The sequence below is a fragment of the Gopherus flavomarginatus genome, chromosome 4, assembly GCF_025201925.1.
Source record: "Gopherus flavomarginatus isolate rGopFla2 chromosome 4, rGopFla2.mat.asm, whole genome shotgun sequence".
Taxonomy (NCBI): domain Eukaryota; kingdom Metazoa; phylum Chordata; order Testudines; family Testudinidae; genus Gopherus; species Gopherus flavomarginatus.
In genome coordinates, this window is record NC_066620.1 from 21,469,797 (window position 1) to 21,541,885 (window position 72,089).

A 72,089-nucleotide genomic window follows, 5' to 3' on the forward strand; every position below is an offset into this window, starting at 1 on the left:
TTATAGGGACAGTGCCGATATTTGGGTCTTTTTCTTATATATGCTCCTATTACCCCTCACCCACTGTCCCGATTTTTCACACTTGCTGTTTGGTCACCCTACTCTTGTCATCTGCTTCCCCAAGCTCTTTAAGGGCTGCTCCTCCTAACTCCAGCTGTCCTGGCTCTATTTGAGGCCATCTGTTGGAGCCTGCTGCCTGACTCCCTTTCATGGCCAGCTTCCAAGCTACTGCCTTTAGCATACTGCTCAAGAAACAAGCTATGTGCCTCTCTTCCTGTTTTTTGATTCTCTGTGCTTCTGGGAGGACATTTCCCCTTCTAGTCTCTGCTCATCTAAAATGTCCAAAATGTCATGTGGCCCAACCCTTTTCCCTCCAGGTCATTCAGGAGGTTGAGAACAGTAACCAGTAATGAGTCAGCTGTTTCATTACATATATTTGTAGTTATATTGTGTTAGATCCTGCCGCAGTATATTTTCTATCATGCTTATGTTCTTTGCACTTCTGACATCTGTTCCTAATTTTTAGATTTTAAAAAAAGATCGGTGCACATTATTAACATGTATGTAGCCTGTGGTGACATGAACATTTTTATGTCAGATGCTATGGGTTTAATTTTCAAATCTGGTTTTCTAAACGAGATGCCTCAAATCTTGCATTTCAGGCATAAATGAGTACTTGGGAAATCAAGTATGTGCTAGGTGCCTATATGCAAATCTGAGTGCTCAGATGCCCAACTTTAGGTTCCCAAGTTTGAAAAGTGTGTTTCCCGTATATACTCTTCTGATGGCAGAAAAGAATGACCTGGTTGTGTACTGTGGATTCCTTGTGCTTTTGTCTCTTATGTTTGTAGATGAAAAATGGACATTTTCTGGTAAAAGGAACTCAAATACTATGGTGTCAAGGCCACATAAGAAAAGATATATGGACAAAATAGCCATATGTGTGCTAATATGGGTGCCAGTTCAACAACATACTTTAAGCAATGGATTGACATAATTCAAGCCTTATCAATTACTCTAATTCATCGAGGGAATAGAAAAATACCATGTGACTTATGTGACCAATGAGAGCTAACCATCCATTTCAAATATTGAGCAATTCCTAATCACTGTTTGCACATTATTTTGAAAATGGAAAGCATAATGTAAGTGCTATGTAGTAGCAGTACATAAATTATCAAATACCTAGAGTAAACTGTTCATGATCAGTACATGGAGGAAAAAATATCTAACAAAAATCATTAAGTAAAGTTGAATAATGAAGTATCAGAGGAGTAGCCGTGTTAGTCTGGATCTGTAAAAGCAGCAAAGAGTCCTGTGGCACCTTATAGACTAACAGACGTATTGGAGCATGAGCTGTCGTGGGTGAATACCCACTTCATGCATAAAAGGGAAGCAGAAAAGGGCTAAATTCATTGAACAAATTATTTTTTCTAATTATTTGCTCATCTCTGAGGCCTGATCTGCAGAGTTTTTATACTGGTTTAATATTTTTGGTTAGTGGTGTGATTTTTCTACCAAAATTGTTAAATAGAGAGAACCCCTAGTGTGGATGCAGCTATACCTAGATGGAGGCACCTATACCAGTATAGCTTATTCCCCTTTCCTATAGGATAGCTAAACTGATAACCATACAACTGCACTCACCACTTCAACTATACTGGTTTAATTAAAGCAATACAATGTTTGTGCATTGATCTGGCCTAATAGAGAGAAATAGATATGTGGTAGACATAGAGGCATGTCAATAGAGAGAGAGAGATTTCCGTATTGTACAATTTTATTGTTATTTAAAATTAACAAACAAAAACTCAGTTCCACTCTAATATTAAAACTAAAATGTCTCCTTATTTTGCTCAGTACTCAAAACGAAACTGATTTCTGGTGCATGCTGTTTTTCAACATGCTGTCTGAAAGTCCTCACATGATTCCTTTCCCTTCTGAGGGACAGGCAGCCTTCATCTTTACAGACAGCTCTGCTTACTCTGTCTTCACAACAAAAGTAGGACTGCACAGGAATTTCTTTTCGATGTCCCATTACATTCTAAATCTACATATTACAAGATGCACAGGAGGTAGAGACAGCCACCAGGCTCTACCACAGAGGATATTTTTTTGGCTGGAGGTTGCTGGCAGCCTGTTCCCTCCTTCTGAAGGTAGCAGGATTGTTCAAGAGAGTGCTGGTTGTGGAGGTTGCCAGTCCACCAAGCTCTCCTCCTTTTTAGACTCAGAAAAAATGCAGGGAGATACTTTTGATGACCCAGGTCTCTTTTAGGAGATAGCCAGATCCTTCTGTTTAACAAGCCTTCCTAATCCAGCTAGCCAGATTTGCTTCCTTCTGTTGCATAAAATGGACCCTTTTCACTCTGAACCTTGTTTTGAACTGATTTCAGCATAAACCCAAAACAACATTATTTGATGGGATTAATAATTTTAAAAGGGATCTATTTTCTGTTACAACATTAAAGTTCCAAATAACTCCCAGCCACCTCTTCAGCTGGGATCCCCTGGTTGATTTAAAGGTGCTGGGGCTCCCAGCCACAGCAGTGCCCGTGCCCCAGGGCCTTTAAATCTTAAGAGGCCACGCCTCTTCTGTTTGAGGCCATGCCCCCCTCAGGACTCCGGCAGTACAATAAATCCTGTAAATTACTTTCACCCCTGGTAGAGTGGCCCTGTCATAAACAGATAGCTAAGGGTTAATGTCTCTTTCACCTGGAAAGGAGTAACCTGAAACACCTGACCAGAGGACCAATCAGGAAACAAGACTTTTTCAAATCTGGGTGGAGGGAAGTTTTGGGTGTGAGTTCTTTGTCTTGTGCCTGACCCTCTCGGCTCTGAGAGTGATCTTTCTGTCTCCTGGCTTTCTAATCTTCTGTTTCCAAGTTGTAAGTACAAAGATAGTAAGACAATAAGGTTTATATTGTTTTCTTTTGTATTTACATGTGTGTAGTTGCTGGAATGTATAAATTGTATTCTTTTTTGGATAAGGCTGTTTATTCATTTTTTTCTTTTAAGAAAATGACCCTGTATTTGTCACCTTAATAGAGAGAGACCATTTTTATGTCCTTTTCTTTCTTTTTTATATAAAGCCTTCTTTTTAAGACTTCTTGGAGTTTTTCTTTAGTGGGGACTCCAGGGAATTGAGTCTGCAGCTCACCAGGGAATTGGTGGGAGGAAGAAGTCAGGGGGAAAATCTCTTTGTGTTAGATTTACTAACCTGACTTTGCATACCCTCTGGGTGAGGGGGGAAGTACTTGTGTTTTCCAGGACTGGAAACAGGGAGGGTGAAGTCCCTCTGTTTAGATTCACGGAGCTTGCTTCTGTATATCTCTCCAGGAACCCAGGGAGGGAACACCTGGAGGGGAGGAAGGGAAATGGTTTATTCCCCTTTGTTGTGAGACTCAAGGAATCTGAGTCTGGGGGTCCCCCAGGGAAGGTTTTGGGGAGACCACAGTGTGCCAGGCACTGTATAGATCCCTGGCTGGTGGCAGCTTTACCAGGTCCAAGCTGGTAACTAAGCTTGGAGGTTTTCATGCTAACCCCCATATTTTGGACGCTAAGGTCCAGATCTGGGAAAAATGTTATGACAGGCCCGCTAACACTTCTGAAGTCACAGGACAAAAAAAGGGTTTAGTGTATTACAGATAGTTGTAATAAGCCATAAATCAAGTGCCTCTGTTCGGTCCATGATGTAACTAGCAGAGCAAGAGGCTCATCTTTTGAAAGTGTTGTGCAGGTTTCCTTTGAAGATGAGGACTGATCGTTTTGTGAAATATGGTCACCCACAGGTGATAAGGTGTTTTTGTCTTTTATTTTTTTCTTGCGTGAGTTCATTTGAGAGAGTAGAGATTGCTTGGTTTTACCCACGTAATTGTTCTCTGGGCATTTAGTGCACTGGATGAGGTACACCACACAGTGTGATAGGCTTGCTGTGGGGGGTATTTATTATTGTAGCAGTGGAGGTATGTCTCAGATTTTGCAGGCAGGGTCTGGTGCTGTGCCCATTTGTTATGCATAGTGGCATAGATACCGACTCCGTGGGTGCTCCAGGGCTAAGCAACCAGCGGCAGCCAGCTCCTCCCCCTCCCCACAGAGCCTTCAACCTATCAGTGGCCCTGCCAATCAACTCCTCCCCCTCCCTCCCAGTGCCTCCCACCTGCCACAATCAGCTGTTCTGCAGAGTGCAGGAGGCGCTATGGGGAGGGAGTGGAACTGGGTGGGAAGAGGTAGCGGGAAGAGGCAGGGTGGAGGCTGGTGGCAGGGTGAAAGGGTGGAAGTGGGGGTGGAGCCTGAGGCAAAGTGGGGGTTGGGCACCCCAGGGGCAAGGAGGAAGCTGGTACCTGTGCACTGTGGTACCCTACTGGCAGAGCCGTCCTTAGGCATACCTGAAAATTTGGGGCACCCCTGAGTCTTAGGGTATGGCTACACTTGAAATTTCAAAGCGCTGCCGCGGCAGCGCTTTGAAGTGTGAGTGTGGTCGGAGCGCCAGCGCTGGGAGAGAGCTCTCCCAGCGCTGCACATACTCCACATCCTCTACGGGTGTAGCTTCCAGCACTGGGAGCCGCGCTCCCAGCGCTACGGCACTGATTATACTGAGGCTTTACAGTGCTGTATCTTGCAGCGCTCAGGGGGGTGTTTTTTCACACCCCTGAGCACAAAAGTTGCAGCGCTGTAAAGTGCCAGTGTAGCCAAGCCCTTAGTGTCCAACCTTCTGCCTCTTCCTATCCCTGTTCTGACCCTTCCTGCAGGCTCCCACAGCTAGCTGCTGCAGCCTGGTGACTCTTACTCCAGAGGGGATCTAGTAACTTAAAGCCTCCAGCCTGCCAGACTTATTAGCACAACACTGAAACTATTAAAGAGCCATTCAAGTGGTAATGAAGCCATTTAACAGGCACTTGCTAACCCCCAGGTATGTACTGTCAGTTTCTGAATGTACTGACAAAAACAGTTGGGCATGACTGTAATATTTTCTCAGGGTATGGCTACACTTACATTTGTATAGCGCTGGGAGTTACAGCTGTCTTCGTACAGCTGTGTAGGGAAAGCGCTGCAGTGCGGCCACACTGACAGCTACCAGCGCTGCAGTGTGGCCACATTTGCAGCATTTGCAGCGCTGTTGGGAGTGCTGCATTGTGGGCAGCTATCCCACAGAGCACCTCATCCCATTTTGGCGCTGTGGGTTGTGGGAAGGGGACGGAAGGGTGTGGGTCATTCCGCTTCCTGTCCCAACACCCCGTGGTGCATCGCTACACATCCCAGCAGTTTGGCGCCATTGTGAGTCTGCAGTGTGATTTCTGTTAGAAATGGAGCCCGAGCTGCTGGGGACTTTGCTGATGAATGTCGCCAGCACATCACGTTTGGCAGTTGAGCTATTCCTTCAGCTCCAAAGTGACAGTGAGGAGTCCGACGATGATATCGATTCGCCTGACGCGCATGACAATAAATTGCTTGTGGCAGTAACGGACGTGCTCAGCACCGTGGAATGCCACCTTTGGGCTCGGGAAACAAGCACTGAGTGGTGGGATCACATCGTCCTGCAAGTCTGGGATGATGAGCAGTGGCTGCAGAACTTTCGGATGAGAAAAGCCACTTTCATGGGACTGTGTGCTGAGCTCGCCCCAACCCTGCGGCGCAAGGACACGAGATTGAGAGCTGCCCTGTCAGTGGAGAAGCGGGTGGCTATTGCAATCTGAAAGATAGCAACTCCAGACAGCTACCGATCGGTCGCGAACCAGTCTGGAGTGGGAAAGTCGACCACTGGAATAGTGTTGATGCAAGTTTGCAAGGCCATTAATCGCATCCTGCTAAGAAGAACCGTGACTCTGGGGAACATGCAGGACATTGTGGATGGCTTTGCACAAATGGGTTTCCCTAACTGTGGAGGGGCGATAGATGGGATGCATATTCCTATTCTGGCACCACCCCACCTGGCATCCGAGTACATTAATCGGAAGGGGTATTTCTCTGTGGTTCTCCAGGCGCTTGTGGATCACCGTGGGAGTTTCATTGACATTTACACAGGATGGCCTGGAAAGATGCATGATGCACGCATCTTTTGGAACAGTGGCCTGTTCAGGAAGCTGCAGCCCGGGACTTTTTTCCCAGACCGCAAGACCACAGTAGGGGACGTCGAAATGCCCATTGAGATCCTTGGAGACCCCGCTTACCCGTTAATGCCATGGCTCATGAAACTGTATACAGGGAAGCTTGACAAGAGCAAGGACCGGTTCAACTACAGGCTGAGCCGGTGCAGAATGACTGTGGAGTGTGCTTTTGGCCGTTTAAAAGGGCGCTGGAGATGTCTTTATGGGAAGCTAGACTTGGGGGAAAGCAGCATCCCTGTGGTTATATCCGCATGCTATACCCTCCATAATATTTGTGAAGGGAAGGGTGAAACATTCAGTGAGGAATGGACCTCCGAGGATCAACCCCTGGAGGCTGAATTTGCACAGCCAGAGAACAGGGCTACTAGAGAGGCCCAGCACAGGGCTTCAAGGATTAGGGATGCCTTAAGGGAGCAATTTGAGGCTGAAAGCCAACAGTAATGCTTGGTGCCTTGCACGGGAGTGAAGTGCAGTGGTTACAATGACTTGCAGTGCCTATTTTTCCCTTGGGGTACAGTATGTTTCACTTTCTGCAATAATAAAAAATGTTTTAAAAGCCAAGAAATCATTTATTCAAAATATAGTACATAAAAAGGCAGAGGGGTAGGGTGATGAACTGTACATTCAGAGGTTTGAATATGTCCTGCCTGGATTTCTGTGCAATGCCTGCTGCACTTCAGGATTAATATGCTGCATGGTGATGGGGGTTGAGTGCATAGGATAAGGGTCGTAGTTCTCAGGGCTGGTAGGTGAACGTACAGGTGTTGGGGGCAGCTGGTGGTGGTAAGAACCAGGATGCTGGAGAAGGAGGTTTTGAGCAAACACTGGGGCACAAGGGAGAGAGCTTTTGGTGGTGGGGGGGTTAGCATGGTAGTGGTCTGCCTGCATGGCTATGAGGGACTGCATACAGTCTGTTTGGCGTGCCAGGAGGCTTATCAGCTGCTTTGTGCTTTTCTTGGTAGCCAATTCCTTTCTCCTAATTTGTGTTTCCCTCCACTGATGCATTTTCTCTCTCCAGTCCTGCAGCCTCTTATTCTCTCTGGCATACTGATTCATAACTGCTTTCACCAAATCTTCTTTGCTTTTCCTTGGTTTACGTCTCAAGTTCTGTAGTCTTCCAGCAGGCTGTGATAGGGCCGGAGGATTCAAGGACACTTAAAAAAAACAGAAATAGAAACATTTAATACAGAGGCTGCATTGTTTATAATCACAGTGAAGGAGTTTGTAGACTATTTGTAGCATCATTTACACACAGCAAACATAGCACAGAGAGGCCACAGCAGTGAAGACATGGTGAGTAATGGAGTGAGTGTTTCTGCCGCGACTCACCTGGGAAGGGGAGCTGCTTGAGTCAGGGCTCTCTGGGGTTTCTGTGCATTGGGGAAAGCAGAGAGCAGCTGGAGGGGACCTGCACTGAACACTATCCCTACATTTTCCACAGGATTTTCTACTGCCAGATATATCGCTGCTGCGGGTTACCTGGGAAGAGCGGGAGGGTCTTCTACAGCAATGTGGATTCCGCCCTGGTCCCTATGCAGCTTGCCTGTGTGCAGCAATGGTCCCCCCACCCCTCACAGCACAGTGGCGCGGATGCGTAAGCCTGACTGGGACAAGGACCACAGTGGCTCTCCCTATAAACTTGCGCAAGCGCATTGCCCACGCTCCGGCTGAAACTTTTGAAGAGATTACCGAGGCCGATTAGCGAGACGTGATAGACCAAATCAATGGGCTATTCCACATCTAGGCATGCATGCAGGCAGCCGTAACCCCCACCCTCCTCTCCCAAAACATTTCCATCCTTAAAATAAAAGCTGCTTACCGGGAACCCGCTCCTCTGCTTCTTCTTCACCAACAAGTTCCAGCTGCTGCGACTGGCTAGCTTCCTCCTGGCTTGAGAAGAGCTCCTGGCTGCATGCCTCCTGGGACTCTAGGATGTCTCCCTCCACCCCAGTAGCCTCATTCTCGGTTTCCTCTACACCCTCCCCCTCTTCTCCCTGCTCTGAACTCTCCATCGTGGTCCTTGGATTGGCAGTGGGGTCACACCCAAGTATCACATCCAGCTCCTAGTAAAAACGGCAGGTCGTGGGGGCAGCTCCTGAGCGGTGGTTTCCCTCACGGGCTTTGCGATAGGCACTCCGCAGCTCCTTTACTTAAACCCTGCACTGCAACGCGTCCCGTTCATGGCCCCCTTGCAGCATGGACTTTGATATCTGGCCATAGGTATCATAATTTCTACGGCTGGAGCGCAGCTGTGACTGCACAGCTTCCTCGCCCCAAACACTGATGAGGTCCTGCAGCTCGCAAGTGTTCCATGCTGGGGCTCGTTTGGGGCGTGGAGGCATGGTCAGTGATTGATTGATTGATTGCACTCCACACCTGGCTGAGCAAACAGGAAGGGGATTTTTAAAATTCCCAGGGCATTTAAAGGGTGGGTCACCTGAGCCCAGGGCAGTGGAGTGCGAAACGATGAGCAGAGTGGCTGAAAAGGTATGCTGGGATACCTCCTAATACCCTGGAGGCCAATAATAGCGCTTTTGGTGGCCACACTTGATGAGCAGCGCTGCATCACCAGCGCTGGAATCGCTACACCCCAAGCACACCAGGTGTACAGCCAGCGCTGCAGCCAGGGAGTTGCAGCGCTGGCTGTGCTTTGCAAGTGTGGACACAGAGTGAGTTGCAGCGCTGTAACCCCATCACCAGCGCTGCAACTCTCCAGTGTAGCCAAGCCCTCAGAACATGTTAGTCTACAGGACCTTAGTTTAAAATTTACTTTAAAAATATTTCATTACTGTCTTGCTGAAGATGATAAAATCACCTCTCTAAAAAATCCTTGAGGAGGGCCCTTACAGAGACCACACCCCTTTTCTGCCAGATAGCTGGGCAACCGAGTTTCCCTTTCTTTACTTCTGACTATTTGATGAACTAGTTTTAAGAGAACCCTCTAGCAAAATCAGTACCTTAGTAAGATATAAAATCCTTTGTTATGCCTAAAATCTTTGGAAACATATTTTTTAAAGTTGGTGAAATTTCATAAACATGTCTATTGTTATGGAGATCACACAAAGTAAATTAGTGTTCCCTTTTTCTAAAAGCAATGAACATTGTTATGAACACACTAAACCTCTGTGACTGATTAATTTAAAATAATGTCTTTGTTTCAGTGAGTTAAATATATAGTAATCTGGAATGATTAATATATGAAGGCTTAAGAGTACATTTAAAATATAAAATCAGCTTAGAAATACTGTTTAAGAAAATGTAAAACAGAGAAGAGCTGTATCATGTATTCCATAATATTTAATGTTCTATTCAGCAAGACAGCTGACTTGCCCTTACTACAAAGTTTTTGCAAATAAATTTCTGACAAACTTCAAACTTCAAAAAACCCATGACTGACATTTTTTATTCCCAAATTTAGTGCTTTTAATTAGGTACCTTCTGCATGTCCAGTCTTCATTTTCTGGCATGCAGTGGAAAACATGTTCCATTTTCTTTAGAAATAAATTGCAGAAGAGTGGTTTTTTTTCTTCCAAATGTCATTTGCTTCATTTGAATTCAGGGATTTGGCTAGAAAGGGGTGAGCATGGTGGGGAAGGGAAAAGAGGAAGGAGACAGTGGGGAGAGGGCGGAGCCTGGGTAGAGTGGGGCGGAGCAGGAGTGGAGTATGGGCGGGGCCACCGGTAGGCTGGGGAGCTAGCCTTCCCAAGCAGTAACTTCACCCACCACCCATGGCAGCAGGTAAGAGTGGGTCAGCTTCCGCACACCCAGTGTGCCACTGCAGTCTCCTTAGGCTGGGGCTGTATTCACAGAGCCGAATGCGTCAGCACCATGCATTCTGCATGAGGGAGTGTGTATGGGGATCTTTGCGGTGAACTGTGACTCTCTCCCTCAGGATCTTTTTGTCAGAGTCTGTCAACCTCCTTCCAGAATGGCTGCTGTGTGTCAGTCTCTTCTGGCCCCTCCCCTGCTGCCATCCACAAAGCTCAAAGAAAAGAGTAAACCCTTTCAAAGCTTACACATGCATGAGAACTTTGTGAAAGCTGAAATCATGAGTCCACAACTCATTTTTGAGAACCACTAAAGATAATTTTGATCATTAGGGATTATTATTATTTGTTTGTTAAGCATTCATAGTGTACCCAATTCTTATTTATTTATTGTGTTCCCGTAGCACCCACAATTTGCTAGGCACTGCTCACACACACAGGAAGACACACAGCCTCTGTCCCAAAAGCTTAGTATCTAAGGTTCCAACCCTCCAGACACGTGAGCATGTGCTCAACTTTACACATTGAATTTAATGGGGCTTGTCTCGTGCATATAGCTAAGTATATGCTTAAATGTTTGTGAGATCGGGGCCTAAAAACATAAGCAGCATAACAAGGGGTGGAGGAAAAGGATCCGCTCAAAATAAGTACAATTTTTATATAGTTTATACTTTTAAAAATATCTGCTATAGCTGTGGTTTTTCAACAGTGATTTTGGCTGCATCAGTTTTGGGGTGCCCAACTAGAGATATCTTAAAGTAGCTGGATTTTCAAAAGGTAGGCACTCAGCACATTTCTTAAGCTGGTCACCCCAAAACTGAGATGCCCTGACTCACTAATCACTGTTGAAAGACTTGTCCTTTAATTTTAAAAATTAAATTAACACATATCAGCTGAACCCAGCATGCCAACATTCTCTCCATTATTAATTGGCCAGTTTCTAGCAGGCATCACAGAAAAACTGGGTCTGGAGGAAGAATATGAAAAGGCATAGAATAGTGCCTTACAGATCAGTTTCAGGAGGGCATTCCATGTACATGGGGAGTGAAAAAGAAGAAGGCGTGGGACGTTTGTGTGATGCTGATAAATGCGAGGACGAGGCTGGCACCAATGGCAGAGTTAAGGAGGCTGGGGTGATATGATAAGAGACAAATGTGGATAAGTAGGGAGGGGCGGGGTTGTGATGGGCTTTGAAACTGAGGACAAGAAGCTTGTAATTGATGTGGTAAAATGGGGAAGCAGCTGGGGGGATTTAAAAGAGTGAGGTGAAATGATCAGGGCAAAGGGACTAAAGACAGGGCCAGAGAGAAATCCCTAATGACCTCCAAACACATGTGTAGACTGACCATCTTCTAAAAAGAATCTGAAACCATCCATTCCAACTGAGGCCTGTGTGACTCCCCAAAAGTCATTCTTTTCATTGGTACTCTTGCCTGCTGGCTGCATTTCTGACACTAATGCTTTCATGGGCAGACAAGAAACTTGTCCAATATGACAACAGCAAGGAGACCTACCAAAAGCCAAAGCAATAAATAACAGCTTGTTTGCAGAGTGAACTTTTCCTATGCCTTTTGGAGTGTAGAAGCCCACTAGAACAGCTGTCTTACATGGGCCAAGGGACTGAAAGGCAGGGCTTGAAGCCAAATATTCAGGTATTCTAATTCAAGCTGTACTGCTGCCTTGCTCTATTGTCTTGGGCAAGTCACAGGAAGTCAGTTTTTCAGAAGCATCTACTAAGTTTGGCCACCTCCATTTTTGGGGTGTCCAGTTTGAGCCATCTAACAGCAACATTTTCAAAAGAGTTCAGCAGCACCCAGTAGCTCCAATTTAGACACCTAAATAAGTGTCTGGATTTGCAAAAACATTCAGCACTCTGCAGTCTCCATGGTTCTATTGGTTACTGGCAATGCTGAAAATCTGGCCACTTCATTTAGGTGCTGAGATGGGAGCTGAGCTGTTTGGAAAATACAGCTCCTAATTGTGGATACTCCGTACTTTGGAAAAATGGCTCCCTAGGCCTAATTATCATGGGTGCTGGGGGTCTGCAGCTTGCTAGAAATCTTGAACACCCCTGAAAATCAAAATCAAAGCATCTCAAGTTGGAAACCTGAAAACTGAGACACACAAAATTAGTGAATGTATCTGAAAACATTGCCCTTTATGTCTGTCTGTTTTTCCAGGGATGTTGTGGAAATTAATTAATGTTAAATTTTCAGAAGCACCCAGCTGACTTAGACTCCTAGGTCCCATTTTCAAAAGTGAATTGAAGGGAGTTAAGTGCCTAAATACCTTTAAAAAACTTGGCTGAAGGCACTTAGGAACCTAAGTCTTATTGAAAGTCAGTGGAATTTGGTTCCTAATTTATTCCCAGATTACTTTTGAAAATGAGAATTAGGCTCTTAAGTGTTGTAGATGTTTTGAAATCTTACCCAATGTTTGTTCAGTACTTTGAAAATGTACAGAGCAAAATATAGACTATGTACTATTGTGAATTTGCAAAAACAAGCACTGGAAATGAGAGGGGATATTTTTTTTAGAGATAATCTTCCTCATTTCAGGACTTGAGCAGCAGCTTTTAACTGCAACCCCACAGGATGCACCAGCAGTAGGAAAAGAGCATTGAAGCAAGATAGGTGAATAGCCTGTGACCTCTCCGGACTCAGGATGGAGTTTGCAGGAGCCATCTTGAGATGAAAGAGAGCAGTTCCATAGGAGCCACACCAAACTCTGGCTGCAACAAACCCCTGACCTGGGGAAAACTAGCCCTGCTATTAGGAAGAGAGCAGCAGTCACACTGGTCCCAGCCTGAGAGGAACGTGTCAGGTAGCAAATGCAGACCTGCGAGATGACCTTTCACCATCATTTCTATCGCTAATGCTAAGAGGAGCTGACCAGGATATCTGCACCTGTCTAGTTTCAGAGAAGAAAAGCTGCAGCCATCCTCCAGCCCAGAGCAGCAACACATGCCTGTTCCTGAAGGCTCCACCAGCCAAATTACTGTGTTCCAGAAGGGCCAGTGTCCTGGTAGGTGACCAGACTCATTGACTCATCCACCTGACGTGGAGGCCTAATCTGGATAAGTGTAAGCAGTCCCAGAGGCACACCTCTGCAACTCCTTTCTGAGCTAGAACAGGGTATTAGATAGACTCTTGGACAACATGTATGCAGACTGTGGACTTGAGACTCCACTGTCTCTTTTATCTTGTGTTGTCACCATCACTTTTACAGGTAAGTGTAAAACGCTACCACATGGGAATGACTGTACACTTATTCTGCACAGGCATAAATGATTAGGTGAGATGCAAGTCAGTGATGAATTGAGCATTATGTACTCCATGGGCTAGATTCTTGGCTGTTGTAAATCAGCCTAATTCCTTTTATGGCAATGGAGCACCTGAGGCTCCAGCTTCATATTTCTGCTACTACACCTCTGTTATGAAGACCCATTGCAGGCAGCAGCTTTGGCTCCCTGAGCTCTGTTGTAGGCCGTTCTTGTCACATGACTAGGGGTCTATGATCTCTGTTTTTTCTGCTAATTTATCTCCTGGAGCTTTCTACAAATAACAGCAAAAGATCTCCAAAAGTCCCTCTGCTTCTGTTGATGGTGGAGGTAGAGGGGGGCAAGGGTGTCTAACAAATACATAATTTTCTTCTCACTTCATTGTTCCCTCTCCATCTGAAATGGCAGGTGTACTGAGCAGGAATGGTGTGTGAATCGATTTGGAGGCAATCAGTGACACAGCAGCTGGCCAGAGCCGAACACCAAGTCATCGATCGGCTCCAAATCAATTTGCACACCGCTCCTGCTCACATTACCTGCCATTTCAGACAAAGAGGGAACAGTGAAGTGAGAAGAAAATTGCACGAAAGTACACTGGGGCCTTTCTAAATAATCTGAGAGGTCACTTACTAGCCATCCTTCCCTTCTTGTATGTGTGTCTATACTATAGATGAAAGTATGTGATGGGGCTATATTGCTATGCCTTGTTCCATGGCTTAGATGCTATTGAAAGGGAAGATAAAACACTGGGAGAAATACTGATGGCTGGCAGATAGCCTGGATAAGACACACTGGCCTGGATTCTCCGTTGCCTTGCACCTTCTGTATTAGCTAGTTATACTAGTGCAAAGTGGGTATAAGGCTCTGGCATTCTCAGCTGCTCAGGTGTAAACAAAGACCCAAAGTCACAGACAGTGGAGAATTGGGCCCTTTAGTTTGTGAACACACTTATCAGTTAACTGGTTTTTGTATGTTTTAATAATACAGATGTTGTGCATGCCTGGAAGGCCTTCCATCTGCAGATGTCAATGTGCTTTATAAGCATCCATGAATTAAGACTCCAAGCACTCATGTCAGGTAGAACGGAGTTATTACCCCCAGTAACAAGATGTGCGTCAAGCATAATTGCTTTGTCACTTTGGTTTGATGGTGCTTTCCCTTTCCCCTGCCTTTGTACGTATCTTCCCATCTAATTTGGACTGTAGACTTTTTTGAGCATGGACCTTGGTCCCAATTCATTCCCTGCTCCAGCGCAGAGACCAACGGAGGCAGCTTGTGCTCCCCTATCCTGAGGCTACCATTGGCCACTCTGGCCCGGGCACAGGTCAGAATTGCCATGAAGGATACCCTAACCTGTTTCCCAGTTGTCAGGGCTCTATGGGCCTTGCAGCAGCTAATGAATACCTGAGGCATAGGAACACCCAAGGCACATACTGAATGTCCCCTTTCCCAGAGGCTCTTGCACTGGGGCACAGATGCATCATGCACTGAGAGTATTTCTGAGAGGAAGCTTAGCCAGTGCAAAATGATCATAGGGTGGCCATGAATTGGGCACCCTATCTTCATCCATGTCTGCACAGCACCAAAATGTCAATGCACAGCAATGTCCATAAACTGCCATGGACAACAATATGAATAATTATTTTACCTATCAGGAAAGTGAGGCCGTGCATGACTGAGTAAATTGCCCAAAGTCATATTGCAAGTCAATGCCATATCTTGACTCAACACTTAACCAAATGTAATCACTAGATCATGCTGCCTCTCTTCTTAATAACAAAATAAAACGATGTAGATAGCATACAGCTAAATACATTTGAAAGATGCAGTGGAAGCTAGGATAGGGGCTCTGTATTTGTTCTGCTGCAGTTCAGGACGTGGTGAGTGCATAAACAGAGTAGAGAGCTGCATTCCTTGCATTGCTTTAGGGGTTAGCAACTGGACTAGGCAAAATGAAAAACGCTGAACACAGGTCCTGCCAGTTTCAGTAGAAGAAGAACTAGTTTTCAACTACTTTATTATTCACTAATTATTAATGCAAGGATTGACTGCATGCTTATCTGTTTACAGTGGGTTAAACTGCAGATAGTCCTAAAGCAGAAGGAAGGAAGGATTCTTCACCTCACCCTTTGCACAGGACTCTGCATCACTTAGATTGTGAACTCTTTGAGGCAGGGACCTTATGTTCTTATATTCTTATGAACGGCCATACTGGGTCAGACCAAAGGTCCATCAAGCCCAGTATCCTGTCCTCTGACAGTGGTCAATGGAAGGTGCCCCAAAGGGAATGAACAGACAGGTTATCATCAAGTGATCCATGCCCTGTCACCCAATCCCAGCTTCTGGCAAACAGAGGCTAGGGACACAATTTCTGCCCATCCTGGCTAATAGCCATTGATGGATCTATCTTCCATGAATCTGTCTAGCTCCCTTTTGAACACTATTATAATATTTGGCTTCACAACACCCTCTGGCAAGGAGTTCCAGAGGTTGACAGTGCATTGTGTGAAAAAATACTTTCTTGTGTTTGTTTTAAACCCGCTGCCTATTAATTTCATTTGGTAACCCCTGATTCTTGTGTTATGAAAAGAAGTAAATAACACTTCCTTATTTACTTTCTCCACACCACTCATGAATTTATAGACCTCTATCATATCCCCCTTTAGTCACCTCTTTTCCAAGCTGAAAATTCCCATCTTATTCATCTCTCCTCATACGGAAGCTGTTCTATACCCCTAATCATTTCTGTTGCCTGTTTCTGAACCTTTTCCAATTCCAATCTATCTTTTTTGAGAGGGGGAAACCATATCTGCATGCAGTATTCAAGGCGTGGGTGTACCAGGGATTTATATAGAGGCAACATGATATTTTCTGTCTTATTATCTATCCCTTTCTTGATGATTCCCAACATTCTGTTCACTTTTTTGACTGCCACTGCTCATTGAGTGGATGTATTCAGAGAACTATCCACAATGATTCCAAGATCTCTTTCTTGAGTGGCAACAGCTAATTGGACCCCATCATTGTATATGTATAGTTAGGATTATGCTTTCCAATGTGCATTACTTTACATTTATCAACATTAAATTTAATCTGCCATTTTGTCGCCCAGTCACCCAGTTTTGTAAGATCCTTTTGTAGCTCTTCACAGTCTTCCTGGGACTTAACTATCTTGAGTAGTTTTGTATCATCTGCAAATTTTGCCACCTCATTGTTAACCCCTTTTTCCAGATCATTTATGAATATGTTAAATAGGACTGGGCCCAGTACAGATCCCAGTTTGCCTGGTACTGAAGTGATGCTTACTGGCCTATAGTTGCCAGGATCACCTCTGGAGCCCTTTTTAAAATTTGGTGTCACATTAGCTATCCTCCAGTCATTTGGTACAGAAGCTGATTTAAATGATAGGTTACAGATGACAGTTAGTAGTACTGCAATTTCACGTTTGAGTTCCTTCTGAAGTCTTGGGTGAATACCATCAGGTCCTGGTGGCTTATTACTGTTTAGTTTATCAATTTGTTCCAAAACCTCCTCTAATAACACCTCATTGGGACATTTCCTCAGATCTGTCGCCCAAAAAGAATGGCTCAGGTTTGGGAATCTCCCTCACATCCTCAACAGTGAAGACTGATGCAAAGAATTCATTTAGTTTCTCCACAATGGCCTTATCGTCTTTGAGTGCTCTTTAGCATCTCGATGGTCCAGGGGCCCCACTGCTTGTTTAACAGGCTTTCTGCTTCTGATGTATTTTTAAAAAAATTGCTATTACTTTTGGAGTCTTTGGCTAGCTGTTCTTCAAATTCTTTTTTGGTCTTTGTAATTATATTTTTACACTTCATTTGTCAGAGTTTATGCTCTTTTCTATTTTCCTCATTAGGATTTATCTTCCACTTTTTAAAGGATGCCTTTTTGCCTCTCACTGCTTCTTTTACTTTGTTGTTTAACCACAGTGACTCTTCTTTGGTTCTCTTACTATGTTTTTTAATATGGGGTATACATTTAAGTTGAGCTTTTATTATGGTGTCTTTAAAAAGTTTCCATGCAGCTTGCAAAGACCATCTTTCTTTGTTTTGAGCACCTAGCACAACAGGGACCTGGTCCATGCCTAGCGCTCCTAATTCATAATAATTAGTAACAGCTCTGGGGCTCAAGAAGAGCGCAGTGTCTGCATGTCAGATGCTCCCCCTGAGAGAAAGTCGACAAATGGAACCATGCAAATGGTTAGCTGGTTTAACTTTAGAGTGGGATCTTGCAAATTATTATATCCCCTGTCGATGTAATAGGGACGTGTGTGTCTGTGAGACACAGTGCCTCCGGTGTTCTCCCCGAGGTGGTGCACTTTCACCTCATAGCCCATGTCCAGACTAACCCGCGGCATTGGCGGGTTAAAATCGATTGCTCGGGGATCGATATATTGCGTCTAGTCTGGACGCGATGTATCGATCCCCGAGCATGCTTACATCGATTCCGGAACTCCATCAACCCGAACGGAGTTCCAGTATCGACACGGAGAGCCGCGGACATCGATGCCGCGCTGTCAGGACGGGTGAGTACCTCGATTTTAGAAATTCGACTTCAGCTACGTTATTCACGTAGCTGAAGTTGCATATCTAAAATCGATTTTAATACCTTAGTCTGGACGTGGCCATAGTGTGGGCTCTCCATACAAGCACAAAGTAGCCAAATAGTTGCAATTTAATCTACATATTTTTTGTGTACCTTATCAACCTTTATATGTGCTGGATGCTTTACACTTGTACACTGGGCATGCACTGAAATTGCCTATATCTTGGATTTTAAAATACATTTCAGTCCATCTTTACTTTAAAGACAAAGGAATGTCTAGTATAGTGAATGCTTACGGGAAAAGGGTAGGTTTAGAAGAGAAAATAAGGAAAGAGCAAGTAAAAAATTACTTAGAAAAGTTAGATGCCTGCAAGTCACCAGGGCCTGATGAAATGCATCCTAGAATACTCAAGGAGTTAATGGAAGAGGTATCTGAGCCTCTAGCTATTATCTTCAGGAAATCATGGGAGACGGGGGAGATTCCAGAAGACTGGAAGGGGGCAAATATAGTGCCCATCTATAAAAAGGGAAATAAAAACAACCCAGGAAACTACAGACCAGTTAGTTTAACTTCTGTGCCAGGGAAGATAATGGAGCAGGTAATCAAAGAAATCATCTGCAAACACTTGGAAGGTGGTAAGGTGATAGGGAATAGCCAGCATGGATTTGTAAAGAACAAATCGTGTCAAACTAATCTCATAGCATTCTTTGATAGGATAACGAGCCTTGTGGATAAGGGAGAAGCGGTGGATGTGATATACCTAGACTTTAGTAAGGCATTTGATACAGTCTCTCATGATATTCTTATAGATAAGCTAGGAAAGTACAATTTAGATGGGGCTACTATAAGGTGGGTGCATAACTGGCTGGATAACCGTTCTCAGAGAGTAGTTGTTAATGGATCCCAATCCTGCTGGAAAGGTATAACAAGTGGGGTTCCACAGGGTTCTGTTTTGGGACCGGTTCTGTTCAATATCTTCATCAACGATTTAGATGTTGGCATAGAAAGTACGCTTATTAAGTTTGCGGACGATACCAAACTGGGAGGGATTGCAACTGCTTTGGAGGACAGGGTCAAAATTCAAAATGACCTGGACAAGTTGGAGAAATGGTCTGAGGTAAACAGGATGAAGTTCAATAAAGATAAATGCAAAGTGCTCCACCTAGGAAGGAACAATCAGTTTCACACATACAGAATGGGAAGAGACTGTCTAGGAAGGAGTATGGCAGAAAGAGATCTAGGGGTCATAGTGGACCACAAGCTTAATATGAGTCAACAGTGTGATACTGTTGCAAAAAAAGCAAACATGATTCTGGGATGCATTAACAGGTGTGTTGTAAACAAGACACGAGAAGTCATTCTTCTGCTTTACTCTGTGCTGGTTAGGCCTCAACTGGAGTATTGTGTCCAGTTCTGGGCACCGCATTTCAAGACAGATGTGGAGAAATTGGAGAGGGTCCAGAGAAGAGCAACAAGAATGATTAAAGGTCTTGAGAACATGACCTATGAAGGAAGGCTGAAGGAATTGGGTTTGTTTAGTTTGGAAAAGAGAAGACTGAGAGGGGACATGATAGCAGTTGTCAGGTATCTAAAAGGGTGTCATCAGGAGGAGGGAGAAAACTTGTTCACCTTAGCCTCCAATGATAGAACAAGAAACAATGGGCTTAAACTGCAGCAAGGGAGATTTAGGTTGGACATTAGGAAAAAGTTCCTAACTGTCAGGGTAGTTAAACACTGGAATAGATTGCCTAGGGAAGTTGTGGAATCTCCATCTCTGGAGATATTTAAGAGTAGGTTAGATAAATGTCTATCAGGGATGGTCTAGACAGTATTTGGTCCTGCCATGAGGGCAGGGGACTGGACTCGATGACCTCTCGAGGTCCCTTCCAGTCCTAGAGTCTATGAGTCTATGAGATAACAGGTCATTTCAAATTTGTAGCTATCAAAAATAATTGCAGAAGTCAAAATGTTGTCATTTCTCTGGGAGTATTAAAAACACATAGGCCATGGTGGCGAGGGTGGAAAAGGGGGTGGCTAATGGAGTGCTTTACCCATCTGACACGTGCTGATGCTTTTCATCCATCACCCGTTAATCTCAGACCTGTGGATCTTGCCTACCCAGACTGGATTTTAGCTGTTACTATGAAAGTAGCCTCCCCTTTTGAGGAGTATATAGGAGGGGAAGTTGGTTGCTCAGAGGATTGCTGATGAGCTATTGAGCTTTCAGAACCAACCTTAGCATTTTGCGTGGGCCTGCACAATAATTTTTTCAGCATAAGAGATTCCTGCTCACTGTAATCACATCACTATGTACAGGGCTGGCCTGGAGAACCTGGAGAGGGTTAGTGAGATGATTCTTTGGGTTGTAAAAAATGTAACTGACTCACTGTAGACATGAAAATGTGTATGACTGTGTGTATCTCTTTAAATGCACTTCTTAGCATGCACGCAGCCTAGAGTTGCCAACGTTCTAATAGCAGAAAACGCCACCCCCTGTTCTACCCCTTCTCCAAGGCCCCATCCCTCACTCACTCCATCCATTTTCACTCCCTTGCTCACTGTCCCCCACCCTTGCTCACTCGCTCATTTTCACTGGGCTGGGGCAGGGGGTTGGGATAAGGGAGGGAATGAAGGCTCCAGCTTAGGGTGAGGGCTCTGGGGTGGAGTTGGGGACGAGGGGTTTCAGGTGCAGGAGGGGCTCCAGTTTGAGGCTGAGGGGGACTGGAGTGGGGCTCTAGGCTGGTGCAGGAGATTAGGGTGTGGGAGGGGGAGTACAGGCTCTGGGGGTATGTGCTCTGGGGTGGGGCCAGAAATGAGAGACTCAGAGTGCAGGAGGAAGCTCCAGGCAGGGGCATGGGGCTGGGCCACGGGACGGGGGCGGACTGTGGGCTCTGGGAAGGAGTTTGGGTTTGAGAGGATTCTGAACTCGGGCAGGGGATTGGGAGTGGTTGAGGGCTTGGGGTGTGGGATCTGGGCAGTGCTGACCTCAGACAGCTCCCAGGAAGCCGCCAGCATGTCTGCTTCCTAGGCAAAGGCACAGCCAGGAGGCTCTGCATGCTCCCCCACACAGAAGGGGCCACACCCACAGCTCTCATTGGCTGCGGTTCCTGGCCAATGGGAGTTGCGGAGCTGGCACTTGGGGCAGGGGCAGCGCACAGAACCCCTGTAACCTCCCTTCCACCTAGGAGATGGACATGTCAGCTGCTTCCTGGGAGCCACATGAAGCAGGCAGGGAGCCTGCCTGCCCCCCTCTGCCACCAACTTTTAATGGCTTGGTCAGCAGTGCTGACTGGTGCCACCAGGATCTCTTTTCAACCGGGTGTTTCGGTCGAAAACTGGACACCTGGCAACCCTACCACAGCCTCCTGCTGTGGAACTGGAGCCCCGCTGCCTGTGTTGGAGTCCCACACAGTTGCAAATGTTTTTTCAAAACATTTGAAAGGGACAGTTGTCTGATAAATTGATGGTTGGGGCAGGAGTGGCTCTATGTATTTTGCCGCCCCAAGCACTGCAGTCGGGCGGCTTTTGGCACCGTGCCTGAGGAAGGTCCGCCAGTAACACGAATTCAGTGGCATGCCTGCGGGAGGCCCACCGGTCCCGCGCCTTCAGTGTACCTGCTGCCGAATTGCTGCCAAAGCCGTGGGACCAGCGGACCTCCTGCAGGCATGCTACTGAAGGCAGCCTGACTGCCACCCTCACGGCGACCACCGGGCTGCCCTTTTGCGGCTTGCTGCCCCAAGCACACGCTTGCTGTGCTGGTGCCAGGAGCTGCCCCTGGGTTGGGGGACACTAGGTCCCTAACTGGTGACCTATTATGTGCATTCTGATGATTTCTACCCCTCTTTATTTTTTCATTCATAGGGTTTCTGTGACATTCTTCCCCATAGTATCTGAGCATGTAACAAACACTGATGGATTTAGCTCATCAACACCCATGTGAGATGAGGAAGTATTATAATACCCATTGTGTAGATGGGAATCTGAGACAGAGAGAACAATTAAGAGCCTGTTCCTGCTCTTGTGAAATCAGTGTCAAAATTCCCATTGGCATCTAAAAAACAGACTCAAGCCCCTAGTGACTTGCCTGAAGTCACACAGGAAATCAGTGGCAGAGGCAAGAACAGAACTAGCTATATCTCTGGGTTCTTACAGTGGCACCCATCACTGTAGTAGTGGAGTGCCTCGCAAGAGCAAGAACAAGAGTCTTTTTTCTCTCTTTTATGTCCTTGCTGGCAACATCAGGTTGTTAAGATTTGTTTAATGGGATTTGAGAGACCTGAGTTCTCTTCCCCGCTCTGTCACTGGCATGCTGGGTGACCTTGGGCAAGTTACTTCCCTTCTCTGTGACTCAGTTCCCCCATCTGTAAAACAGGGAGAAGGATACTGATCTCCTTTCTAAAGCACATTGATGAAAAGTGATATACAGGAGCTAGGTATTATTCTTAATGATAATGGAATGTAAAAGTGTTGGTGTCAAGGAGGGTGCAATTCTTGGGCTAACAAGTGAGTCTTGCATTTAGCTTGGAAAGTGGGGAGATTAAGGGTCATTTTTGTTCCATTTGCTAGTAATTTCCATAGTCTTGCTGCAGCAACAGGGAAGCTAAGGCAAAAATCTTACTGTCTTGACGAAGGTCACTGAGGGAGCTGGTGTTAGAACCAGGATTAGGAGTCCCTTGTTCTGGATCATATCCACTAGACTATACTGACTCTAATGATAGTGAGCTGTGCTTCCTAGTGACTGAGCTCACATTGACTGCTGGGCATTGGAACCTAGCCAACTGACTGGGAGGGAGTTTACTTGGCCATAGTGCTGTCAGCAGTAGTCTTAATGGCTGTGAACTGATCTGGTTCTTGGATCCTCCTCAGAAATGAGGGACATTTTCATAGACTCCAAAAGCCAGGCTTGGGCTTGGACATCTGTTAGGAATCAGTTGTAGTCTTTAGGCAAACCAGGATCAGATTTTCAACCCTTGTGATGCCAGTGTATGTTTTCAAGGCTGGCTTTGTGAGGACCTTTTTAGAATTAAAGTTTTACACTCCCAGGCTCCTCCTGAATTAAGGGGCACCAGAAATTATGGGTTTCACGAGGCTCAAAGGGTGGTTTGAACAAGGTGCTAAGAACTGACATTTGTTACCTCTGACACTGTGCAGTGTCGAAGCCACAAAACCAACCCCACACTTAGCTCTTGTTGGTCGTTTAAGCAGAGGATGCAGCTTTAACAGGGAAAAGCTATTACTTCACTCTTAAATGAGATCTCTCTGAGTCAGCATTGAACTGTATTGGTTGGATAGCATGGGGGAAGCTTGTACTGCTTATGTCTCTTTTGTACCTATACCATGGATAAACAGGATTTCTTTTTCCAAACCTTTAGTGAACCCATTAAAAAAAAACCCACAGAGGAAGGAGGGGGGAAAATATATATAGTAAACTAAGAAAGCTCAAATTCTGACTTTGGCCTCTAATTTCACCAGTTAGGAGCTGATCCTTGAACACCTGTTGGGGACCTCTGCAGATCCTTGACTCTGTCATTATCTCCGCCCCCTAGGGCCTCTCAGCTCAAATTGCCACATTTTGTTCTTCTTGATCAATTTGAGACTGACACAAAATGGAAATGCAATGCCACCTAACTCAGACAACTGATAATGGCTGGGAAAATTGTACATTCATGCCCGTAACCATACAAGATGCAAGGAAATGCAACTTAACCTGCAATCTTGTAACCTGGCATGGGAGACTGTACTTATAGCTTTAATATTCTTGCGTATAACACATAAAGCCTTCTGTGCCCCAAGTAATCTGTTAAGACAAATCCAGATGGATAATGGACTTCATGCAGGAATCCTATACAAATGTTCCCAGTGAAAGCCCCCACCATATACAGAACCCCAAGCAATTAAGCTCCTGTGAGGTTTCCAAAGGAGAAGGACTCTGCTATGGTGGTGACGGAAATTTGGGCTTTGTTTGCTTTCTCCCTATGGAACTGGGCTTCAATTTGCTATAGCTACTGTTGGGCCCTAACCAACTCTGCTTGCCTTACTAATGGCTTGTCTACATTGAGAAAGGAATCATGGGAGTTTGTGAGTTTGACTCCCATCCCAGAAATCCAATAGATTCCAGTAGGTATCCCACAGGAGGCTGCAAGAAAACCCCCCAGAATACACTGAGTCTAGCCACAGCAATATTACACCATGGGATATCAGCCCAGAAAAAGCATAGAGATGTGACTCACCCCAGGGAAATAGATTGTCAGCATACACAAAGTGATGTGGCTGCACAGTTGCAGTAGGGTTACACCAGTATAATTCCAGCAGAAAAACGTATATTGGAAATACTTTCCCCAGTAGATAACCCCGAAGGCTGGCTCTGCTCCTGAGAGTATTTATTCCCCCTCCCCCATCCTGATGCTGTCCTTGTTGTTAGTAGAACACTCCCCAAAGGTCAGAGTAGTATTTAAATGTCAGCTGCACACCAAATAACCCAACCCCGCACTGACAGAGCTGTTTTGGGGCTAGATCTTCAAAAGATCAGAGCTTTGATTTTGCCACCTAACTAAAAGTTGGTGCCTCAGTGGGAGCACAGCTGTTTTGGAAACCTGTCTCTTAATGTGTCTGCTTCTTTGTAAGTGTTTCTCGTCTGTTTCGCTTGAAGGATTTACCCCAGTTCCTTCCCCCTCCCACTCGCTGATTTTCTGAACCAGCCTCGGAGGATGCGGGACCAGCTTCTTTCTTAAAGTAGCCGAGTTTTGAGGTCAACAGGTTCGGCTCCTGCCGTACTGGGATTTGTCCTCACGGTGGCGCCAACTGCCTGCAGACGCCAAGCCAGCGCGCTGAAAAAGCGGCTGCTGCCCTCCTCCCTCTCCTGGTGAGGCGGTCAAGCCTCCCCCGGGGAAGGCATTAGCCATTGTCACGCGCCTCGCTCCATGCGCTCAGCCGAGCTGAGGCTGAGGAGGCCAGAGGGGGGCTCAGAACGCAGATCAGCTCAGCCACCTCCCTAGGCTGGGACAGCTACAGGGGGAGAAGTGGGGAGCTAGTGGGGGATGGAGAAAAGGGGTGAAGGGCAGGAGAACTGTGGGGAGAAAGGAAGAGGGGGGGAGAAATCGGGGAGGACAGGAGGAAGGAGAAGTGTGCCTGGGGTTGGACAGCATTGACTGGGCACTGGGAATTAGTTGTTAGGATTTGTTACCTACCGGTAGCAGCATACAACAGTGTCTAACCTTCAGTTCTGTCCCAAGGAATGGAGAGCACAGGGTCTCTTAAGCAGAAAGTATGTTAACCCATTTGTGCCCAGAGCCCATGATCTGCTGGGTCAGTTTGGACTTGGAATGGGGGTGGAAATACTCTGTCTTCATCTCCTCACTATCACCCAGTCCCAACCATATTTACATATAACAACCACATTTACATAGCACCTCATCCCAAATACAAACCATAGGATCATCTCAATTATTTTCTATTTATTTTAGACCCTACAAAAAAGTTGCAGAGCCGCCTCCTTGGTTTCCACCCTCCTCACCTCCCTTTATGGGCTGAAGTCCCCTGGGTGGCAGCCCCAGCTTCTCATTCATCATCATAACAACCATTTAGTGTAAAATTAACAACAACTTAACTACTGCAGCAATAAACATGGCCCTGCATTACCGCAGATTGATGAGGATTACTTAGTTACAATCAGCCGCCGTGCTGACTGGAGAAATAGGGAAGAGTTTGCCAAATCGATGGAGTTCTTGCAAAGTTTAAGGCTTTACCTCCCCCTAATTGCACTGCTAATCCTCACCGGTGTGTTTTGTTGCCGTGTGTGTGTGTGTTTGTGTGTGTGGTTCCCCTCACCTAGAAAGTTTTGTTGAGACACACCTTGTCTTGCAAAAAGAACAAGACTAAAAGTGATGACTCTGGTTTACCTAAATCTGCTTGTATGTGTATGTGCAACCCATTCTCTCCATAATCTCAATTCAGTTAGACTTGGAAGCTTCCCCCCTTCTTCCTCATTTAGTGCTTTGGGAGTTTAAATATGCTGTTTAACCTTATAAAGCATTTAAAAATGGGACCCTGAACACACTGAACATCAATTCTGAAACAAAATGGACAGAGAAAGAAGGGGAGAGGACAACAGACAAATTGTTCCAGAATCAAACTAATGCAATTGGGTTGGTATATATGCCTTTCATTTCCAGTGTAAACTCAGAAATGCTCATCACAACAAACAAAAGACAAGGGGAAAATAGTTAAGCACACCTAGAGCTGCATCCAGACAAAAGAAGAAAGAGACTAAACAAACCCAAGGTTTTCTATTTCTCCCTGAGCCAAGTAATCCCTTTGATTACATCTAATACCTGCCAAAACCCAGATGGTATGCCCACCCATCTCACAGTGTGATAATGCCACATTGTGAAATCTACCCATTAATATTAATTGTCAGCTAGAGAATCTGTCTGAACTACTAAAGCTTGAGATTGCCTTGAGAAAGCAGGGCATGATTTAGCAGGGATTTCAAGATAATTCTTATTCTTTCATTCAGTATCTCACATATGTAGAATGTTAAATAATAGCCCTAGAATGCCTTTCTAATTTCTGCAGATGTCTGCCTCTCGCAATCCTGGTCTTAAACTGTGGTACATTTGGGGTCTGCACTGACTGACCAAAATATTACTTTGAATTGCTGTGGGTTTGCAGGCTACATGAATGCACAGTGTATGCCATAGAGAGAATTCCAACTCACTGCTTGAATTGGATGTGCCCTAGCATGCAATGTGTGACTCTCTCTTTTTATTTCTATCACTTTCCAAATATCCTCTCAATAATTGACTTGGTAATCCTTGAAATGCATTATAGAAACTCCTTTCCACCCTCATGTATTATATACTTCTTCAATTCCGGGTTTGAACCTGGGATAGGAAAAAGTGGGAGTACACAAGTGGGACTGCCAGTTCAGGAGACTCTGAGAAAATGCAGCCATCACTGTATTGATTCTCTGAAGCAAAACCAAAAACCAAACGAACCAAAAAAACCACCCACCCAAAAGCCATACTAGCTCTTACTAGCTCATTTTATACCTTGTTTTCAAAAGAAATCTGGCTAATTACATTGGATTGGCCATAGCACTATTAACACAAACTAATTTTATCACCCCATCCTATGGTAAAGAGGCAAAACTCCCAGGGAAAGGTACTGATCTCAGTGGCTGCAGTGTAGATTTGCCAAAGGGAGTGAAGTGTATATTTAGGTATACATTTTAGGTGTATAAATAGTTAGGTATATATTTGTTTCATTCAGGATCATCCCCCATGCAAAAGCCCCTGTCTCATTCTTTTACATCAAGCTGGACATGGTTCCCTCTGGAGCCCATGGTTGGTGTTTCTGGGTCATTCAGAGCAGTGTTCCCTACTCCTCAGGATTGGACAGGCTGCTCTTAGCTCTTTCCAGCCCAGAAAACTCAGGACGGAGCACAAGATATATTTAGAATATTTGAAAATGCTTGTTACCTATCCAACAGATCAGCTGCTCCTGTGCTGTATATATAGGGCCTGATTCTGCTCTCAGTTATGCTGGTGTAAATACAGAATAACATCACAGAAGTAAATGGAGTTACATCAATGTAAAACAGGTGTGAGGTAAGAATAGGGCTCAAGGAACCTGCTTCTGCTGCCATTGAAGCCAACGGCAAGTAGGGTGACCAGACAGCAAGTGTGAAAAATTGGGACGGGGGTGAGGGGTAATAGGAGCCTATATAAGAAAAAGACCCAAAAATCGAGACTGTCCCTATAAAATCGGGACATCTGGTCACGCTAATGGCAAGAGACTCATTGACTTCAGTGAGACCAAGACAGACTTATACTTAGGATTTCTGACTTTCAGTGTTTTGTGTGCATGTGTATTTTTGGCAATTGCAGGTTTAATCAAAAGGCTGCTTTTTTTGGCTGTTATTTTTGGGTCCAACTTCCCAGGGGCCAGCTGGATGACATTTCATGCTGCTTCTAATCAAATTTGTACCAGGAAGCAGTGTGAGTTGGAGTGACATGAAGCTCAGCACTGAGAACAGAACTAGAAAGATGTGTGTTTGGGATTTTGAGGCATAAACAAATGTTTCCTAATCTGGACTGCAACTTGGTCAGGCGTGTACTGACAAGTGAATGTCGATATGAGTTGAAAACCAGAGGGCCCGACTGCAGCATAACCTGTAAATCCACATCTAGATAAACACACAGTGGTATGCAAAGCTACTGTCCATGGGAAAAAAGCTACTGCAGAAGTCAGCTCACAGAATCAAATCTTTTTAATATCATTCACCTATATTAAAAGTTATTAAACTGTCATTTGTGCTAATTACCTCACACACTGTTGTTTAAATCAAATCTACTTTTTTGGGGACTTTGCTGGCTTACTGTAGTTATGGGCCACAGCCTTTTCTCTCGAGAGGAACCGTTCTCCCAAATCCCTTGTGCAGAGGGCTCCACAGTGTTTGGGCCTACTCCTGGCTTCACAGAATGGGAAGCTGCACTTGCAGCCCCTTCACTGAATCCCCATGGAGAGTCATCTGTGGGAACTTCCTGAGGGGAGTGGGGTGGCATTGCCTCTTATAACTGCCCAAGGAATCTTCAGGAAACTGAATACAGCTTAGAGATAGCTTTCCTGCAGAGCACATTCTGCACTGTGAAACTAACCCCTACGGGGGCTTCTGGGGCAGTCACAGGCTGAGAATCCAAACAGCATAGCTCCAAAAGCTGCATAGCTGGCGGGGCAGCAGGATAGCCCTATGTCTCTGGCAGATTCTCCATGTCTGCACAGAACTTGAGGCATCCACAGGCCTTGAGGGCTGAACTCCATACCACTTCCATTGGAACAGGTGAAGGAAACATCACCATTTTCTCCCCCAAGAGCCTGTATCATGGGTATTCCCAGGGTGGAAAGATATGAGACAATCTGGGCCTAAGATACCATTTTTATCTTTCTTCTTCTTCTTCTTCTCTTCGACTATCCCTCGATGTGAGGATGATGTCTGCCACGCGGGTTCTTTGGTGGGCTTTTAAGTGGCTCAGGAGCCCAGTTCGTGCCCTGCAGATTTTCCCAAAGAAGTGACATATGTGTAATCTTGGAGGAGACATAGTAGTTGGCTGGACTGTTGTGCCCTTTCTTTCCTCCTTTGTCGCTTCTCTGTCTCAGGAGCATGTCTGTTCTCCTCAAAGTGAGCTGTGGCTTGGTGTATGGCGTGGCGTATGGCAGTGGTTCGCTGCTCCAAGCCAGTGGGGGCTGTAGGAAGCAGGGCAGGCTGAGGGATGTTCTGGCCACCCTTCCTGCAGCCCCCATTGGCCTGGAGCAGCGAACCGCAGCCAGTGGGAGCTGCAATTAGCTGAACCTGCAGATGCAGCAGGTAAACAAACTGGCTCGGCCCTCCAGGGACTTTCCCCGAAGAAGCGACAGACCAAGTTTGAGAACCACTGGTGTATGATGTGGTGCACTGAGTCCTCCCAGTGTGTGTGGTTGATGCCTTCCTTTTTAAGGTGTACTTTCAATGTCTTTGAAATACTTCCACTGCCCTCCACGAGCCCTTCTTCCCTGCCTTAATTGAGATAAGAGTACTTGCTTTGGGAGGCAAGTGTCAGGAATACCTACATGATGGCCAGCCCAGTGGAGCTGGTGTTTCATGACCCACATTTCTATACTGCTGATGTTAGCTGCAGAGTGTGTCAGTCTTCCCAGCTGATCCTGTGAATCCTCCTGAGGCAGCGCTGCTGGAACCACTCCAGATGCTTAAGATGTCATCTGTAGGTTACCCAGGTCTCACACCCATAGAGAAGGGTGGAGATGACAACAGCCTTGTAAACCAAGATCTTGTTGCCTGTTTGCAGATCTCTATCATTGAAGATTAATTTGAGTAGTCTCCCAAAGGATATGCCAGCAGAACGGATCCTGTATTCAATTTCGGGGTCAATGCTGGCTGTTTGGGAGAGGAGGCTGCCAAGATATGGAAAATGGTCCACATTTTCCAGGGGTTCTCCACTGATGGTGATTTGTGGAGTACGAAGAGTAGCTTGTGCAGATGAGGGCTGGTAGAGTACCTTGGTTTTCCCAGTGTTGAGGGAGAGAGACCCAGGCTGTGATAGTCATCTGCAAAAAGATTTAGGGTACTTTGCAGGTTGGCCTCTGTGTATGCGAGAATGATGCAGTCATCTGCATACTGAAGATCAGTGATGCCAATTCTCATGATCTTAGATTTTGTTTGGAGATATCAGAGATTGAAGAGTTGACCATCCATATGAAACTCAATCCCGATTCCCTCAGGAAGGTGGTCAGGGATGAGAATCAGGACCACAGCACGGTAAATGGAGAAGAGTGTTGGAACAATGACACAGCCGTGCTTGACACCAGTGCTAATGATGAATGGTTTGGTTTCTGAGCCATTGCACAGAATGGTGGCAATCATCATGGAGTAGTCTTATGAGGGAAATGAATCTCACCATTTTTATATGACCCAAGTGACAGTGACCAAAAGTCATTGCTTTCTGATAGTTCTGCAGTGGCTGATGTGAAATGTGTTTGGTGGTCTCAGTCCTGTTCCTAGAAGACAGATTTCCCCATCGCAAATGGAACTGATTGGCACTTCTATTGATGGTATCAGCAAGACCCCAACAGTGAGTGACCTACCTGGACCCTGGAGCATGGTTGGCGGATATAACCCACTGCCGGACACCTGGGCCATGGTGGCCCTGCCCCTTCCCCTTGGCCCCTACTATCTGCTGCTGCCTGCCTGCCGCTGGCCACATCCCTCCTCCTTGGGGGCGGGGGAGTGAGGAGGGAATGCAGTGAGCCAGTGGTGGGCAGGAGGGTCATGCAGGGGAGTGAGGCCGCTCCATGTGCTGGGGCTGGCTGGGCATGGAGGGGAGGCTGGCTGGGTGTGGCTGGCTCGGGGAGGCTGGCGGCTCAGCTTGGCAGTCGTAGGGCTGGAGCCTGTCCCATCCGGAGGGCAGCTCAGCCTGGGGGCTCGGCGTGGCTGGTGGCTCAACCCAGCAGCTTGGGGGCTGTCGGTTCGGTCCGGTGTAGCCAGCTCGAGGTGTCAGCCTGGTGGCTCAGAGGGAGGGGTGGGTAGCGGATTGGTCCGGCATGACTGGGACTGGACTGGCACTTTGGGGTGCTGGGGGTGGCCCAGCGTGGCTTAGGTGGGCAGGCTGCAGGGCTCCTCCAGGCATTGGGGGGCCCCTCGGGACTCTTCCTGTTATGGGGAGGGTTCGGGGCTCTGGCATCTGGGGGGGGGGGTAGCTCGAGTGGAAGGGGTGTGGCCAGCGGGCTAGCCTTCCCAAAGCACGGGTTCACCTGCCGCCCATGCCCTGGAGGACCCTCTTTAGCCCCTAAGTGGGCCCTCTGGGACAGAATGGAGGCATGTTGGTGGGCCAGAGTGGGGAAGCTTGTGTTACTGCTGCCCATGTTACACCTGTTTCGAGAATAAACAGAGGACTTCAGGCTATGCAGCTATATATATTTGTCAGTCTGGCACCTGAGAAATAAATAAACTTAAAACATTTTGTGTGACTCCCATTACCGTAGTATCAGATCACCTCAGAATTTTTAATGGCTTTATCCTCACAACACCTTTGTGAGGTGGGAAGGGACAATTAGTCCCATTTTACAGACAGGGAACACTAACAGAGAGAGACTAAGTGTCTTGCCCAATGTTACACAGGAAGTTTGTGGCACAGCAGGGAATTTACTCTGGGTCTCCAGAATCCTAGGCTAGCACTGAGAACACTGGACTATCCTTCCCCTCCTTGTAGATAAAACAAAACAAAAACTCTGATTTTGATTCATAAAAGCCAAAGATTAACTCGAATTTCCTGAAGTTAATTTTTTACATTAAAAATATGACCTTAAAAATAGCCAGAATAAATGCGTTTGAAAATTTGTCTTAAAAGATACTCTCCTGGACTAAGACCTGCGTTCCAAATCTCCTCCTGGGGCATGGTTAGAGTTTATCAATAAACCTTTGAAAGATGGGGTCAGATACTGAGTTGGTGAAAACTGGTATACAGTGGAGTGATACTGGTTTACACCAGATGAGAGTTGGATTTTAAAATGGAAACAATATCAGTGCAAACAAACCTTAGTTACTTGTGTCATGTGCATCCTCCTCCTTCTATCTGTATTTAAAAATCTCCAAGAATTCTGAAATAAACATAAAAGTCTTAAGAAGACATTTCTGTTTCTAAGCCTTCAAAAATCTAGTTAACCTGACACAGTTCAGTTTCTGAAACTGCATGTGTGACATGGCCTTAGTTGTAAAGCTTGGTATGATACAGTAAATATTGTATTCTGTGCCCTTGTTGAAGTGGGCTTTTTTCCTATTCAGTTTTTATTTCATGCTGAAGCAAACAAAAACGTCTGTTTTGCAGATATGTTTTTCACGTGTTCTTCATGAAAAATATGACGCGATGACCACTAAGGTCAAAACTGCAAACATAAATAGCTCCAATTTAACATTAGTAGTTAGTGAGCAAAATACCCTCAAAGTAAGAAAGCTGATAAAAAGAGAGTAGCGGTGTATTAAAGATGCATTATTTCGGGTTCTATGGTTATAATTTAGGTCTCACAACGAGGTCAGACTGATTTAATTCTCTCTCCAAAGGTCAATCCAAGGCCTGGCTGTGCTAACCTCTGTGCTCTCCATCTGTCTGCACTTGAAGCCAGACACTTTCAATAGGTGATTGTGTGTTCATGACTGGCTACAAACAAATTGAAATACTCTCCAGGTCTAGGCCTTCTTAAGTGTTTACTTACAGTCACCGCGGTCTCTGGAGTAATTGTTACCTACAGATCCCCGCTGTCTAAGCTGGTGCCTGGAAATGCTGGTAAAAGAAGAAGTTTCTTAATGTTACAATTGCTGATGAGTTCAACTTTGTAAACTCACCATTATAAAGATGTATGTAGAATTTATTCTATGACCTTTGAAATGAGGGGTCTTTTTCACCCAAACAACAAATAAAATTTAGTTAAATGAAAGAAAAACTTCTAAAGCACCCACTTTCTCCAAAATGAGGGAAAATGACAAAACAGATTTATAGACTTACTTTATTTGATGGTCCAGGTCTTTTAAAAATCTCTTTTGATAAGCAGAGGACTCTTTCAAAATAATTGTCAGGGCAAAATAAATATGTGATGTGGTGTCCGACAGTCATTCTCTTACTCCTTTTGCCACATGCGAAACATTTCTGAATCTTCCTTTCAGTTTAAGTAGGAATCTGGTTTATTCAGCTGAATGTAACAACTTAGGAAATGCAGCCAGCGAATGCTTAGAACTTTCAGGAAAAATTTATCTTATTGATAAGGTGACACTCAATGAATGACATTTGCTTTCATGGAGAGAAATGCCTATACACTCAGTGGAAGATACACCTGAATTTCAGAAAGAAAGGGAACCCCTGTTTGTGTTCATGTGATTTGAACTAGACACATGGTATGAATTAACTGATCCTTAGTTTCAGATGCAAGTTATTATAAAAGGTATAAAATGATGTAAATAATTGAAAGTATGTTGCTAAAGAAGAAACCAATGCTTTCTTCCACGAGGTACTGTAAATATACCTCAGAGGCAGTATTTATAAACATGACTTTTCAGTAATAATGTTATATCACACACAAAAGTATACTTTTTAAAAACAGGAGGTGTTGTGGTCTGTGGGAGTGGGGGAGGAAGGAAGGGGGCGGGTGTTGTTTTAAACCAATGAAATCCAAGCCAGGAAATTCCGAGTTTAAACTGAAAGTCTGTATACTATAACTCATCCTATGTAGGCCTGACACTACCACACTCTCACATGAACTCACACAGGAAAATGATAAAAGACAAAAACACCCTGTCACCTGTGAGTGAACAGTTTTCACAAAGCGATCACTCGTTGTGTGACCGGTCCATCCTCATAGGAAACCGGCACAACATTTTCAAAAGACAAGCCTGGGAGCTTAAATTCATAACTTTGCTAGACACTAAAAATCATGGACTGAATAGAGACACTGGATTTATGGTTTATACAACAATCTGTAACCCACTAACAGCCCCTCTCACTCCTCCCATACCCCCTCATTTCTCCCCTATGAATGGAGAGGTCCCTTGAAATATGTGTTAACTACTTTTGCTAAACAACCTGCTTCACCATGTATTTAGCTATGACACTGTTTCCCAGACCTGAAAAAGAGCTCTGTGGCCATATCTACACTACCACTCGTGTCGGCAAAACTTATATTGGTCAGGGGTGTGAAAAAACCGTCCCCCTGAGCGACACGAGGTTCGCCGGCATAAGTGGTGCTACTGCCGCTCGTCAACGTGCTTTATGATGTCAGTGGGAAAGTTCTCTCCCATCGGCACACAGCAGCTACACGAGCCATCTGACAAGGGCGCAGCTGCATCGGTACAGCTGTGCCACTGTAAGTTCGCTAGTGTAGACATGGCCTGTGTAAGATCTGAAGCTCATCTGTCTCACCTACAAAGGTTGGTCCAATAAAAGATATTACCTCACCCACCTTGTCACCTGAATAGTTAAGGCTCACAGTAGAGAACTGCACAAGCAACAGTATGGAAACAGAGTGGAATAATTTAAGGAGTTTCACATTTAACTTTGTTTTTTTTTCCTGGCTTTTGTCTGTTTAAGCCAGACTCCGGAGGGCCCAATTCTTATCTCAAAAGATATAGACTTTTTTTCTCATTTATCTTGTGCAATCAGCTATTGTCCATGTGTGTGATGTGTGCTCACAAATCTGAGATAGTATTTGGCTGTTGGTGCTGTTTCAATGGCATATTTTTTAAAGTTAGTTTAACAAAATACTCTCCAGGCATTGTAAAAGCATTGAGAATTTTGATATCACACATTCTTCACTCACTCTGTCTTGCATGTAATCTTACTGCAACCCACATTGTAAAAAGTGCACGTGCCCTCACCACTTTTGCACAAGCTTGTACAAGCATAATGTTTTTCTCAAAATATCTAATACACATGCACCTAGGATTATGTGTGTGCCCTGATCCATCGGCATGCTCTCGGCATAGTGGGAGTGCATTTTCAAAATGTGGGCCTGTCTATTGCAACCCTTCAATTTTCAGATAAGACTACTTGTTGCTTTGTCCTTCAAGATTACCCACTCCCCCCATTTACCTTCTAAAAGACTCTGCGTGAGGCCAGCTTGTCTTTCCATTAAAAGGGGACCAAGACACTTTTTCCTCTGGAAGCCATTGTTTCTTCCTCTGGATCAGTCAGAAGGAATCACTGGCATCACAAGGAATTCTTACCCCTGTTAGATAAACATGTTATCTCTGCAGGAGTCCTTGCTTCTGGTGGCTAAGGAAGCTGGGTCATGAACTCAGTTTCCCTGCATGGAACATACTGTTTAGAGCAATTATCTATTGTAGTTACAGACTTTTTAAAGCACATACAGAGACTCTTCCTTCTATAATTTTACGTGTGCAAGTTTTTGTAAATGGTGCCAGATGGACAGTCCTGGAGAATAACGTCCTCTCTTTCTCCATATCACAGCTGCAGCAAAGGCAGCAGCAAATCATGTATGTCCACTGCACGGTGCCTCCAACCTGTCTCGGAGGGATCAGCTGTGAGGTGAGAGTTGCCTCCTCCCTGAGATTGCCATCAAGGCTACCAGCTGGGATAGTGGGCTTGGTGATGTCAGTCCAATCCGCAGCAGAGATGAGCCCACATCCCCAGGCCATGTTACATAGAACACCCATAATAGTCATCACATCAGATACCAACAGCATTTAGTTGCTATTTGGACAAAGAAATTTCAGGTCCAAACTGAATTTCTTTAAGGTTTACATGTACTAGATTTGGGGTTTGGCTAGTAACAGGGATGGGGCCTGCTCTTAAGTTCAGATCTGAACTTCCCAAATTTTTGGGTTTTCTCAAACCTCAGGCTTTTGTTTGGTCTCACCTTTAATTTGACCTGCTGATATAAAGATCAAAGGCTATATACCCCATAACTAGTCCTTCTTTGGCTTGATCCAAAGCCCACTGAAGTCAATGGAAAGACTCATGTTTTCTTCAGATCATACCTTTTGGATGGTACTTTGGCTCATACCCTTAGTGACCTTTTAAATTACAGATTTTCCTTTAAAATGGTACCAGATCTTTTTGGAGCAATTGTGGTCTATTGCTTGAATCCATACATAAGAGATTTTAAAAAAGTGTTTCTAATTCAAGCATTGGCATCTTTAGTGAACCCTTCTGAACAATCACAATCTCTCCTGTCAGGACAGAACAGTATTCAGAATGCACATATAAGGAGATGTTATGCTCCATCATCATGTCAGTACTGTAGCCATGCATGCACAACAAAATATCCATCCTGTATGCTTCCCTGCCCATCTTGTAACATCAACTACCATGCTTGGGCATGCACTCACAGTTGCCCAGTGGTTCTCAGACTTATTGATGCTGTGGACCACTTGATAAGGTAAAGAGCCTCTTATACACATCTTCCATCCAACTGCCTCCTCTGTTCCAACAATAGTACTTGCTTATATGAAAAAGTAATATTAGGACATGCTGGAAACTATCTTCACTTTAATGTGATGTGTTCAGCTGCCTGGTTCAGAATTTCTTCTCTGGAAATCTACATGTCTTGGCCTGAGTGACAGCCACCCATAAGTATCATTGCTTCAAGGCCGACAAATGCTTTACCACTGTGACAGAAGCAGCTGCACACACTACCCAGAAGTGTTCCATGGTCCATCAGTGGTTCACAGACCACAGTTTGAGAACCAGCTGAGACCACTACCGACATGGCTTTAGTCCTGACACGATACACTGTGCATGGATTTTTTGTGCATCTGCAGCAGCCCTGTGTGACTTCAATCAATCAATCAACTGTTTTTAATTGTCCCCCGCCACAAACACATGATCACTGAAATCATTAGTTTGCATTGTGGACCAATGGCCTGAAAAAATTCAGTTGTGGGGCAGGAGGGGAAGAGCACCATTTATGTTATAAGAGCACAAAGAAAGAATTATCTAAAGACAGTAAACTTCCATTTGGTTTTACATTCCTATAATTTTAAAAAGAACATAGTGATCACCCTCCCCATTCCGCAAAAAAAAAAAAACAACAACTACAACTACCCTCTAAACAGCCTTGTGTTACTTAAGTTAGAGGCTTTAGAATGGAAATACTAACTAAGTCTTATTGCAATAATACTGGTAAGCTCTGGTATGATAGTCATAGAACTGGAAGGGACCTTGAGAGGTCATTTAGTCCAGTCCTCTGCATTCATGGCAGGACTAATTATCTAGGTCAGTCTTAACAGGTGTTTATCCAACCTGCTCTTAAAAGTCTCCAATTATGGAGATTCCATAACCTCCCCAGGCAATTTATTCCAATGTTTAACCACCCTGACAGTTAGGAAGTTTTTTCCTAATGTCCAACCTAAACCTCCCTTGCTGCAATTTAAGCCCAGTGCTTCTTGTCTTCTCCTCAGAGATTAAGAAAAACATTTTTTCTTCCTCATCCTTATAACAACCTTTTACATATTTGAAAACTGTTATCATGTCCCTTCTCTTTTCCAGACTAAACAAACCCAATTTTTTCAATCTTCCCTCACAGGTCATGTTTTCTAGACCTTTAATCATTTTTGTTGCTCTTCTCTGGACTCTCTCCAATTTTTCCACATCCTTCCTGAAATGTGGCACCCAGAACTGGACACAATACTCCAGCTGATGCCTAATCAGCAAGGAGTAGAGTGGAAGAATTACTTCTCGTGTCTTGCTTACAACACTCCTGCTAATACATCCCAGAATGATGTTTGCTTTTTTTTGCAACAGTGTTACACTGTTGACTCATAGTTAGCTTACGGTCCATTATGACCCCCAGATCCCTTATGACCCCCAGATCCCTTTCTGCAGAACTCCTTTCTAGGCAGTCATTTCCCATTTTGTATGTGTGCAACTGATTGTTCCTTCCTAAATGGAGTACATTGCATTTGTCCTTATTAAATTTCATCATATTTACTTCAGACCATTTCTACAGTTTGTCCAGATCATTTTGAATTTTAATCCTATCCTCCAAAGCACTTGCAACCCCTCCCAGCAGTTGTATTGTGGCAATTTCTGAATTAGGAAAAGACTGTTCAAAATACAGTGCTATGTCCTAGAGGTCATGTTTTGCCTTCACATTGCAAAACTCGAGAAGTGAAACAAAAATCTTAAGCCTCATAAAAATGTTTCTCAGAATAGCAGTAAGTTCTTTCAGGAAAGTTTGCTTCATAGTGCACTCTTAGGGCCTTAAGAACTAGCTTAAGAGTTCGGGTTTACCTCATCCCAAGGTATGCATTATGCCCTTTGAAACAGAATCATCTTTTGCCATGAAAATGTGCAGCTACTTTTTGATCATTCAGTCATATCATTTTTTTCGTATGTGTCATGTTATAATTCCCCACTCTGAACCTTAGTGTCCAAAAGATGGGGTACCAGCATGAATTCCTCTAAGCTGAATTACCAGCTTAGAACCTGTAGCGCTGCCACCAACCAGGAATCCCAGTGCCTGGTACACTCTGGTCCCCCCAAAACCTTGCCTGGGGACCCCCAAGACCCAGTCCCTCTGGATCTTAACACAAGGAAAGTAAACCCTTTCCCTCACCGTTGCTTCTCCCAGACTTCCCCTCCCTGGGTTACCCTGGAAGATCACTGTGATTCAAACTCCTTGAATCTTAAAACAGAGAGGAAAATTCACCTTCCCCCCTCCTTCTCTCTCCCCCTCCCAGACTCTCCCTGAGAGAGAAAGTAATCCTCACACAGAGAGAAAATTAACCTTTCTCTTCCCCTTCCTTCCTTTCTCCCCACCAATTCCCTGGTGGATCCAGACCTAGTCCCCTGGGGTCTCACCAGAATAAAAAAACAATCAGGTTCTTAAACAAGAAAAGCTTTTAATTAAAGAAAGAAAAAAAAACAGTAAAAATTATCTTTGTAAATTTAAGACGGAATATTTTACAGGGTCTTTCAGCTATAGACACTGGGAATACCCTCCCAGCCTAAGTATACAAGTACAAATTAAAATCCTTTCAGCAAAATACAGATTTGAACTCCTCCCAGCCAAATACACATTTGCAAATAAAGAAAACAAACATAAGCCTAACTCGCCTTATCACCTAGTACTTACTATTTTGAATCTATAAGAACCTGTATCAGGGAGATTGGAGAGAAACCTGCTTGCACGTCTGGTCACTCTCAGAACCCAGAGAGAACAACAACCAAACACTAACAGCACACACAAAAACTTCCCTCCCTCAAGATTTGAAAGTATCCTGTCCCTTGATTGGTCCTCTGGTCAGGTGACAGCCAGGCTCACTGATCTTGCTAACTCTTTACAGGCAAAAGAGATATGAAGTACTTTTGTTCTATTAACTCTTACTTATCTGTTTATGACAGTATGTAAGACAAGACATACGCTGTCAAGCTGCAGTATTCAAAATTCCACTAATCTATTTCATTTTTATTAGCTATGGAGAACAAGTGATTTGAATCTTAATACTATGGGGTGATATGGATGTGAAGTGTAGAATGCGTAGGTGTGTTTTGTGATACAGCCATTGAAATGAGTTCCCAAACGCTGCTTATAAATCTCGAGGTATTCGTTGTTACCTTGCAGTCCTGCTAGGGACATTCTTTGACATAAAAATTTGAGGACATGGAGGGCAGGAAGGAGCCCATTTTTATGACATTTGTATTTGTCATTTGCCAGTTTAGATCCCTTCTTCACTTATGTCTTATTTAAGTTTAAATGTTCTCCACTCAGCTACAAGAGACCAAGAGAATTGGCTCACAAAGGGAAACTGTTCTCCCCTTTTAATTTTTTAAACGGTGCAATTGGGAAGTAAATGTTAGAGAGTGGAAGCATCAGGAGGGCAACATCAGGGAGATGAGCACAACTAACGAGAGTATAAACTTACTATAGCACGCAGACTCTTCCCCCCGCCCCCCATAAGGCCTGGTGTCACTCTCCAGTAACACCATTAAACACATGAAAATCAGAAGGAGAAAATGCCCCTGGTGTGATCAGGTTGTGAGAATGAACCATCATCAGTCACACTCACCCCCTTTTAAGTGCTTCTAACCCCCTCTTGCTTTTGAATTGTCCCTGTGCTCGTGGTCCCTACAAATTGAATTGCTTCCCATCCAAGTCCTGGATTTGTGTCCTCATTGCTTCAGAGCCTGTTTATTTTCCTTGTCTACAGCAATGGCCCTGTAACACTCCAGAAGGTCCTGAGCACTTTGCTTTCTGTAATTGGCAGGAGAAAAGTGTTTGGGACACATTAGCAGAGCAGCTGGTGGGCAAGAAACAGAAAATAAAGGTGTTCTAAAGCTCTGGGGCTATTAGGTGGATGGGACTGGGGAAGAGCAGAAGGAAAATACAGCCAAATAGAAAGAAATTGTATTTATTTTGCTTCTTTATGCCTAGCACTAGTGGGGCAAACCCGAGTAAGTGGGACGGGCAATTGCCTGGATGAATGATATTCCCCAAGTGGTCCTATTGCAGATTACTCTCATATGTCTCTGGCAGGATACATCTTACAATATAGGCCACAGGGCCAGCTCCAGGCCCCAGTGCACCAAGCACGTGCTTGGGGCGGCATGCCGCGGGGGGCGCTTTGCCGGTTGCCAGGAGGGCGGCAGGCGGTTCCGGTGGACCTCCCGCAGGCGTCCCTGTGGAGGGTCCGCTGGTCCCGCGGCTCCGGTGGAGCATCTGCAGGCATGCCTGCGGGAGGTCCACTGGAGCAGCGGGACCAGCGAGTGGCAGAGCACCCCCCGCAGTGTGCCGCTGTGCTTGGGGCGGCGAAATGGCTAGAGCTGGCCCTGATAGGCCATAGCAGAAAATGAAACACCTAAGCACCAGGAAGCATTTCTACTACTATAGCCACAGACCTTCTAGTCTTTGGTCCTAGATGTTTTTGTGCACCCACCCCAAAGTCTCACTGAGGTCACTGGGAGTTTATAGGTACACAACGGGCATGTGACATTCATTCAGGAAGTGTGGTGTAGTGGATAGCACACTGGACTGGGACTCAGGAGTCCTGGATTCTATTTCTGGTTCCGTTGCTGGCCTGGTTAGTGACTTTGGGATAGCCACTCCCCTGCTCTGTGCCTCTGTTTCCCCATCTGTAAAAATGGGGATAATGATACTGATCTCTTTTGTAAAGTGCTTTGATGTCTACTGCTAAGTAGTACGTCAGAGCTGGGTATTAGTATTATTCACCCCTGCTCAACGAGCCAACACAAGGTCCCACTTCAGTCCCACTTTAACCTTATTTTGAGGTCTTAAGTGGTACATAGATGGTGGATTAGCCCTCCATACAGAGGTGAATTGAATTTCATCTGGGAAGCAGGATCTGATCCTTAACCCTTGATATTTAATGGAATAGAGTTTTATAAGAGGACATATGTAGGTAATTAAAGAAAAATAAATATTTATTTAAGAATGTAGACAAAGCACTGACCAAAGACTAGATGAACTATACACATGTATAAATAGAGCTAAAAGTTTATAATATTCTGGAATGTTGTTCGTGCTACTATTAAAAAAAGGTGAGAAAATATATTCAGTTACTTTCTGTTTTCCCCCCATTTGAACAGATGGCAATTCATATCTCAAATTGATTTTTTTAGCTACTTCACATACTATTAATCAGTACAATATGCTTTTTTTTAAAAAACAAACCATACTCAGGAATTTCTGCAGAGGCTACATGATTTCCCAAGTAGAGCAGAAAAACAAGAGTTTACAAACGCTGTTGTAGTCTTAGGACAGGCATAGTTTAATTAGCCGTCTGAAGTAGTTGAAAATGTTTTGTTAAAAATTCTCCTCAATTTCTTATTTAAAAATATTTCTAATTCTGGAGGACACAAACCACATAGTATAGTAACTGTAAGGGTCCAGATTTAAGACTGTGTTTCAGCTGGCTGCTTACTTGGCAGAACAAAATGTGTTTTTATAAAAGATGAATATTCTTTATTTTAAGCGTAAAATAATAAGCATAGGTTGGCATATAGGGAAGTAAAGAAATATTCAACAGTTCTATTTTGGGAAGCTTTGGTGCTTTACAGTGAAAACTGTTAGTACTGCATATATTGGAAAATTCTCACCACTGCTTCAGCGGTTTTCTCAAGACCTGTTAAATTACGTGAGTGTAGAAATAAGAAAGGTTTTTTTTTTTATTATTATTAATTGACACTCATTTTTAGCTGGCATGTGCTGGCAGGTCTTCCAAACAAACCTAAGATTGCATAAGATGGCTTAAATCTGAAAGTTTTGAAAATGTTCTAAATCTTTGTAACATTGCAAAGAGAAAGTGTAATACTAAAGTGATAAAAAATTACATTCAGTGTCATTCACAGTTTCTGCCTTTTTTTTTACTATCTATAGACCTAAATCAAAACAAATTCCTCAAAACAAAAAGAAACATATTTTCAGACACTTTTTTCCATTAAATATGTCTGTTATAGACCTATGTACTGTCAGCTGTCCATTTCATTTCTCCATTGCTTGCACACCCAAAAGTGTGGGTAAGCAATTATTATATAACTGCTCCTGATGTATGTGGTATATATGTGTGTTAGATTATATCTCTCTAATATGGAAAAATATAAAAATTAATGGTCTGAAATGAATGTGATTATATTGAAATTCTTAGGAAGAAACATAAAGTTATTAATTGTAAATGAAATAAATGTTGTCCTGGTAATTAAGGGACATGGGGATATTAACACATGGATACACAATGTATCTAAACCATAAAAGCCATTATGGATATTATTAATAATGTAGTTCACAATGCAAAAGTGACTGGCAAACGAACAAAGATAACTTAACTTTATTATTAATTCTGTTACAATTTTTCTTTGCTCTTGAGGAAGTTGTATTAGATTTAATAATATAATTTTCAGGTAGGAGAATAGTAAGGAAAATATATACTTTTATGGATGCCAACATATATAACATAACAGTACCCATTGTTCAAGTGAAAGGGAAATTCGGGGAGCCCTTTTGACCTGGTTTCTTATGAAGTCTAATTGTTTTGTAATTAAAATCTCAGTTATCATTAAAGAAGGTGTCTTGGATTTGTCTGGTACTCAGAAGTGTGCACAGAACAAACCCAGCGAGAAAAGAACAGCAACCAGTTTATCTTGGTTACGAAAACAAGGTGCTGCGAGGACCAAAAGATACGTGTGTTTTTTGGAGGGAGCGAGCTGCAGTTGGAGATGACGGGCCAAATTTACCTTCGGGTAATTTACCCCCGGGTAAATGAGTGCACCTGCTTCCACCATGGGTGAGTTTGGCTCACATGTATATTTCCCAGCGTCACAAAAAGGGTTAGTTCTACAAGCTGTCATATTGCATAAACAGATTCTCCCCTTTAATACAATTAATTAGATGCTGAGCTTTATAGAGTGATGACCACTGACCCTCTGCATGCCCACTGTGCACAAAGCCAGGAGCAAAAAGGAGGAAAAACAGAACCCAAGTTGAAACATTAAAACAGCTGCAATCGCATGAAACACAGGGGGAAGAAACGCCGTTTCCAAAAAGACAAAACAAAACAACAAAGCAAGCCCAGGACTGGAGATGCTGCTTCGTTTGCTTTAGAGAAGTTACACAGAGTAGCTGCTTTTTTTATCCTGTTGATTGTGTTGCACCAGGCCAGGTGTAGTGAAACTAATGCAATAGGGACTTCTGGAGAACAAGGCACAAGCCCAAGCTGCACGGAAGCTCACAATGCAGCCCCCGCCCCCCAAAAGCTTCAAAATGCAAGACAAATTCTTCAATAAAATATGTGAGTTGGGAGGAATGTCCCCTGCAAAATATAATAACGGGGGCTGTAGATTCAAGTTTGCAGGGTAAACTCTTCAATAAGCATTTGTAGGAAGGGAGGGGTCTCTCCCCTTTCTCGGTGGATTTACTAGCTACATGACAACATAGTAATTCCTGATGAAAAGGGGAAATGTCAAAGAAATCCAACCACTAACATCAGCCCAACAAAAGCCATTCACGAATTTTATTTTTATTTTCAGAATAAAGGGGAAAAATCGACAGGATGTTTCCAGTTAAAGGCGATCCAGGCACAAGCACAGATGGGAGGTTTGGATGGGGAGATGTGAAAAGCAAGAAATCAAGCTTCTGCGTGGAGAAGAAAATAAGAAAAAGAAGCAGAACTAGAAAAATGACTAAGTGTTGAGTGCTGATTTATTGCAGAAGCCTCTGGTCATTTCCATATATTGAAATGCGCCCAAGCGGCCAGTCAGTCAATTTCCTTTGAGCTGCTGCTGCTGGCCATAGGCTGCCCACGTGATTCCCCCCCTGCCTTTCCAGACTCCCATCCCCGGTCAAGGGGACTGGGGGGCTATGTGGGGGAAAGGACGATCAATGTAATATGTGATTTAGAAAATAAAATAGCCGTGAACTCTGGGGAGGGTGCGGTGAGGAATAGAGAGAAGTGGCTTTACAGGAAGATCAATTCAAAGTATCACACCCACTTGCCTGTCTCTTTCTTTTAAACTACTCTAAAGAGGAAGCAAAATTGTCTTAAACTATATGCAGAGAAGCAGAGCTCTGCATAGTGTTCAGATTGGTTTCGATGCTTGTGTGTGTTTGATGTAAGGTAAATGAGCCTCGTCTGAAAGCTGGTTTGCGAAGGCTTGTTTACGCTTTTTTTTTAAATCTTAGATAAAAAAAAAAATCCAGTGAGTTGAAAAAAAATCAAATCAAATCAAATTGTGAAGCGTTCAATCTGTGTAAGTAGCAGGCTTTATAATTTCCAGGTGTTGGGGAAAGCCGTTGTTTTATACCTTATACATTCCTGCTGGGAGACTGGAGGGGCGGGCGGAGCGGAGGTGAATGAAATATCAAATCACAAACCTTTATGTGGGTTTATGATTGCATAAGAGGCTTGATCATTTCCATAGACTGAAATGTGCTGTCCTTTTCGAGACTGCCCAGCCTTTGGAGGGAGACGAGGCGCTCGATTCTGCCTTGATCAATGTTGACTGTGAAGCGAGAAGGAGGAGGGGGAAACAGGCTGGCACCAGATGGAGCAGGGTCTAGGGAAAGGTCAAGGTTAGCTCAGGCTGCTATTGAATCGGTTGCAGCCTCACAGATAGATCTCTGCCTCGGAGGCACCCACTGGGGCTTCTCAAAATCAAATCTAATAGAAAAGGCAGTCACAGAATGAAATCGCTTCATCTGAATGCTAAAATTGTTATTAGGCTACATTAGAGAGATATAAGGCACGTGATTACCAAAAAAGGAAGCATGCCTAGCAGTTTGTGCTTGAAATAAAAGCCGTGAATATGTTGATAACATCAGCAACGTGCCAGTATAATAGATAGAGAGAGAGGGAGGGAGAGATGTGTGTGTATAACAATCAGATTAACATATGCAGTTTATATAGAGAGAGAACTACACTGCTAGTGAGTCATGCAATAAACTGAAGGGGAGTCCTAATGGCTACTGCAAATCTTTGAATTCAGATCTTGGTGGCAGAAGTTTGAGTTAGGTAGGATGGCTGGCGTGTAGTACAGTGTGCCTGTGCCTACAATTCAGCATTTTTTGCAGAGCATTCTGGTGTGGTCCTTTGATTATTAAATCATCCTGATGGGACAAGCACAACCAAAATGGTGTTGAGGGCCATTTTTTTTTCTCCTGTACTTTTCTCAGACAAAACTCTCTTCACAAGAAAATTTCATCATGTGAACACAACATTTATATTGAAGCAAACGTACCCATGTCTGTTTGGAATTGTAGTGATGGCGGTGGCTTTTCAAGATCAAAGTGAGTTCTTTCCAATTATAATGATGTCTTACACATTAATGATTCTTTAACCTACAGCACAGCCATATCTTAAAGAAGGATTTAGTCTTGTAAAATAAATGCTGGCTACACTAGATTAAACATGATGACTGCACTCCAAGGGTTAATAAATTTAGAATTAACAGATCATCCCAGCTTGATACAGCTACTATAGATGATTTAATATGCAGCCTAAGCAGGTTGACAGTCAGCTCACAGATGCAGATAAGATCAAACAGTCTCTTGATTCAATAGATTGAATGGTTGTACTGTGTCTGTAAGGTGAGTGACAGTATTTATATGGCAGGGGTTTTGGTAAAGAGGGGCTTTGATTCCCAACTGCTGTGTAGTGCACTGGTTTTCTTTCTCTAACAGTCAACCTTTTCCAGCAATCAACCCTGGAGTTAGTATGGGAAAAAATCCCTTAAATATAGTTCAGGAGACTTATTTGAAGTTTTCAGTAATGGAAAGTAATTATTACTATTAATAGTTTTATCTATAATTCAAATTCATTCTATATGGATAATGCTATCACCACCACTCCAACACCCAGAAAAGTATATCTATCTATCTGCACTAAAATAGCCTTGAATATCAGGCTTAAACCCACAGAGACAAGGAAAGGCAGAGGTAAGGCTGGAATTCCAGGTTGTCACTCTTAACTCACTCTCTAGTGTCTATCTGTTGCAATATGTTACTGAATAGCATGGCACATGGTTCTGAGACTTCTGCTGTACTGAAGCAAAATGGGAACCACCTTAAGTACAGAATACCAGCCTTCTCTTTCAATTTTCTTGCCTTTCTGGCTTAACATTTAAGGATATGAATCACAAGTAGTTTTTGTGGTTTAAATTCTCTCTCTCTCTTTTCCCTTTGCTGTAGCATTTAAACAAAAACATAAAACAATTCTCATAGAAATTGGTGAGCACTGATATGATAGACTGGTCTATAACAATTTTTATTATTTGATGAAGAGTAAGAGCTCCTCCTGAATCATTAGATTCTATCATGCAAATACATTTCCTGTCAATTTTTAAAATGCATATGGTGTATTCTATAGACCATTATGGGTCTTAATTGTATCATGTTATTCCATGATATGAAATCACCACAATATTAATATAGATATTTGTAATAAAGTTAGTGCCCATCTACTGTAGCCAACTCCTAACACTTATAACTTGGTTACATTATTTAGATATGGTTTAAAAAACACTAGAATACTTAATCTACTTTCCGGACTCCTGGCCTGCAAAAATTCACTTTGACAAGCAACGCCATTTTTAAGGTAATAACAGAGGGGGGAAATCATCTGAAAGTTGTAAGATTTTTTCTCTTCCATATTTTAACTTCTAAATCACCAAATGTGTGTTTGTAATTTTTTAAAAATTAATGATATACATGATTTAAATTTCTCTTCAGTACAGGAGCAAATGACTAAAATTAACCAGTCAAAATCTGAATTAGAAAAGATAGGGTTTTATATTTTGTTTTCATGGCAATGCGATTATAGATCCATATGCAAATATAGCTATATTTTATGAGTGGGTACATAACATAGAAAAAGAACAATACAGTCCTTATATTAATCTACATCTATGAGAACCTTTAAGATGAGTACATCAGGATATGGAGATATCGAATACATCTGTAAGTAGAAAAAGGTGATGTTAAACTGTCAGCAGTTTTCAAGCAGGTGGTGTGTAATATGAAATACTACACTTTGTAAGAAAATAATATAATATATACGGACAAATAAGAGAGAGAGAAAGCGAGACAGTGAATCCAGATATTTGTAAGAAAATTAGTAAATTAAAAAAAAGGATAAATAAATCAATTCTTCCCCTGCTAAAACCTTGCTAAGGTTTTGCCCAGAGCAAATATTTATAGCTGAGCTCTGAACCTCTGAAAAAGAGAGCTGATAATGGAAATGCAGGCAGACCTTTAACTATAGTAATGCTAGTGGACACTATTGTAATATATGTATATTTACCCATATTTGAATGCTTCAAGATTTTGCTCTCCTTTTCCTGGACAACTTGTGAGTGCAGCAGGGGGCACCACAAACATACAAATTACTTGGAATGAAAAGCTCCAGCATGCTCACGTTTCCTACTACTTGAAGGCGGAACCACTGAAACCAGTTATCTCTCACTAATTTGCATATTTATGGTACCTCCTGTAGTTTTCTGTGATTGCTTTACAGTCAGGAAAGGTAACCGAAATATATATATCCTCCTTTCAAAAAACGAAACGGTATCATACATGAACAGTGGCTCTGATACAAGACTATTCCTTGTAAAGTCCATAGCATGAAATTTATTTACTAAATGTGTTTTCATTTTAGGATTCGAAGGAAGTATTTGAAAGTTACAAGGCTGAAGACCCACGGTCCATGATGCTATGAAAATTGTTGTAGAAAAGCACTTGTCATTTGAGGGGAAAATAATTAGCCTCGCCATATTCGTTGAATGTATGCATCTAAGGAGGAGGGAATCCTTGGAGAATGGAAAACGCATTCAATAGACACTTAAAGTATAGTGCCACGGTACATATATATTTTTTAGTCCCACTCATAAGAAATGGTACAAATATGCAGTACAACTTTGCATATAAAAGTGAATTCGGTCTCAAAAGAGAATAGTTTCATTTTTATTGGCTCTGAGTACAAAGGCTGACTCAGATACACTTTGTTTCTCAGACACTTCTGGCCTTCTTTGTAGAAAGAACATCCATTGCTGCATATGTTCCAACATTTTTAGTTCTGGATGATAGATTAATTACACGGCCATTAGGTCTTTAACTCACCTCACCTTCTTGTGCTAAGGTGCAGTTTTTATTGTCTTTTTCAAGGGGCTTTACAGTACTGGATTGGTGATTTTACTGGGCCATATGTGCCATTCATTTTAAGACTGAACTCCTCCCTGATTTCAGTGAGGAGTTATGTCTAAAGACACAGGGTAAAAATTGGTATATATTCTATATTTCTCTTAGGTTTTTCTATAACACCCCTCACTATGGTATGTACGTGCTGATATATAAGCTGCAATACCTACATACAGTGCTGCCAGGTAAAGCTAGAGTGACAGCCTTAACTGTGAATTTATTTCTTCTAATATGATGAAATCTAAACTTTACAAAAACTACACTAAATATAATTTAATTTAATTGACATTGCCTTCTTAAATGCTAGAATACAGTTACAGAACAGTTAGCATGTAACACTGTTAACCATATTATTCTCACCGTACATGAGCTTTCTGTATAATATTATGCAGTAAACTTTTGTATTATTTGAACCAAATACAATCTTATTCAGACTAATGGCTGAGGCACCCTTTTCACTGCAGTCAGAATTTGTCTGTATTGTAAAAATTATATGTACTATCAATAAGAAATGGTGACATAACTGTCCAAACTGATCAAGAAAAGATGCTCTTATTACATTATTCACCACCAATCATATTATATTTTGCTGCCACATCATTCTGTGCAACATTAGGCTATATATCTATATTTTATTCTTACTATAGAAAGGCACATTAAAATTATTATTGCAAGCATTCTATTATTTCATATGCAACTTTGTACATAAAAACAGCTGACATTAATATTGCACAGAAAAATATTATATAGTACTAATAATATCTTTGCAGCTACTTTTTCAAACTTTTTTTTTAATTCAGAAGAAAGGTCTCAACTCATAGCTATAACTAATTCTCTCATTTCAGTCTAGATCTTGGCACAATATATTTTAAACTCTGAGAAATGTGTGTTTCTCTTCTACCACTCTATAAACTAACTGTGGCCTTAAAGATTAACACTTTAAAAAAATCATATATAGCCTGGCCATTTGTGTTCTACATTTCAACACAATGTTATTTTGAATCATTGAAACACTCAGCTTTAAAAATCAGGTTAATTAAGGCATATTAATGTAGAGCTAAGGCCCCAATCCAACACATGCTTAATTTTAAGTATGTAAGTACTGCTTTTGTGCATTAAGATAAGCACATGCTTAAGTGTTTTTTCTGGGTCAAGGCCAAAACTCTTGTCATGCTGTACCAAGCCCAAGTAGACGGCCTCCACATGGGGTATATCCATAAGATTTACTGGAAGAAGGAATCCTTTCCTACCACACTTTTGCCCTGGCCTGCCACCCAAACATAGCTGTGCAAGGACACACAGGGAGCCCCACCCCCATCCCAGACCTGGGCTCTACAGGTCACAAGATGCATCCCCACCCTGTGGTGCTGAAGAACTTTTTGGCTTTTGTTTGTTGAAACCTGCATTTGGAGCTTGGGATCACTGAATGATTTTTGTCACCCTACAAGAGTGTTTGAAAAAAGCTGTTTAAGATCCAGCTTCTTAGTGCAAAAGAGGATACAGATGAATTTATATTTTAAAACGAAATAGTTGAAAATCCGTTCCTCCTCTTCTTACTCCTGACTAGTACAGAGTTCTCTATTTCCTTCCAGTAACTAGTTATTTCTCAACCCTCACATGCCCGAGCATGTGTTGTCATAGGCAGTGCTACTCCTTGTGGCTAGGAATAGCCAATTCATACAGAACTTCTGGTGAACAGATAATTAATCTAGTGGATCAGTAATTGCACCACATGTTTTACTGGGGACTCAGGTCTTGCTCAGTGTTGACCCAACTCTGCTACCTTCTATCCTCTGAAATAGGGAAGGGAGGGCATGTTGGAGTTGGAGAGTGGGGATGTCAGAACCAGTGCCAATGGTTCGACATGCTATTCCATTGTGCTAGCCATCTTTGGCCCTTGGATTTACTATTATGCTCTAGCGGGAGTAAGTGTGTATGTGGAGCAGTAGGTGTAATGGTATAACCATTGTAGTCAGTGGTTACTCACCCCTTCCATGTGATTGGGGCTTACCTTTGTCACACTGACCCAGACCATGTTATTGGGACCATTAAATAAAGTCTAGTTTCTACCAGAATTCCTATGTGTGAAATGTGGGAGTCAAATGTTAGGTACTGTTGGATTTCTACTGCTGCTACTGTCTGTTCTTAAAGTTACAAGGTGTGCCAGGCTTAAGGATCATCAGTGCTGTGAGATTGGTGACCCACTGCACATTTAAAGACAAGTTGACCTACTGTTTGTTCCCACTTTGGGTGCAGTTTACAATTTGTGTACCTGTTACATGGTTCTGGTTTTGCTGTTATCCTGGGCAAGATTTCTTTGTAGTAGTTGGTAATAGTTGTGCTAGCTATACTGTGTGCTAGTTAGGAAAATCCTCACATTTAGCAGCTAATGTCAGAACCCTAATGGAGAAAAATACTTGCGTATATTAGACATTCTCCATGTTAGGTATGTGCTTAGGTATGCGGCTGAATTGGGGCCTGAGTGCACAATGACTTCAGGACCAAGCTCTTAGTAGTTCTTATCATCAGTATTGCAAGGCAAAAAGATAGGGCTGTATAGTATTCCTGATCAGCACTGGAGCTGATGTCAAGTGGAATTGCACGAGCAGATCAAGAACAATGTACAAGAGGCCCATCATCCTGATCACACGTCTTGGCAGATAAGCAAAGGAGGAACTGACTTTATGATATTTAGTTTTAGAATTATGTATATATTTTAAATGCTACAAATGTAGAACCCAAACCTACAGTCTGACTCTTGACCTAGGGGCAAAACTCCCACTGAAATCTATAGGATTATTCCTCAATCAGGACTGCAAGGTTAGGCCCATATTTTGTAATTGTTTGGGGAATCTCCAATAGAGGATCTGTGCATTAAAGGGTTGCATGGTCTGGCCCTGGAACTGGATGTTGTCAGGGCCGGTGCTTCCATTTAGGCGACCTAGGCGGTTGCCTAGGGTGCCAGGATTTGGGAGGGTGGCATTTTGCAGCCCTCGGCGGCAATTCGGCGACGGGGAGTCCTTCCATGCTCCATGTCTTCGGCGGCAATTCTGCGGCGGGGCATCCTTCCGCGCTCCGGGTCTTCGGCGGCAGTTCTGTGGTGGGTCCTTCACTCGCTCCGGGACCTGCTGCTGAAGTGCCCTGAAGACCAGGAGCACGGAAGGCCCCCCCTCCGCTGCAGAATTGCCGCCGAATGGGAGCGCGGAAGGACCCCTGCCTAGGGCTCCAAAAACCTTGGCACCGCTCCTGGATGTTGTTGTTAAATTTTTGCAACTCATCTTTCCAAAAAATCTTATCTTGGTCTGGCAGCCCTTGTCCATATGTAGTTTCATTGTCAGCTGGGTTTATCACAGGTTTTTTTTAAAAAAATCTTCACCAAAACTAGCCATCTGTATGTAGAGTTTAAGCTTGATGTGATTTGAAATTACCAAGGTAAAAATCACCCTAGGAGACAAAGGTTTATAAATGAAAAATAAAAATATTACTGTGAGTAATGCATAGAAAAACTCCTTATAACAAAAAGCAGTACAAGTTATATATATATGCAGTGTTCAAAATCAAATACCTCAACCATTGCAAAAATGTTTCAAAATGCCCAAAAAGTATTGGGCTCCGCATATGATGATTTCCCTAATGCCAGGGTATATTTGGGACTTACTTCCACATATTCAGGAAATACAAGAAGATCAAAAGATTCTGGGAAATTGTTAACACAGATAAACAAAGTGACCAGTGCTGTCTGGGATATATCCCTGGTCCTCACTATCCTTGCCATATGTATGGATGATCAAGTTGACCTACTCACAGTATTGTATTGTGCCAGAAATATATTTCAGATTGTTGGCTCAGTGAGCACCTGCCCTCTTTGGCACTATGTTATAAATTGGTCTGAGAGATGCTATCCTTGGAATATAGCACAATGTAATTGATGTACAAAGTGGATAAGTTTTATGAGATTTCATTTCCTCTTATCCAAGCCACTTATATTCTTTATCCAGCATGCTTAGAAGTCTCTCTTTTGTGATAGATATAACTAAGATTTCTCTTTCACATTCATTCCCTCCTTCTGTATGTACATCTGAATGTATAAATGCATGTATGCATTCACAATAACCCCTTCGATGGTGCCACAGTTTTAACATATACCTATACTCTGAGGCCAGTACAAATTTGCATTATAACAAAAAGTCCCATTCCAAGCAAAGTCGTAACTGCCTATGAAGTTTCTGTTAGAAAACAAATGCATAGCCCAGATGTGGGTAAAAGAAAAAAAGTGTCTGAAACCATTACAAATCATTTTGTGATGCTCTGTAAACCAAAAACCTGGTTAGCCAAATTATTTGTAAAACAATTTCACATATGGTCTGACAGTCTATCCCAAGTTTCAGCTCGCTACAATTTAAACTGCCAAGATATAACCTCTTAAAGTTGGGGGTTATAATAGAAACACTGACAGACCTTAACTATTGTGCTTCTATAGTAATGAAAACTCAGCTATTTCATTATGACAGTAGCTGGCAGTGGTGCTATGATTAAGAGTCTGTCAGCATTTTTATTATAAACCCAAATTTTAAGAGGTTTTAAACTCCTATTTATTTTAAATAATGTTGGGTTGAAAGCTGGTATACAAAATGTCAGAGTGCATATGATTTTAAAATATTTAAAAACATCTTTTGTACAAAAGATTTACAAATATCTGAATTTTATCTTTTGGGGCTGGGGTAGCATAGAATAAAAAGCTTACTACCAGGCATAGTAGTTTTAAAACCAAATGTTTGATAAAAAAGAAATTTGAATAGCATTTCTTCTGTCTTTACCATCATTGGTGCCTCCCCTGCACATGTGTGTACATACACCCACACCCACGAGGTTTTTTAAGTTTTAAAGCAAAGTTATGTAATTTTGAAAGGCTGATTTACTATTTCACATTAATTTTTCAATAGCACCCAGAGGATCAAGATCAGGGCTCCATTGTGCTAGATGCTGTACAAACAGGAACACAGGCTAAAATCCTGACCCCACTGACTTCACTGGAGCCAGGATTTCACCCTGGGTCCCGGGTGCTTGAGGAATTTACAGCCTAACAATTAGGACATGAGCTTGTGATCCTGCAAATGCTTACTACTGCATGCTATGCCTGGTAGTAAGCTTTTGCAGGATCCAGAGATAACATTGTAATTTTATTGTAAAACAATGTATCAGTGTTTCTTACTGTGGAAGGAGGGTATTAATAATATTTCTAGAATGTACAATTCTATTGACTTCACTGAGAGTTAGTTTTGTACTATAAGTGTTCCAGCTGGCCTGATTCACCCGCAGATCAACAAGGCCCAGGCAAATAGCTTTTACCCTATCCTGTTATATAATGGGTTTTGCTTACAAAGTGTAAGCAAATGGGTTTTGCTTACAAAGTGTAAGCAAAACTCTTGCTGAATGCAAGGAGAGCTTGGTGCCATTTTGTAATAGCTCCCTTGACATTGTGTTTGATCCTAATGACGTAATAAGATGTCAGCAGAAGTGTCTCATACCCTGTATAGATTGTAGTCATTCAGGTGAAACCAAAAAACAATTACATTTGCACAGGGCTTTTGGGGTCTGCTGCTGCTGCACTCACTGTGCATCCCAGTCTCCCATTCAGTTAATGGGTACAAAGAAAGCAGGATTAAGACCATGGTTTATTAACTGTACTGTATTCCTTCCCATCGCTAGGCCCTGATCCTGCAACGTGTACCATCTGGGCAGAGTGCGGTGCGCATGAGAGCCTTGTGCCTGTAGGCAAGAAGTTGGGAAATCAGAACCATAGACTAAGTTCTTAAAAGAAGGGTTGTGCATGTGTGTGTGTTTTAATAGTAAAAATAAGTACTATTTATTTAATAAGTATTTTGTAAAATAAGCATTATTATTAATTATAGCACCCAGAGACCCCAACTGAGACTGGATAGCAAGTCAGCAGCAGAACCAACAACAGAAGTCAGAATTCCTGACTCCCAGTGACAGTACCCTCTCCACTGCTTCACAGATGACGCTCCCTTTCTTGATTAGCCCTGGATTACAACATTATACAAAATTATAACATAAAACAAAAAGGAGAAGGGGTCTTACTGCCTGGTTTTTGGTTTTTGCCCCTCTCTAATCTCTCAGTATTTCTAATGCAACGATCACCTTAGCATTTTTAACAGTTGTAAAGTACCATGTTCACTTGCTTCATTTGTTAACTGGCTCACTATTGTCTTAACAATAGGTGCAAAAAAGGCTAAAATGCTTTAAAAGTACCCAGATGCTATGGTGATAGGCACTTTCAAAATGCTGATTAGATATTGCACATAATAATAACATCGCGCAGGGTGCAAAGGAGCTATAGATAGGGTACAATGTCTTTACTCCCATCTCCTTTCTAATGTATATCATAAAACAAACACATTATATACCCCCTACCATTAATTAAAATAGGGCATGGTTTTGTTTAAGGGAGGTTTTTCCACTGACTTCACTGGAAGTCCTAAAATGAGTCCCTAAATAGACAAAGATGAGTAAATGTATCTATGGGCTCAGTTCTGCAGGGTGGCCTGATCCTGCAAAGCATTTAAGCACACGCTTATCTTCCTTAATCACATGGACAGTCACAATGAAGTCAACCTAACCACCATGGGACTATTACCTGCTTAAAGTTAAGTAGTATAGTTGTAGTCCTGTGGGTCCCAGGATATTAGAGGAACAAGGTAGGTGAGGCGATATCTTTTATTGGACCAGCTTCTCTTGCTCAGCAACAGACATTGGTCCAATACAAGATATTATCTCACTCACCTTGTCTCTCTAAAGTTAAGCATGCATTGAGATGGTTTGAAGCATTGCAGCCAGAGTGCTCAGTATCTTGCAGGAACCAGGACCATCTGAGTAAAACTGCCTTTCATGTCCTGGCCCAGGCTTCTGTGCTTTTGGGGTATGTGGGTGACCTTACTACCATTTGCTGCAGAAACATGGGCACAGTCAGTGGGGTGAATTAAGGGTGGGATTTCAATGTTTCAGTTCCATTCAATGAAACTTCATTGGCATGACAACTACACAGCATTACCAAAGACACTTCCCCCCTCCCTTCTGGAGAGATCCTCAGGTCTTTATCAGAGGCAAACCCACCTAAAGTAGGGTTAGACACTATATTTGAGGTTAGATCCCCTGTGTCCATTTGGCATTTAAACTCTTGAGTGTGAACAGCTTTGCTTTTGTAGGGTTTAAGTGTGAGTCCCTTAAGTGATTGTGACATTGGATTTTGTGGTGGTGGGATGGGGGGCAGGGATCGTTTTGTTCTTGGATTTTTAATAGTGTCTCAGGACCAGGTACAGATCACAGAGTAAGTAGGTCACATGTAGATGGTGGCGATGCACCTTTGAAAAGGGATTACAGATACCAGAAAAGTCTGGTCTCCAGATTCAATAGGCAGGAACAGATTATATGTGTTTATTTATGTATTTTAAGTCAATAAAGGTGTTGGCTCTAAAGATAGACAGTGCCTAGTGTATTTTAATATTGTCATTTCCATCGAGATGGACCTTTAACCCTTTCCAGCCTGAATCCCAATCACCAGACAATTCCCCAGCACTAGAGCTGTGGCTGTATTAAGATCCCTTGCTGGAGCTGTTTGTTGACCACATTCACGTTCAGAGCCCTGAAGCTAAAAGCACTTTACACCATAAAATAAAAGCACTGTCTTTTTTTCTAAAAGGTTACGTCTGGAGGCCACGCTGCTCATACTTCATACAGAAAACTACTGAAAGGGCTATGAAATCCTCTATGATTTACACTCTCTCTCAGTGCATTAGGATATAGATCTACTCGACTCTAAAAATACTGTGGAGTTTCTAACCGACCTGAATATATGTGCGTTATTTCAGAAAGTCTGTTAGAAAACTTGTCAACACATTATAAAGCATAAACCAGGACTTGGCCATTAAATACAGCCATCAGAGACAGAATATATATTGCAGGAAGTGCTGAGAAAAGTCCTTGCGTTCAAAAAAGGTCTATTAGCTAAGAGTTTACACACATTACACCAAAGGGTTTAGGGAGAGCCCATGGACCATAATTACTAGGCATAAATGGAATCAGTAAAGGCTTTGCAACCCCGAACGCAGTTAACTGGACTGCCAGAAAATATTTTTAACATTGTCATAATTTATTACCCATCAAGCCTCACATCAAGGATTGTAATACTTATGTTGTACCCACGTGTCCTATTTAAACTACCGCTTTCTCTCCTCCTATCCCCCCAAATCCGCCTGCATCGTTAATCTGCAGTGTTATAATATTAAAAAAAAGTCTCCTGGCTCCTTTTCTTGAGTTTACCTTGTTGAAATCACATGGCAATGCGAAGTGATGAGGAGAAAAGAGAGGGAGAGAAGCGCAATTGTGATAAAATGCCTATATTAATTATAATCCAGACAAGATGAAATATTGTTTTAGGTGAAAGACTTTCCATTTAAATCTAGGATTTTATGATGCTGGAATCAAGTACATGCTAATGGTGGAAACCGTCTAGCTGCCACTCACAAAAGCATCTGTAAAATTGGCTTTTTAATGTATGCTTTAAGATGTGGTTTAGGAAGTCACCTCTGGAATCTAAAGCCTAGTGCAATAATAAAACAGATCTAGATGTAACTAAGTGCTTAATTCCCTATGATTTTAAAAAGAAAATCAATAAAATGTTGCCGGTTATTTATTGGCAATAACCACAGATAGGTATTCGGATGTTAGCTTGGCTTCAGAGAGCGCACAACTGCGTAATGAATTGTAATTCAGAAGACTGTTAAGTATGAACCACAGAACCTTTCAGGGGTAATAAAGTCATTACTTTTTACACTGCAGCCACCTTGAAAAGCTTTATACGCGCTATTATATATAAATCAAATTACATATGTAGCCACAAGTACACACCCGCCTATTTATATACGTTCTGTAAAGGAACGTATGTTTAGATACAGAGGTACCTGTAATGCAGTGTGATACCCAAAGAATGAGGCAGTTTGCTATTATCACCTGAAATTATTTTTATTTTAAAAAATCCTCATACAGAATACGTGTTTACTTTCTGCCTCCTAAGGAAAAAAAAAATAGCTCGGAGGAGTCTGTTTAAATAAGAGCCAGGCAAAACCCGTGGCGTAAGACAGATGCTGACCTGCTCTGAAGAGCCCATGAAAAAGAGGAAATCGTGTCAGGTACGTGGTTACAGAGCCTTACTGCAAATGAATCCTGCGTCTTTACAGGCTGTGGGGATTCATTTTAGTTTTCACACGAGGACGGGGCAGGGGGGAGCGACACACCCTCATAGTGGCGAGCATCAGCCTCTCCTTTTCCCGTTCAGAAGCACTCACTCCACTGCGCGTTGTAGGAACACACTCATTTAAACAGGGTTAAAACTTTACGGGGAAAAGCAAGAGTGTGAAAGCAGGATCAGCAGTTGAATCTCTCTCGCTGTGGACAGTTATAAAATGAAGTTGGACCATAAAACTGTGGTAAAGAGTGTGTGTGTGTGTGTGTGTGTGTGTGTGTGTGTGTGTGTGTGTGTGTGTGTGTGTGTTTAAAAAAACAAAAGCAGGTTAACGTGCATAACCGACACCTCTAGGCTGAGGAACACAATGATGGGGAAAGTGTATTAATAAAACAGATCTAGTGCTTGAGGGGGAAGCTATTGCGCTTCATGACAGGAGAGAGATCACCGCTAAGTAGTCAGATGGATTCACCTGCAGCTCTTGATCAGTCCCCTGGAAGCCGCCTGGCACACACTTCCTACCTGCCTCACTTTCCCTCACTCCTCGCCTGGGCTAGACAGCCGGGGGGCGCAGTAGCGATGCTGGAGGAAGTTGAGGCTTTAAGGGATGTTTGAGAATAAACTTCAGATTGTAGCGGGTACTATTGCTGTACCATTGACGTGAAACTGAAAGTATCCCACACCAGACTTAAACAGACCTGTGACAACAGCAGCGTGTGTGTGTTTGTGTGTTTCTCCATTAAAGAGACAGGGTCTCGTTTCCAACAGGTCTCCTCTAATTTATCCACAGACTCTCCCCAAAGGGCGTTTATAACCCAGCGCGTGCACTGATCACACATTTACATGCACACAAAAGGAGCCGTCCGATCGGAAGCGGCTGAGAATTCAGCGACAGCTCCGACCACTTGCATTCCCTGCTGGGTTCTGTGAACAAACTGAAAGATTTCCTTTCCCTCCCCCCCCCCTCCCTGGGTAACGTCATTATTACAGTTTCGCGTGTTAAAATATTTCTTACAGTCACAGCAAGCTGCTTCTTTCCCCTTCCTGTGCTAGATCCACTTCTTCCCTCCTTTGCACCTTTCTCTCTGTCCCTCTCTCTGCGTTCTCCTGGCGGGAGGCTGCTGGGGCGCGCGCTCAGCGCTCGGGCTCGCCGCTGCACACGCTTTATATCCGTTCTGCGGAAGAATTGCCACAAACGCTCTCTTCCTCCTCTCCTTATTGCAACCCGCTCCCGCCCCGAGCCCGCCCTGGGGGAATGTGTGTGTGTCCCCGGTAAGTTACAACCCACGCTGCTCAGGCTGCCGCATCCTCAGTCCCAACTCCCGCCGCTTCTCTGCGCCCCTCTGCCCATTTGCTCGGCTTGGGTCGCCCTGCTTCTTGTCAGCAGCGTGGCTGGGGTTTTGTGCCCCGCGCATTGCTTCCTGCGCTCCCGTTTCTTTAGTTTTTATCAGACCCAGTCCCTGCTCCTTACAGCTCAGAGCCCGGCTTGGCTTTGCAGGCTGCCTGGGCTACTTTCATTTTTTTAGTGATTGGACGAGGGGGTATGAAGTGCCACCGCCTCCCTTTTGCCTTCTCTGCTCCTGCAGCTCCTCACCCTCCGCCTCTTTTCTCCTGGACTATGAAACTCTTCTCCGTGCTCCCCTCTCCAGGCTGAAAGGAAGGAGGCTGCTCCTGGCCGCCTTTCCCCTCGCTGCTCCAAGTGCAGAACTTTTCTCCTGCGACCCCCTTGCCCACTCTCGGCCTTTGTGCTGCCTGCCAGGGACTGTCACTGCGTCTCGGGGCAATGCAATGTAAAGTTTTTAATTCCCTGGCTGTGCCTGTTGGGTGGGCTCCCAGATACCTGCCTGGCCTCCCCGTCCTGGGAGCATCCCATCGCATTTCACTTGGGCGATCCTCTCCGCTTTTTTCAGCGTGTGTGTGTGCGCGCCGCTGTTTGTGTTTATTTATTTATTATTCCCTCTCCCCTCCTGGCCACTCGTGCGTTTGCCTTCTGCACTTACTCCTCTGCGGCCACTTCTGCACGGCGTGCCCGGCTCCTTCCCCCTCCACCCCAACCCCCCTACTCCGCGAAGCAGCGTGCGCCTGGTGTCTAGTGCTCCCCCCTCCCTCTCCCCTCCTCCCCGCTCCCCCCTGCGATCACTGTCCATTGGCTTGTCCTGGTCTCTTTTTCATGTCCAGCCCCTGATGAGTGTCCATTGGTGTTGCCTTCCTCTTCCCTCCTCCCCCTCTCTCCGGCTTGCCCTGCCCATGTTTTGTATGTCTCTGTCCATCCAGGCTCCTGACGTTCAAGTTCGCAGGGACGTCACGTCCGCACTTGAACTTGCAGCTCAGGGGGGCTTTTGCCATTTTTTTTCATCTCTCTCTCTCCTTCTCTCTCTCTCTCCCTCTCTCTCTTTTTTTCTTGCACAAAAAAAAAAAAAAAAAAAAAAAGCCATGACTGCTATCCCACAATTCATCTTCCCTGCGCCATCTTTGTATTATTTCTAATTTATTTTGGATGTCAAAAGACATTGATGAAGATATTTTCTCTGGAGTCTCCTTGCTTTCTCACCCGGCTCTCCCGATGTGAACCGAGCGGCTCACAAGCCACCGCAGCCACCAACCCACCATGTCTCGCCGCAAGCAAGGCAAACCCCAGCACTTAAGCAAGCGGGAATTTTCGCGTAAGTAACCCAAACAGCAACGTGCATTTATTTCATGCCTCCTTCGCGCGGGTTATTTTATTTCGGAGAAGCGGAGAAAGCGGGCGAGAGGGGTGGAAATGCACTAAACCTTGGCTCGGAATTTTCCCCCCTCTCCGTCTCTCTCTAATTAAATGAGCGCGATCACTTTTCTTTTCTTTGCTCCTGGAGCATGCCCGCTTCTCACTCACTGTCGCTCTCTCTTCCTTCTTTTCTTTTTTCAACCCCCCCTCCCGCTTTGATTTTATTTTTTTTTAATTGTGCCATTCTGACTTGGGAAAACAGCAACACTCCCAGTTTGCAGCGAGGTGCAGAATGTGTTCTTGGGAGGGGGGGGGAAGAAATCCCCGCAGGAGAGACAGACTGGACATTGGACGCACAGAGAGAAGAGATTATAGTCAAGTGGAGTGAGAAGAAAAATCTGGGGGCGAGTGGTTTTAGCCAGATCCCCATCTCTCCCCAGCGAAACCTTGTTGCGTACCGGGGGGGGGGGGCAGGGCAATGCCCCCCCCCTTTTTGTTTCCGCTCCCAGACGCCGGGTGTTTGTCCCGCTCTCTCCCGCGCCTCTTTTCCCTCCGCGGCGAAAGGGCAAAAGGGGCAGCAGCGGCTGCTTGTGTTGTCCGGAGCCATCGTTGGCTTTCCCCGGGGCTCCGCCACAATCGGACCTTCCCCCAGCCAACCGACTCATGCCAGTCTTCCCCCCACTCCTCCCTCTCCCCCCAACTCCTGCCTGCAAACTTGGGCTGCTTGGCTCGGCTGCACGGAGGAGAGCGAGCGAGCGAGAGGAATTCCCTCCTCTCTCGCTTACTATTTTTTGGAAGATTTTCAAAAAAAGTGGAAGTGGATTTTGATTGGGAAAAATCTCGTGTCTGAATGTTTACAAGCACCGCGTGTGCGGGGAGCCTCCTGCCAACAAGCAGAGACAAGAGCAAACCCAAGCAAAGCACACACACATACACACACACACAGAGACAAACAAAACCCCAAACCCAACCAACTATCGTCACTGTCACGATCAAATTTAAAAAAAAATACACTCCGGGGACATTTAAAAAAATACTATTGGTCACAAAAATCCTCCCCCTCTTCTACTCCCCCCCTCCCGCAACAAAACACAAGCTGGATGCAAGGTAAGCAAGATCGCTGCATACACAACAAAAGGGAGCGGGTGGGAGGGAAGAAAAGAGAAAATATTTTATTTTTTGGGCGGTGGGAAAGCAAAAAGATGCACGTTTGTATTTTATTTCCCCCAGTATTCCATGTGTTTTCCTCCCCTCTCAGGGACCGTCTACTTCAGTGCAATTTCGCTGTCTGCAATCAACCTCTCCCTCCCTCCCCTCTCTCTCCCTGTAAAAGTTTTCAATGCAATTTCCCCACTCAGATGCATAGATATTTGAAACAAGATTTGCACATAGTCCGCTGGAGAATGTTAACGCTTTGGATAAAACAGCTCCCGTAAAGGCAGGGGAAGCCAAAACATTGGCATTCGCAAAGTTTTCCTTAAAGTAAGACACCTTACGGTTCTCTTCCCTCCACTCCTTATTGTTTGAGTCATTTGCTACCAGTTCTAAGGACTTTTTGAAATGCCAAACGTTTATGTATTGCAACATAACTGTCACATTTCTGGAGGTGCTATCTCTTCCAGAACATGTTGCAGGAACCCACCCCCCTCCGCCCCAGTTTTCTGCGAGCTGCAGAAACTGGTGCCGACAGTAGTAACCTCTGTTACTTTAAAAAAACATATACCAGAGTGCATTCATCCTTAGGGTTTGTGTGCACCCGTGTTCGCTCACTTGTCACAGAGTAATTGAAAGATTAGATTTACATCCCCAAATCCTTCCCCAGCCGTGCTGGGTTCCCCCTGACTTGGCAATTCCGTATGTAATATACAGATACATATTTAAATTATTATTATTTTTTGCTGGCACTGTAATTGCCATTTGGTATATTTCTCCCTGTGAGATCTGGAGGGCGGGGGGGCGAGATGTGTGGGAGTTGGATTTAAAAAGCTGGTTGAGGAAGGATAGGTTTGCATGTGAGTTTCAGTCGCTAGGAGGCAGAACAAGATCAAAAAAGCCCAACGAACTTGAACCTGATCAGTTTCACCACGTCTTTAATTCTCGGCATTTTCCTTTAGAAAGGAGGGAGGCGGGTTTTCTTTCTTTCTTTCTTCCCCCCTTTTCCCCTTTCTTTCTTCCCCCTCCCCCTTTCTTTGTTCTTAATTTTGCTTGTTTTATGGTTGGTAAGGAAACAGGAACGCAGCCCACAGACCCCACACTGGAGAAAAGACCCAGTTTCTCCCTGTAATGTTTGTTTTAACGCCGTCCCCGTCCGTTCAGAGCAGCAAACGATTTCTGAGGATCGCGAGGACTAGCAAGTTGGCCCTTCATTTCCCCCCACTCACCCGACGGCCGATCAAACCGTGGGGGTCACAAAGGGGCTTGGGAGCCTTTCCAGGCGGCGCGGGGCTGGCTGGGATCCCTTCCGTCTAGTCTTAGCTTTGCACGATGCTGTGGCACATGGAAAGCAAACGCCCCCCCCCCCCCAAAAAAAAAACAAAAAAAAAACTTGAACCACAATTTCGAAGGGGAAGCCCAGGGGCTCTGAGGGAGCCGAGTGGCACCTTCTCGGTGACTTTGTGTTTGTTTTGTTTACTGGACACATCTGCTTTTGTTTCTCCTCCCCTCCTCATTTAAACTCTGGCTACGGGTCCATCTGAGGCAAAGACAATCCTCGTGAGCAGAGGGGTTGGGGTGGAGAAGTGGGAGCCCAGATGAGCTCGGCCTCAGCCGAAAGGGGAGAAGGCACCTTGCTGGCTCGCACGTGTTTGCACTAGGCTTCCGATCGACGCTGCTCCCATTGTGCCGCCTGCTCAGTCCTTTCCAAGTTCGCTCTCCCCTCTTTTTCTTTCCTTCCTTCCCTCACCGTGCTCCCGCTCTCTGGCTGTTTTAAAACACCAGCCACTAGCCCACATTATTAGCCATCATTTGTTCCCTTAGACTGTAAGACAATCCCACACTTGAAGGCAAACTTGGACTAGACAATTACTCTCTTTCTCCCCTGATTTTCTTTTTTGTCTTCTCAGCTGGACACAGCCCTGTCTGCTGCTGGGGTATTTAGACGTCTCTGTCTTGCTGAATCCATACTGATACTTTTTTCTCCCCCTGCCCCCGGTAACGCAGAACTGGTGCTTTTTCTTCCATTGCGTCCTTCACACTTTTTTTGAGACAAAAATCCATTTAACTTGATATAGAAGATGGTGTTATTTTGGTGGATGTTGGTGGGAAATGGAGGAAGGGGGAGAGAGAGGCTATAAATACATGCATCTGAAGAAGTGGGTTTTTTACCCACAAAAGCTTATACCCAAATAAATCTTAGTCTTTAAGGTGCCACCAGACTCCTCGTTGTTTTTGTAGAAATACATGTTTATGGAAGGGCAATTTCCATTAAAAATATAGATGACTGATTAGATATCCAGAAAGGAGCTTTTGGTTGCCCCAAAATTAAAAAGATGTATACTGAAAATCAGTGGCAAGGTTTTTTTTTTAAACCAGCAGAAATAATAAAAACACATTTTTCTATCTCTCAGAGCATCAGGAGCCAAATGTTTTGTAATGAACACGGTGCCAGAGGTATTTCATACATTAGTATATAATTCTTGTTAATTAGCAATAATTTACCTTAAGAGCGTAGAAAATGTTGAGGTTACAGGTTTTATATCTGTACATTTGATCTTGTTATTTTCGAGAACTTTGCCTCCTATAAAATTAATTAGGTGAAATGTGGAGGTGTAATCAGCAACCTCTGAATTACCACTTCATTTCCTGGTTTTGATTGTAAATCAGCCCAGTCAGGACAGTCTTTAGCAAAATCTATTTTTGTTTAGCATTACTTTTAACTGTCTGGTATCTGAGCACAATATTCTCTTTCATTGCTGAGTAATATTGACAATTTCAGAAAAAAATCAGGCCAAGGAATAAATATTATAATTGAGTAATTATTGTGCAAAGTTCCAGTCAAAACAGTTACAAGGAGAATATCAATTTTTAAAAATATTTTGCTACTTTGAGTTAGTAAACTAAAAGTTACAGTTATTGCTTAACACAAAAATACCTTTTTTTGTAGAAAGGAGCTGATGGAATGACTTCCATATTCAGTTACTCACTTTGTGCAAATGCAAAGTTTGTTACTTGAGAAAATGACATAGACATTTCAGAAACATTCCTGTTTCTTTTTCTATTCAAGAAAATTGTAAATGCATGTTGTGTATTATCTTTTGGTCAGTAAGTTTAGAAGAAAACCCAAATGATTAAGATATTGTTTTTATTAATATGAATATAACCTTCATATTCCTATAGTTGACCTTATGTTAAATTAGGAGTAGCACTAGAGGCAAGAAATTATGGAATGTATCAGTGTGTCCTACTTGGAGCTAAGGTACGGTAAGGTGCTCTTTCAGTATTATTTTACACAGCACAACTGGGAGCTACTCCAGATCTTCCTCCTCAATATTCAGCCTAGGTAGGGTTGAAATAAATTTAACCTGAGTTCAGTGGATTTTTGCACTTTATCAAAATCTGTTCCAATATTCTGCAGTCAAATTAAATTCTATTTTTTGATTCTCTGTGGCTTTAAGTTCATTAAATGTGAAATTGGCAGCTTGCTAAAGAAGGTCAGACTGATTAACTGTTTAAGAGTTGTATTGGGTCTCACTTTGATTAACTGGCAGCATTTTGAGGCATTTTATGTTTTGTAGAGTCAGCTCATTTTGGTGGTTGTTGTTGTTGTTGTTAGTATATGTATTATGTTGCATAAGGAGAGAAATACCAACAGTTTTTTTTTCTTGCAAGGTTATAGTGATGAATACTGCATACATATTGCCAGGATATTTCAGTACAAGATATTTCAGTACAAAGTGAAAAAAAGCAAACAGAAAAGAAAGGCATGTCTGCCTTGTTATACAATCCACTGACGACTATGTGTGTAGAAATAGTCTCATAATGAAGCTTTTTGGAGCTCATTCAGAAAATTAGTCAACTTTGACAACATTAGGCAAGGTATTTCAAGTTTAAAGAAAGGTCTTTTCACCGTTATTATGAAATGTGGCATTCAGTTGACCATACTGATTTATATGTGATGAAGACCACAATTGCGAACATATTTAGAATAATTTAGTCATTCTTTTCTTCAGAATGAAAAAAGCAAAACAAAAACACCCAATTGGCTTATTTTCTTAATTATGCAAAAGTATCCTGTTTAGTTAATGTGTCTAAGTGGAATTGCCAGTGAGTTTGATATTTCTTTAATTTCTGGGAGGTATCGGAAAAGTCTAGCTAATTAGCTTCCTTATTTATTAATTCTGTCTTTTTCCCCATGAATAGTTCACGTTTTCAATTTTTAAACAGAATATATAATCTACATATATAATCACACGTACATACACACATCGTACAGGCTATGTAGCCTCTGTGTGGGTGTGTGTGCATGCATGACCGATGTGGCTTTTAACGTGTATGTTCATATATTTGCATGCACACACACACACACACACATACCTAACTCACAGTTCAACATTTCAAAACATATGATTTGCTCATTGATATATAGCTATTCCATGACCACGTCATATATTACACATGTGCACGTGCGTGCACGCACGCACGCACACACACACATACACACACGTAAAGCTTCAGTCATAAATAAACATAAATAAAACCTCTGGCAACAAAGAACAGTATTGGCTTCTCTTCATGATACCACAATTGTCTCACAATAATTTTTTTCACAGCTGTTATTTTAATTTTTATTATTAAAATGTTCCTTCAAATTAGAACTTTGTCTAAATCCAGGAATATAGATAAGATTGCAGGTTCCATTCCGACAGTTCTACATATTACAGCTGCTTTCTCAAAATATATTCCCTATCAACACTGATAACTACATTTGCTTCTTGCTGGACTGATAACGTGCTATCTGTTCATGTAGTGCAGGTTTAATTTTTTCATCCTATAATTATTCCAAACACGGGATGGCATCCATGAACAGGGGGTTCAACAACATGATTTTCTCTCTCCCCGCCTTCCCCTTCTTTTCACAAGAGCTCTAATGATTCTCCTTTTGTTTCTTAAACTGCAGCTGAACCTCTTGAAGCCATTCTTACTGATGATGAACCAGAGCATGGCACGTTGGGAGCTCCAGAAGGGGATCATGACCTCCTTACTTGTGGCCAGTGTCAGATGAACTTCCCGTTGGGGGACATTCTTATTTTTATTGAGCACAAACGGAAACAATGCAATGGCAGTCTCTGCTTAGAGAAGGCTGTGGATAAGCCACCTTCACCCTCACCAAGTGAGCTGAAAAAAGCATCCAATCCTGTGGAGGTTGGCATCCAGGTCACACCAGAGGATGACGATTGTTTATCAACGTCATCTCGAGGAATCTGCCCTAAACAGGAACATATAGCAGGTAAATTGAAGCAAGGAGAATCATTTACAAGTTTATTACCATGTTCAGTCAAACTGTAGTAATAATGCTCACAGTTGTGAAGTGCTGTGTCTGTTTTTCCATTCTATTCACCATGACAGCCAACATGTTAAATACCCTGCATCTCAGTTCATATTAAGTACACAAAAAATATTTCCAAGTGGCTGAGTAGTTTTAGCATCAACAGGCCCATGCAACGCTAGTGTGTATTTTCAACAGGGTTTGCTGGGATTCTGTTTTCTTAATTGTATATAGTATAGAAGCTGTCTCCTAGTGTGTTGCCTATCTTAATTCCATATATGTATATTTTACACCCTGCTGTGTTATACAGGAACTAGCTTTACAGTCTTTTGTTAACTCAGGAGTGAAAGAGTTAACTGAGCATCAGCTAGCCTTGGATCCATATTGGCTGTCAGCGTATGGACTGTAATTAAACACAGCCCCATGGCAAAGTGACACCACCGACCTTGACTTTAAGATGCCATTTTCGACTGGCCAGGCCAGAGTAGAGAGGGCAGTTGCTGAAGCGCACAGACATGCTTATTTGAAAAGTTTAAGGGCATGTTGGAAATTTCAAAAGGTTGGTTTGACAGGAAAGGCCGCTGTCTGCAGCCTGCCTCCTCAGCCAAATGATAAATGCTTCTCTGTGCTCCCTCTTGTCTCTGATGTGGTTTTGACAGATGTATCTTGATTTTGTTTGCGGTTTACACAACCACATGTCACCCGTACAAGTGTCCAAGACCGAATTCTGTTTTGCACAACAAACAATATAAAAATGTAATTTAAAAAAGTAAATATTATCATTTCCTATGATACATTTTTAATTGGAAAGACCCTAAACATGAAAATGTCTCAGTGGCTGAGGTTAAAATAATTGAACTTAATATGAAAAAGAAAACCAGAGAAATACTGGAAGGCTAACAAGGCATAGTTAGTTTCTAAAATCCTTATAGCAAATATGAACACCACCCATTGCTTGGTATTGAAAATCACGTTAAATTATGCTTAAAACATAATTATAAATATGTAGCATATTAAAATCAACCAATGCCTGATCCAGTTTTATGGAAACATCAGTTAGGATAAGACATCACTTATACCTCTATTTTAATAGCCTAAAGGGTAGTTTAGTATTAGCAAAAGTACTGTATGTAATCACATGATATACTGGATCTTGTCTTTGACTTACCATGGCCACACAGTTCAACCATAGTAGGTCAGTAGGCACTGCGGGATTCAATGTGATATTTTTTTCCTCCAACCAATCATTAAAATCAAATGTGGCATTTATGTTTTTTGAAAGCTTTGCAGTAATAGCACACACACATATATATATATATAGAGAGAGAGAGAGAGACACACACACACACACACGGTCAAGTTACTGGCAAGCTGCATTTTGAAAGATGGCTTAAATTTTCCAGCACATTCAACTTCTGTGACATGTAGGTTAAAGAGTTTTTTTCCAGAATAGTATATGGCAGTGACCATTTCCATGTGCTGTCTGTGATTTGAAGGAAAATAAACAGAAGTGTAGGGCATGATTAATGAAGCAAGAGCCTAGCGGAAGGGATTTGTAGTCTTCAGAGATCTGAAGCCATGCTAAATCACCAAATATGGAGTAACATTTGTGTGATGTAACATCGTATTTACATATTGAACTGCTCTGTTTAAAAGACAAAACACAGTATCTGTCAAGCAAGAATTAAAACCACACTTCTTGCCGTGGTCTCAAATAGGCCATTCAGTCTAAGATACAACCACACTGAGGAGTTTGGAATTCTTTGCTTTAGTTTAAAATTCTACTATTACAGTTGTTGAGCCATATGAACCAAAGTCTGCCTGCTTTACTCATATAAGTAAGGTGGTTACCATTAATTAGATTCCTAGCATGAGTTAAGTGGACAGAATTTGGCCCTGAAGGATGTAATGGTGTTGCTAATTAGAAGAATAATATGTTTTTAACTGTCCCTTGTTCTCCTAAATGGTTCAGTAAGCTAAGGACTGAATTCAGGGTTTGTACAATATGCAACAGACATAAAAAAAACTAGGGACCTGATCCTGCAAACCCTTTCACATGCACATAATCCATATTTATGCAGATAGTCTTTACTCAGAAAAGTAATTCCATGAAAGTCAATAGGACTACTCACAGAAGTAAAAGATTATTCTTGTAAGTAAGGTCTGCAAGACCCAGCTCCAGTTATTTTCATGTCTCCTGTGCAGAGAGATTTCTGTGCAATTATGTTTAAAACTGACACATACTAGAAGTCCAATACTGTCTATATTTCTTGCACATTCAAAGCTCCAGCAGGAATCAATGGGAGTTTTGGGTATGCAAGGAATGTAAGACCAGCTTCTAATTGTTTTCAGAGGAAAAATATATACAAGCTTTCCAGTGGGTGCACAAGTGATGTGACTCAGGTGAGGTAAAGCTTTCATGCGCAGATAATTATAAGCTCTTACACTGTTCCTTAAATTTTTGTTTAATATAATGTTTCTACACTGGAATTAGTTAAGCAAGAGACAGTTTTGTCATATCACAAAGTAATATGTCAATAGCTGGAATTATCACACCATTGAATTCCCAGTGTCCGGCAGTGAAATTAACAGTCTGGGTTATTCAATAAGTTGTGGAGTTTACGTATTTTGGGGGTCCCTGAAGTGAATCTCAGAATGGCAGTTATTAATTCCAGTATTTTATATCTGCGTTCCTTTGCAAGAGTAGAAAGGAAACAATAATCATAAGAATGCAAAAGATATGGGAATATGTAATTTAAAAAATAGGGACAAATGTACAGGTCCGAATGAACCAATTCTTCATGATAAATGTCCAGAAAATATATTTAATAACAATGTAAAAATGCAGCCAATTAAATATTCTTCAGAAAGAGGTTACTGTAGTATTCTAAGTTAGATATATTTACAGAACCTGCTTTGTGTGTCATTCTGCAGTCAATAATTTGGTGCATTATAATAAAAGACCATCTTCCTAAGATAAATAATGCTTAGGGATCAGGGCACCCAAATACAAGGAAGGCAGTCACTCAGATGTACAGTGAAATGATGTATACTTTAACTGTCTCTAGGCCTCTCTTCACCCTAACCATTTTCCAGATAAAGGAATGCTTACAATAGTATGTGTGTACCTCTACAATATGCATGCATGTACATAAAATATAAATACACACATCCATACACAGCTGTTCTGTGTATGTGTGTGTGTCTCTCTCTCTTAGGCTTGATATAAAATTTTGAGTGACAATCCAGTGCTATGGCAGAAATGTCATAAATTTAATGAAAATTAATAGGATATGTTGTGTGGGTCCAATGAGGCAGCTTTCATCAATATGTATGTCAAACACTCACCACCAGATACCAGCAGTCTGTGATTTGCAGTGAGTGCTGCGGCAGGGGTTTAGTTATCCAGTCTCTTATTTTGCAATGGAGGAAAATATTAACTGAAGTACCAAGATGTCAGTGAATGTAAAACTGCTGTTCACTTATTGAAAAGGGAAAAGAAATATTTATAGTCCATTTTGATGCTTGTTGAATATATAAAGTTGTGTAGATTAATGAAAGATTTTTTTTGGGAGGGAAAGGCATTTTAACTACTACTACACTTCATATTTGTCTCATTGGAATGTTACATATATTCTCATTTATAATTACGATTATACAGCTTTATATACTGTATGTGCAAATGGAGAGAGAGGAGGAGGTTCACTTTGAGTGCCTGCATCTGTTTTCTCCAATCGCCAGTTAGATATAAATCCAACATAAGGAAAACAAATGTAAGAAATACCTTTCCATTGAATAATCAAATGGAAAATGAACCTAGTGTTATACTAACTGATGGACCAAGTACATTTAACGATTCGTATTCTCAGAATAGAATTTCTTTGACTTGTCTATATGCCACAGAAATTCTCTTGGTACACTATTAGCAATTACTATTGTAATTCTGTGATGAGTAAATTGCATTTCTGTAGTATTTTATTTTGTTCTGGATAAAAATCATTGACTGATCAACTGAATAGTTAGCATTGCATCTAAACAATGAGTCAGACGAAGCTTACATTCATGAAAATGGCTAAAATTCTAACTGCAATTGTTCAATACAAAGCTTCAGCAGATATTAATGGGCTGGACAAAATAGTTACAAGATGGAAAATTTGTGAGGGCACTATCCAAAGACTCATGATCATGAGATTCTCAGTCCTGCATACAAGCTGTATTTGTAAATAAGACAGAGAAAGGTTGTGAACTGGCAGCTTGGATGTTTTGTCAAAGTACAATGTCAGAGAAAGTCTCTTTAAGACAAATTGTAAATAGAACTGTCACAATGATTGCATGATTGAGCTACAGAAGTGTCTTTCAATTGTTGGCATTGTCAGAGGACTTTTGAAAGCTTAATTAAACACAGTGGCCTGTATGGCTGAGAAATTTACTTCTAGGAGGGAAAAAAATGTTAAAAACGTAGGCGATCCAAAAGTTGTTCAAATGTTGCTCTTTCAGTGACACATAAAAGATTCAACTGTTTGTGCATTTTCCTTGTTGCCTTTTTATAAATAACAGTTTTGAAGAAGCATCCATGTGATATCAAGATCATCCCTTGTATGAGGTGGAGATTCAGTTAGTTTTTCTATTCTCTGCTGTTACGGATAGTTAATGTAAAAATAGCCTTTTATTGGAAACACAAATATGTGTTCATTTCAAGAACAGAAGCAGAGTGATGAAAGTTTCCTTCTGATTCAGCATGATTATTCCAGGGAGGCATCAAAAGTGTTATAATTCCTTAAATTGCCCCATTCTTGTCTCCTGCAAATCGTATCTTTTAGAGGACCAGAAATTTTGCATTCTTTCTTCTATGTGACATTTAATTGTTAAGCTCACCATGGACTGAAATACAGCTGGATACAAAATATTTGTGGTTGAAGAGCCAGTCTAGCAAGCATTAAATTTAGCATAGATATGAAAAAGGTGCAGATTAACATTAAACACTACAAGCTTTGAAAATAACATACTTAATAAATGTACGCCCTATGTAGCCAGACTGAACAATAAAGACTGAAATATTGGAGCTGGGTGGTGAGGGGGAGAAAGTGATAAGTAAAAGACCTTAACATTAGATTACAGGCGAGAAGTAGATTCTCTCCTAAAGATTTCCATAATTTTGTAATGTAAATTTAAAAGAGAAGGAAATCTTTTAGCATTACACACTTCTGTACATGCAGCCC

General features: G+C 42.8%; 2 protein-coding genes and 1 long non-coding RNA gene across 8 annotated transcripts in view; 2 read left to right on the forward strand and 1 right to left on the reverse strand.

Moving 5' to 3' along the window:
• Positions 1-6,118: 6,118 nt before the first annotated feature.
• Positions 6,119-8,241, reverse strand: LOC127050353 (uncharacterized). Its single transcript, XM_050952232.1, has 2 exons — positions 7,924-8,241; positions 6,119-7,258 (listed from the first exon to the last, which is right to left on the reverse strand). Exons 1-2 carry the CDS (start codon positions 8,114-8,116, stop codon positions 6,729-6,731), a joined length of 723 nt encoding a protein of 240 aa, XP_050808189.1. The 5' UTR covers positions 8,117-8,241; the 3' UTR covers positions 6,119-6,728.
• Positions 8,242-10,778: 2,537 nt separating this feature from the next.
• On the forward strand, positions 10,779-55,890 carry LOC127050381 (uncharacterized). Of its 2 annotated transcripts, none has more exons than XR_007774201.1 (3): positions 10,779-10,989; positions 12,430-13,099; positions 54,333-55,890. It is a non-coding gene; the product is annotated as an uncharacterized LOC127050381 (long non-coding RNA). The 2 variants fall into 2 exon arrangements; XR_007774202.1 differs by lacking the exon at positions 54,333-55,890 and adding an exon at positions 43,761-44,519.
• Positions 55,891-59,631: 3,741 nt separating this feature from the next.
• Positions 59,632-72,089, forward strand: part of BCL11A (BCL11 transcription factor A) — a 105,439-nt gene continuing 92,981 nt past the window's right edge. For all 5 annotated transcript variants that reach the window (XM_050952061.1, XM_050952062.1, XM_050952064.1 and 2 more), the window contains exons 1-2: positions 59,632-60,345; positions 66,502-66,831. In XM_050952061.1, the coding sequence (XP_050808018.1) occupies positions 60,291-60,345; positions 66,502-66,831 (385 nt within the window). In that variant the 5' untranslated portion in view covers positions 59,632-60,290. The remainder of the gene's footprint in view (positions 60,346-66,501; positions 66,832-72,089) is intronic.

Excerpts from the sequence above, each read along its gene's own strand:
- LOC127050353 (XM_050952232.1), bottom strand. The coding sequence starts at position 8,116 with ATGGAGAGTTCAGAGCAGGGAGAAGAGGGGGAGGGTGTAGAGGAAACC. Across the intron at positions 7,259-7,923 it reads AGCAGAGGAGCGGGTTCCCG|TGTCCTTGAATCCTCCGGCC; the intron begins GTAAGCAGCTTT and ends GTTTTTTTTAAG.